We start from the raw sequence: 72,089 nt of genomic DNA, 5'->3' as shown, positions 1-72,089 counted from the left end.
GGATCTAATTTTAAGCTAGCTCCAAATATTAACTCAATCTAATTCTCATTGCAACCCTAAGAGGTAATTATAATTATCATCATCTCCATTTTCCAGATGAGAAGACTAAAACTCAGAGAAAGGACATGATTTGTCCATCTGTCAAACCGCTAAAAATATCAGATCCCAGACATGAACCCAGGCAGCTTGACTGCGGAGTCTGGGTGCCTCGCTATTCTGCATACTTCCACCAGTTGTAAGAAACGAAGGAATATCTGGGGCAGCCAAGCTAGGCAATTATATGGAGTCTATGCAAGGGGATTTTGAAGGCTCAGGGAATGGACATTTGCCTTCCCACTCACCTCTCTAACTATTTACTTGCTGATTCCTGATGTTTCATTTATTGTGATTCATTTATTTGACTTAAGATTTGGCCCACTGTTTATAATGCAACCAACCCCTAGGTGAGGTAACACCAAGAACTAGGAGTTATTTTTATTTTCCCAGTCTGTTTTCATTTTTATTTTATAAATGTCACTTTTCATTGTACAGGTTTGATCTTTATATGGTTGAATCTCTCCATATTTTCCATACGTCACTGTGGCTTTACAACTTATCATCCCTCTAAACCTTTTCTATAATTAAAGCTGTTTTTGCCCTGGACTGAGGGGAGACAAACTCCAACCTTCACATCATAAGTTGCAATGTCCACTCTGAGATATCTAAATAAAATCTCTATCATTGTCTTCTTGAGCATAAATCAAAACAACTTATAATTTTTCATGCTCTGATGCTGTTTCTGTTCATTGAATTCTTTCCAAATTTGGGGGCACAAAATGACTGAGAATTAGGGGGAGTGGAGAGTAAGGTGAAAGGTATTAACATGAATTCCTACTATATTTCAGCCATTGTGCTAAGTGCTTTTTCACGCGTTATCTCTTTTCATCTAATACTTAAACATCTCTATGAGGGGGAGTAGGGACCTATAGGTGGTTTCAGGGTGTTCCAGACTGGGAAAGGTATGAGGGGACCCTGGCAAGATTTAGCCCTCCTGGAAGCCCAGATGCATACCCAGTCCTGGCAATATAAAGAAAGCAGTTAAAATGAGGTTCTGAAGGTTATTGGAAGCAAGACATACAGTTTGGTCATCCTCAAAGAGGTAAGAGTTGAAGGATGATGGAAGGGGTACTGTCAGTTCCCTGAGGGAGAAAGCAGAAGGAAAAAAGATTTGATGTCAGTATCTTGGTGATTACTTCTATTTTGAAGTCAGGAGAAAGAAAAGGAACTGAAGAAGGAAAAGCGCACTCAGAGAAGAAGGCGATAAGGGCAGTGCTGTGGCTAGATAGTCAAGGGAAGAAACCCCATTTCAGCATGACATCACTCTGGGAACATGGCTGTGACCATCTCCTCTGGCAACAATACAGACAGAGCCCAGAAGCTAGCCTGCTGCTCTGCTACCATAGATGCCAATGAGAACTAGGACAGATTGCAACAAAAATGAAACACAGATGAAAGCATTTGGTGAACAGTAAACATACTCACACACAGGTGAACACATGTCTTGGCAAATCCTTCTGACCATTACCAGCTTATTTTTTGGTGGAAGGGAATTATCCAAGGAGTCAGAAAAATTACAAAGATAATTAACCAGCTCCTTTTGCTGCCCAGCAGTCCTAAAGGATACTATTTACAGCATCATAGAATCCCAAAATGACTGAGCTAGAGTACCAGACCACCTAGTCCAATCTCTTTGTGTTAGAAATGTGGGAACAAAAGCCCAGAGAAAGGAACAGACCTGCACAAGGCCACACAGGGAGTTAATGGCAAAGCTGGACAGAGAATCCAGGTCTCCTGCCTCCTCTTCCTCCCATTTGAGTGATTCTGAGTAAATGAGAAATGAATGAGGAAAGGATTGATGACAAATGTTTCCAGTAAGTTGATGAATTTTTAAAAGCATATCTGGTAAAAAATAGAATCTCAAGAATGTCAGCATTACAGAAGTCCCTAGAGTTCATCATCTAGTATTATGTTATTTTATAAATGAGGAAACAGAGAAGGCTTAGCTGTTTAGTGGTGCAGCCAGTCCCTCAACATAACTCTCCTGCTTTCTTAGTCTACCTCTTCATGGAAGCTGATCAGCATAGATTTAGAAAACCTGCATAAATTTATTTAATAAAAAAATACAGCAAAAGTAATTGTTCACATGATTTCTCACCTCTCCTGATCAGAATGCAAGTGCTATGGGGACAAAAATTTCAAGGAAATGAGAGAATGACTACATCATTTAGAAGAGGATAAATAAGAAAGGACAAGGGTAGATGGGCTAAATGACTCACATCTACTGGGGGTTGGGAGGTTGGATGACACAGTGAAATAAACCAGAGAGGGCCTTAGGCTTACATCTTGCTGGGCTTAGAAAATGAGGCTTTAAGCATGTATCCTCTGTTAGGTATTTTATTTTAAGTTCCAGGGGACATTAGAGAGTTCTATCCTATTGTAAAGATGGTAAGACTAAGGCAGTGTCAGAGCTGGGATGTGAATCCAAGGTCCTGGACTTTGTAGCCAGTGTTTCTTCTCCTCCCTTGCATTCTGGATGAAGCTGGTAATGTTTATTAAGAAAATTCAGTAGAGGTATACTAGGCTACTTTTCTAATAGGGTTTTTCACAATAAGGTTTACAGACTTGGAGTGGGGCTCCCCTACTCTACCAGCTCTTCTTTATACCTTGCACTTTACAAGTGGAGGATCTAGGTCAGTGACTTTGGGTAGTTGAGAAAGGATAGAGAAGTGAGAAAGTTCAGTGACACAAAGCCATCAAAAATAGCAAAAATCTCAGCTGAAACATTGCCTGAAAATACCTAGCACAATCCATGTAGGCAGATGCAAATTATATGCTAATTATCCACAATTCCCATTTACTAGGGGAATCTTGGTTAAGGCTTCAATCACTCCCCCACCCCATTATATGAATTAATAGGCCAGAGTAATTGAAGGAATGAAGGACGTGCAAGTTTCGGGAAGAGTGAAAATGGGATTACCCATCTCTGCCCCTAACTCACTGGTTGGACCGAGGCAGGTCAATTAAAATTTCTGCTCTTCGGTTTTTCCATGTGCCACATGTGGGGTCCCTCCAATTCTAACATCCTATGGTTACCTTCCAGTCTTTCCTGTCTCAGTGAATGGCACTACCCTATTACCCAAGCTAAACATCCAGAAGTCATTTTAGATGCCTCTATCTTTCTCTCCGTACATTCGTGAGCTAATCATATCAGTTATGCATCCAATAATCTGTTTCCAATCAATATATTTTTCTTTATATTCACTGTTATAATCCAATCCAAGTCACCATCATCTATTTCCTGGATAACTGCAATAATCTCCTGGCTGGTTTTCCTGCTGCCATTACTGTCCCAATACAATCTATTTTCAGAGCAGTCACAGTGATCTTTAAAAACTAGATGATGTTACTCCCTTACTTAAAACACTCAATGGCTGCCTACTGTAAAGAGAATAAAATCCAAACTCCTCACCATGATTTACAAGATACTGTTTGTCTCTGCCTTCCTCAGTCTACTACTGTTCCCCTCAATCAGTCAGAGACGTGCCTACTTTTTTTGTTTTTTGTATCATCTTTATTTTTTTATTATTATTACTTTAACACCTTTATTGGGGTATAATTGCTTTACAATGGTGTATTAGTTTCTGCTTTATAACAAAGTGAATCAGTTATATATATACATATGTTCCCATATATTTTCCCACTTGTGTCTCCCTTCCTCCCACCCTCCCTATCCCACCTCTCTAGGTGGTCAAAAAGCACCGTCCTGATCTCCCTGTGCTATGCGGCTGCTTCCCACTAGCTATCTACCTTATGTTTGGCAGTGTATATATGTCCATGCCTCTCTCTCGCTTTGTCACAGCTCACCCTTCTCCCTCCCCATGTCCTCAAGTCTGTTCACTAGTAGGTTTGTGTCTTTATACCTGTCTTACCCCTAGGTTCTTCATGACATTTTTTTTCTTAAATTCCATATATTTGTGTTAGCATACGGTATTTGTCTTTCTCTTTCTGACTTACCTCACTCTGTATGACAGACTCTAGGTCTATCCACCTCATTACAAATAGCTCAATTTCGTTTCTTTTTATGGCTGAGTAATATTCCATTGTATATATGTGTCACATCTTCTTTATCCATTCATCCGATGATGGACACTTAGGTTGTTTCCATCTCTGGGCTATTGTAAATAGAGCTGCAATGAACATTTTGCTACATGACTCTTTTTGAATTATGGTTTACTCAGGGTATAGGCCCAGTAGTGGGATTGCTGGGTCATATGGTAGTTCTATTTGTAGTTTTCTAGGGAACATCCATACTGTTCTCCATAGTGGCTGTACCAATTCACATTCCCCCCAGCAGTGCAACAGTGTTCTCTTTTCTCCACACCCTCTCCAGCATTTATTGTTTCTAGATGTTTTGATGATGGCCATTCTGACTGGTGTGAGATGATATCTCATTGTAGTTTTGATTTGCATTTCTCTAATTATTAATGATGTTGAGCATTCTTTCATGTGTTTGTTGGCAGTCTGTATATCTTCTTTGGAGAAATGTCTATTTAGGTCTTCTGCCCATTTTTGGATTGGGTTGTCTGTTTTTCTGTTATTGAGCTGCATGAGCTGCTTATAAATTTTGGAAATTAATCCTTGTCAGTTGCTTCATTTGCAAATATTTTCTCCCACTCTGAGGGTTGTCTTTTGGACTTGTTTATGGTTTCCTTTGCTGTGCAAAAGCTTTGAAGTTTCATTAGGTCCCATTTGTTTATTTTTGTTTTCATTTCCATTTCTCTAGGAGGTGGGTCAGAAAGGATCTTGCTGTGATTTATGTCATAGAGTGTTCTGCCTATGTTTTCCTCTACGAGTTTGATAGTTTCTGTCCTTACATTTAGGTCTTTAATCCATTTTGTGCTTATTTTTGTCTATGGTGTTAGGAAGTGATATAATCTCATACTCTTACATGTACCTGTCTAGTTTTCCCAGCACCACTTATTGAAGAGGCTGTCCTTTCTCCACTGTACATTCCTGCATCCTTTATCAAAGATAAGGTGACCATATGTGCGTAGGTCTATCTCTGGGCTTTCTATCCTGTTCCATTGATCTATCTTTCTGTTTTTGTGCCAGTACCATACTGTCTTGATTACTGTAGCTTTGTAGTATAGTCTGAAGTCAGGGAGCCTGATTCCTCCAGCTCCGTTTTTCGTTCTCAAGATTGCTTTGGCTATTCGGGGTCTTTTGTGTTTCCATATAAATTGTGAAATATTTTATTCTAGTTCTGTGAAAAATGCCAGTGGTAGATTGATAGGGATTGCATTGAATCTGTAGATTGCTTTAGGCAGTAGAGTCATTTTCACAATGTTGATTCTTCCAATCCAAGTACATGGTATATCTCTCCGTCTATTTGTATCATCTTTAATTTCTTTCATCAGTGTCTTATAATTTTCTGCATACAGGTCTTTTGTCTCCTTAGGTAGGTTTATTCCTAGGTATTTTATTCTTTTTGTTGCAATGGTAAATGGGAGTGTTTTCTTGCTTTCACTTTCAGATTTTTCATCATTAGTGTATAGGAATGCCAGAGATTTCTGTGCATTAATTTTGTATCCTGCTACTTTACCAAATTCACTGATTAGCTCTAGTAGTTTTCTGCTAGCACCTTTAGGATTCTCTGTGTATAATATCATGTCATCTGCAAACAGTGACAGCTTTACTTATTCTTTTCCGATTTGGATTCCTTTTATTTCCTTTTCTTCTCTGATTGCTGTGGCTGAAACTTCCAAAATTATGTTGATTAAGAGTGGAGAGAGTGAGCAACCTTTTCTTGTTCCTCATCTTAGTGGAAATGCTTTCAGTTTTTCACCATTGAGGATGATGTTGACTGTGGGTTTGTCATATATGGTCTTTATTATATTGAGGAACGTTCCCTCTATGCCTACTTTCTCCAGGGTTTTTATCAAAAATGGGTGTTGAATTTTGTCTAAAGCTTTCTCTGCATCTATTGAAATGATCATATGGTTTTTCTCCTTCAATTAGTTAATATGGTTTATCACATTGATTGATTTGCGTATATTGAAGAATCCTTGCATTCCTGGAATGAACCCCACTTGATCATGGTATATGATCCTTTTAATGTGCTGTTGGATTCTGTTTGCTAGTATTTTGTTGAGGATTGTTGCATCTATGTTCATCATTGATATTGGCCTGTAGTTTTCTTACTTTGTGACATCCTTGTCTGGTTTCGGTATCAAGGTGATGGTGGCCTTGTAGAATGAATTTGGGAGTGTTCCTCCCTCTGCTATATTTTGGAAGAGTTTGAGAAGGATAGCTGTTACGTCTTCTCTAAATGTTTGACAGAATTCGCCTGTGAAGCCATCTGGTCCTGGGCTCTTGTTTGTTGGAAGATGTTTAATCACAGTTTCAATTTCAGTGCTTGTGATTGGTCTGCTTATATTTTCTATTTCTTCCTGATTCAGTCTTGGCAGTTGTGCATTTCTAAGAATTTGTCCATTTCTTCCAGGTTGTCCATTTTATTGGCATAGAGTTGCTTGTAGTAATCTCTCATGATCTTTTGTATTTCTGCAGTGTCAGTTTTTATTTCTCCTTTTCATTTCTAATTCTATTGATTTGAGTGTTCTCCCTTTTTTTCTTGATGAGTCTGGCTAATGGTTTATCAATTTTGTTTATCTTCTCAAACAACCAGCTTTTACTTTTATTGATCTTTGCTGTCATTTCCTTCATTTCTTTTTCATTTATTTCTGATCTGATCTTTATGATTTCTTTCCTTCAGCTAACTTTGGGGTTTTTTTGTTCTTCTTTCTCTAATTGCTTTAGGTGCAAGGTTAGGTTGTTTATTCGAGATGTTTCCTGTTTCTTAAGGTGGGTTTGTATTGCTATAAACTTCCCTCTTAGAACTGCTTTTGCTGCATCCCATAGGTTTTGGGTTGTCGTGTCTCCATTGTCATTTGTTTCTAGGTATTTTTTGATTTCCTCTTTGATTTCTTCAGTGATCACTTCATTATTAAGTAGTGTATTGTTTAGCCTCCATGTGTTTGTATTTTTTACAGATCTTTTCCTGTTATCGATATCTAGTCTCATAGCATTGTGGTCAGAAAAGATACTTGATACAATTTCAATTTTCTTAAATTTACCAAGACTTGATTTATGACCCAAGATATGATCTATTCTGGAGAAAGTTCCATAAGCACTTGAGAAGAATGTGTATTCTGTTGTTTTTGGATGGAGTGTCCTATAAATACTAGTTAAGTCCATCTTGTTTAATGTATCATTTAAAGCTTGTGTTTCTTTCTTTATTTTCATTTTGGATGATCTGTCCATTGGTGAAAGTGGGGTGTTAATGTCCCCTACTATGAATGTGTTACTGTTGATTTCCCCGTTTATGGTTGTTAGTATTTGCCTTATGTATTGAGGTGCTCCTATGTTGGGTGAATAAATATTTACAATTTTTATATCTTCTTCTTGGATCGATCCCTTGATCATTATGTAGTGTCCTTCTTTGTCTCTTGTATTAGTCTTTTTTTAAAGTCTATTTTGTCTGATATGAGAATTGCTACTCCAGCTTTCTTTTGGTTTCCATTTGCATGGAATATCTTCTTCCATCCCCTCACTTTCAGTCTGTATGTGTCTCTAGGTCTGAAGTGGGTCTCTTGTAGACAGCATATATATGGGTCTTGTTTTTGTATCCATTCAGCCAATCTGTGTCTTTTGGTGGGAGCATTTAGTCCATTTACATTTAAGGTAATTATCGATATGTATGTTCCTATTCCCATTTTCTAAATTGTTTTGGGTTCGTTATTGTAGATCTTTCCCTTCTCTTTTGTTTCTTGCCCAGAGAATTTCCTTTAGCATTTGTTGCAAGGCTGATTTGGTGGTGCTGAACTGTCTCAACTTTTGCTTGTCTTTAAAGGTTTTAATTTCTCCATCAAACCTGAATGTGATCCTTGCTGGGTAGAGTAATCTTGGTTGCAGGTTTTTCTCCTTCATCACTTTAAATATGTCCTGCCAGTCCATTCTGGTTTGCAGAGATTCTGCTGAAAGATCAGCTGTTAACCTTATGGGGATTTCCTTGTGTGTTATTTGTTGTTTTTCCGTTGTTGCTTTTAATATGCTTTCTTTGTATTTAATTTTTGACAGTTTGATTAATATGTGTTTTGGTGTATTTCTCCTTGGATTTTTCCTGTATGGGACTCTCTGTGCTTCCTGGACTTGATTAACTATTTCCTTTCCTGTATTAGGGAAGTTTTCAACTATAATCTCTTCAAATATTTTCTCAGTCCCTTTCTTTTTCTCTTCCTCGTCTGGAAACCCTATCATTCGTATGTTGGGGTGATTAATGTTGTCCCATAGGCCTCTGAGACTGTCCCCGGTTCTTTTCACTCTTTTTTCTTTATTCTGCTCTGCAGTAATTTGCACTATTTTACCTTCCAGCTCACTTATCCGTTCTTCTGTCTCAGTTATTCTGCTATTGATTGCATCTAGAGTATTTTTCAATTCATTTATTGTGTTTTTCATTGTTGTTTGTTTCTTCTTTGGTTCTTCTAGGTCCTTGTTATATGTTTCTTGCATTTTGTCTATTCTATTTCCAAGATTTTGGATTATCTTTACTATCATTATTCTGAATTCTTTTTCAGGTAGATTGCTTATTTCCTCTTCATTTGTTAGGTCTGGTGGGATTTTATCTTGCTCCTTCATCTGCTCTGTGTTTTTCTGCCTTCTCATTTTGCTTATCTTACTGTGTTTGGGGTCACCTTTTTGCATGCTGCAGGTTCGTAGTTCCCTTTATTTTTGCTGTCTTCCCCAGTGGCTAAGGTTGGTTCAGTGTGTTGTGTAGGATTCCTGGTGGAGGGGACTAGTGCCTGTGTTCTGGTGGATGAGGCTGGATCTTGTCTATCTGGTGGGCAGGTCCATGTCTGGTGATGTGTTTTGGGGTGTCTGTGGGCTTATTATGATTTTAGACAGCCTCTCTGCTAATGGGTGGTGTTGTGTTCCTGTTTTGCTAGTTGTTTGGCAAACTAGGGTGTCCAGCACTGTACCTTGCTCGTCGTTGAGTGAAGTTGAGTGCTGGCGTTGAGATGGAGATCTCTGGGAGATTTTCGCTGTTTGATATTATGTTGAGCTGGGAGGTCTCTTGTTGACCAGTGTGCTGAAGTTGGCTCTCCCACCTCAGAGGCACAGCACTGACTCCTGCCTGCAGCACCAAGAGCCTTTCATCCACACAGAAAAAGAGGAAAAGGGAAAAAAATTATAAATCTTGCTGTCAAAGTCCACCTCCTCAATTTGGGATGATTCGTTGTCTATTCATGTATTCCACGGATGCAGGGTACATCAGGTTGATTGTGGAGCTTTAATCTGCTGCTTCTGAACCCTGCCTACTTTCTTTCACAGGCCAAGCATGTTTCTGCTTTAGGACCATTGCACTGGCTAATCCCTCTGTCTGGAATACTCTTTCTCCAGATCATTGCATGGCTGACTCCTTCTCAGGTCTCTAATCCAATGTCATCCCTGAAGAAAATCCTTCTCTGACATCCTAACTTAAACATTTCTTCTTCTGCCACCACTCTATTCGATTATCTTCCTTTTTAAAATTTTATTTATTTTTAAAAATTATTTTGGGGTGTAATTCATTTACAGTGTTGTGTTAGTTTCAGGTGTACAGCAAAATGAATCTGTTATACAAATACATATATCCACTCTTTTTTAAATTCTTTTCCAATATAGGCCATTACAGAGTATTGAATAGAGTTCCCTGTGCTATACAGTAGATCCTTACTAGTTATCTATTTTATATATAGCAGTGTGTATGTGTCAATTCCAATCTTCCAATTTATCCCTCCCCCTTCCCTTGCCCCCTGGTAACCATAAGTTTATTTTCTACATCTGCAACTCTATTTCGGCTTTGTAGATGAGTTCATTTGTAGCCTTCTTTTAGAGTCCATATATAAGTGATACCATATATTTGTCTTTCTGTGTCTGACTTACTTCACTTAGTATGAGAATCTCTAGGTCCATTCATGTTGCTGCTGGAGTAATATTCCACTGTATATATGTACCACATCTTCTTTATCCATTCCTCTGTTGATGGTCATGTGGTTTGTTTCCATGTCTTGGCTATTGTAAATAGTGCTGCAATGAACATTGGGGTGCACGTATCTTTTAAAATTACGGTTCCCTCTAGATATATGGCCACGAGTGCGATTGCAGGATCATATGGTAGCTCTATTTTCAGTTTTTTAAGGAACCTCCATACTGTTCTCCATAGTGGCTGTACCAGTTTGCATTCCCACCAACAGTGTAGGAGGGTGCCCTTGTCTCCATTATCTTCTTCTAGTTTTTTTATTGGCCTTATCTCTACCTAAAATTATCATATTTATTTGTTTGTTTTCTTTTCCATGATTATTGTCTCGCACCTCCCACTAGAAACTAAACTTCATGAGGGGAGCAATAGAACATAGTGGTTAAGAACATGGCTTCTGGAGTCGGACTGTCTAAATTCAAATCCCAGTTCTGCCACTTATTAGCTGAGTGACCCTGGGAAAGTTACTTAAATTCTCTATGTCTCAGCTTCCTCTTCTGTAACATGGGGACAGTAATAGTAATACTTCATAGGGTCGTTGCAAGGGTTAAACTGAATTAATACATGCAAAGCACTATATCCCTAGTGCCTAGAAGAGTGTCTGGCATGTAGCAGGTGCCTAAGAAGTATTTAATGGCTGATTGAATGAATGAATCCTGATGCCTCCTGCTCCTTCCCTCCTTTCCTGTCTAGTTTCCCCTCACGACTCTTCCTTCAGGAAGCTTTCCCTGACCGTTCTCTACTTTCTAGGACTAAGTTGGTTCTCCTATTTTGTGTGCTCACAGAACCCAGACTTCTTGCAATCCTTAATTGCTGCATATAGTTGTATATTTATGTGTGTGCGATCTTTTTAATAACTGGTCTCTTTAACTACAAGCTTGGTTAAGGAGGGGCCCATGTCTGTCATATCTACTATGGGATCTCTGCTGCCTAGCATAGTGCCTGACACAAAATGTACACAATAAATATTTCTTGGCTGAATGACTCAAAAACTTTGGCTCATTTTTCTCTTAGAAATGCTGATTAAGAAACATGACTTGAGAAATTCAGTATTTTGCAGCACTTTTAAAATTAATTTTTATTGGAGTATAGTTGTTTTACAACGTTGTCTTACTTTCTGCTGTTCTGCAAAGTGAATCGGTTATATATATATATATATATATATTCCCTCTTTTTTAGATTTCCTTCCTATTTAGGTCACGACAGAACATTGAGTAGAGTTCCTGTGCTGTACATTAGGTTCTCATTGCTTACCTATTTTATATATAATAATGTATATATGTCAATCCCGATCTCCAAATTCATCCCACCTCTCCCCTTACCGCTTGGTAACCATAAGTTTGTTCTCTACAACTGTGTTTCTATTTCTGCTTTGCAAATGAGTTCATCTGTACCATTTTTCTAGATTCTACATATAAGTGATATTATACGATATTTATTTTTCTCTTTCTGACTTACTTCACTTTGTGTGACAGTCTCTAGGTCCCTCCATGTCTCTGCAAATGGGACTATTTCATTCCTTTTTTATGGCTGAGTAAGATTCCATTGTATATATGTACCACATCTTCTTTATCCATTTCTCTGTTGATGGACATTTAGGTTGCTTCCATGTCCTGGCTATTGTAAATAGTACTGCAATGAATATTGGGGTGCATGTGTCTTTTTGAATTATGGTTTCCTCTGGGTATGTGCCAAGGAGTGGGATTGCTGGGTCATATGGTAGTTATATTTTTAGTTTTTTTTTTTTACATCTTTATTGGAGTATAATTGCTTTACAAATGATGTGTTAGTTTCTGCTTTATAACAAAGTGAGTCAGTTATACATAAACATTTGTTCCCATATCTCTTCCCTCTTGCATCTCCTCCCTCCCACCCTCCCTATCCCACCCCTCCAGATGGTCACAAAGCACTGAGCTGATCTCTCTGTGCTATGCGGCTGCTTCCCACTAGCTATCTACCTTACATTTGGTAGTGTATATATGTCCATGTCTCTCTTTTGCTTTGTCACAGCTTACCCTTCCCCCTCCCCATATCCTCAAGTCCATTCTCTAGTAGGTCTGTGTCTTTATTCCTGTCTTACCCCTAGGTTCTTCATGACATTTTTTTGAGCTATTTGTAATGAGGTGGATAGACATAGAGTCTGTCATACAGAGTGAAGTAAGTCAGAAAGAGAAAGACAAATACCGTATGTTAACACATATATATGGAATTTAAGAAAAAATATTTTTAGTTTTTTGAAGAACTTCCATACTCTTCTCCATAGTGGCTGTATCAATTTACATTCCCACCAACAGTGCAAGCATGTTCCTTTTTCTCCACACCCTCTCCAGCATTTATTGTTTATAGATTGTTTGTTGATGGCCATTCTGACCGGTGTGAGGTGACACCTCATTGTAGTTTTGATTTGCATTTCTCCAATAATTAGTGATGTTGAGCATCTTTTCATGTATTTGTTGGCTATCAGTATGTCTTCCTTGGAAAAATGTTTATTTAGGTCTTCTGCCCATTTTTGGATTGTGTTGTTTGTTTTTTTGATATTGAGCCGAATAAACTGTTTGTATATTTTGGAGATTAATCCCTTGTCAGTTGCTTTGTTTGCAAATATTTTCTCCCATTCTGACTGTTGTCTTTTCCTTTTGTTTATGGTTTCCTTTGCTGTGCAAAAGCTTTTAAGTTTAATCAGGTCCCATTTGTTTATTTTTATTTTCATTACTCTAGGAAGTGGGTCAAAAAGGATCTTGTCATGATTTATGTCATAGAGTGGTGTGCCTATGTTTTCCTGTAAGAGTTGGATAGTATCCAGCCTTACATTTAGTTCTTTAATCCATTTTGAGTTTATTTTTGTGTATGCTGTTAGGGTGTATTCTGATTTCATTCATTTACATGTAGCTGTCAAGTTTTCCCAGCACCACTTATTGAAGAGACGGTTCTTTCTCCATTGTATATTCTTGACTCCTTCGTCATAGGTTAGGTGACCATAGATGCGTGGGTTTATCTCTGGGCTTTCTATCCTGTTCCACTGAGCTATACTTCTGTTTTTTGCTAGTACCATACTGTCTTGATTACTGTAGCTTTGTAGTATAGTCTGAAGTCAGGGAGCCTGATTCTTCCTGCTCTGTTTTTCTTTCTCAAGGTTGCTTTGGCTATTCAGGGTCTTTTATGTTTCCATACAAATTGTAAATTTTCTTATTCTAATTCTGTGAAAAATGCCATTGGTAATTTGATAGGGATTGCATTGAATCTGTAGATTGCTTTGGGTAGTATAGTCATTTTCACAACATTGATTCTTCCAATCCAAGAACATGGTATATCTCTCTACCTGTTGGTATCATCTTTAATTTCTTTCATCAGTGTCTTATAATTTTCTGCATACAGGTCTTTTGTCTCCTTAGGTAGGTTTATTCCTAGGTATTTTATTCTTTTTGCTGTGATGGTAAATGGGATTGTTTCTTTAATTTTTTTTATATCTTTCATTGTTATTGTATAGGAATGCAAGAGATTTCTGTGTATTAATTTTGTGTCCTGCAAATTTACTAAGTTCATTGATTAGCTCTAGTAGTTTCCTGGAGGCATCTTTAGGATTTTCTATATATAGTATCATATCATCTGCAAACAGTGACAGTTTTACATCTTCTATTCCAATTTAGATTCCTTTTATTTCTTTTTCTTCTCTTATTGCCATGGCTAGGACTTCCAAAACTATGTTGAATAATAGTGGCAAGAGTTGCCATCCTTGTCTTGTTCCTGATCTTAGAGGAAATGGTTTCAGTTTTTCACCATTGAGAATGACATTTTCTATGGGTTTGTCATATATAGCCTTTATTATGTTGAGGTAGGTTTCCTCTATGCCCACTCCCTGGAGAGTTTTTTCATAAACGTGTGTGAATTTTTTTTGAAAGATTTTTCTGCATCTATCGAGATTTTCATATGGTTTTTATCCTTCAGTTTCTTAATATGGTGTATCACATTGATTGATTTGCGTACGTTGAAGAATCCTTGCATCTGTGAGATAAATCCCACTTGATCATGGTGTATTATTCTTTTAATGTGTTGTTGGATTCTGTTTGCTAGTATTTTGTTGGAGATTTTTGTGTCTATGTTTATCATTGATATTGGCCTGTAATTTTTTTTTTCTGTGACATCTTTGTCTGGTTTTGGTGTCAGGGTGATGGTGGCCTTATAAAATGAGCTTGGGAGTGTTCCTCCCTCTGTATTTTTTTTTTCATCACATTTTGAAAGGCAATTCAGATTGAAAGCTATTGTTGCATCTCTGCCTCCTGTCTTAATTCAGTTCATTATTGAAACAGAGGGAAAGATGTATGAATTCAAACATTCTGGCCTCCACTCTTTAAATTTTGATCTGTTCCCTGAAAGTATCAAGAAGAAACTGGCTCACTTCCCCTTTGCTAACTCCTTACATTTTAATGGTATTCATCCCAATATATCCTGCCTCCTTACCTGTTTCTTAGTAATACGGAGAATATTGATCCTGATAGGACTAAGCTATTTTATTCCCACCACCTCAAATCAATGAACTTTTTCTAATAAAATAACACATTATAACTCAGAGCTAGCACAACTCCAAAATATTCTCTCATCTGTTACAGCCTTCTGATCAATCGAGAGTCACTGAACACCTCTTACTATATGACTACCAGCTTGGCTTGAAGATACTGTTTGAAGTACTGTTTCAGGAGCAAGAGCAGAAGGTATGGTTTCTTTCTATTCCCCTCTCTTTACCTGTAACATTTACCTTCCTCTCACTGCTAGCCTGATTTCTTACAACTCAGCAAGGTGCAGGTGAGACACCTGTTATTAAAGATGTCAAGAAGCCAAGACAAATCCATGAAAGCTACAAGGAATGGACCATTTTCTTAATTGGATACTTTAACTGTTACAAATAGCACAAAACTTACTCCAAGCTCCAGATGTTTCCAGGGCCCCTTCACCTAGATTAACTGTCATCTACCTTTAATGTCCTTGGATTGGGAGCATGGAACACACTTGGCCCTCTACAGGCTCCCTTTATTGGGTGTAATTTCTGGCCCAAGTAACAGAGGAGTTTGTATTCCATTGGGGTAGCAGCAGCTTGATACGGGTAATGTGGGGCTATGGGAAGAGCACAAGTCCCTGAGTACAGGGCTCTGTTTCTGCATCAGACAGTCTGGGTTTACCTTGGATAAGTCCATTGCCTCTCTTGGCCTTGTTCCTCATCTGTGAAATAGGGTTTTGGTGAGGCTTGTTAGACATTTGCCAAATTACTTTGAAAAATCGTATTGTAAACCTATTAACACATTTAACTGAAACAGATACAAAGCTATCTCTAGACCCTTACCAGACATGTGAACACAGCATGAGGTAAAGATTCTAAGAGGAAGTGGATGGCAGAAGAAGAGAAATTAGTTTTAAAACCTCAGAGGCCATTCCTAAATTTTTCCCTCCACATCCCCATGCACACCTTCCATTTCTCTTCAAACAAGAGTTAACTTATAAAGTGATATTTTGACATAAATGTATACATTTAAGATGCCATTTTACTTTTGTTCTTCATATTTTTTCATAGATATTCGCAAGTCCCTTGGTCCAACCTGAGCCCAGGCTCTAGCTTTGTAACTTACTTTGTGGCCTTGGCCAAGCCAGTTTTCCAGAGTCAGTTTTCTTCCTTGTAAAAACAGATAAATCTACTTATCCCCTTCACAGAGATTGAGAGAATGAAATGAGGGACTGTACATACAGCTCTCAGCACAGTAGCTGATACATACCAGGTACTTACATGGATCTGTTCCCGTCCCCCTCCTCTTATAGAACAGGGCTGCAGCAAATTCTTGGCTCTGGACTCTAAGGTAGAGTAGCTCAGACCCACAGTCTTTCTGACCAACCAACTCAATAGTCTTCAAACGCCTGCTAGTGACACTACAAAACAAGGATCTTCAAGATCACAAGGAAACTGTTAGGCTGGACACCATGGAGACTTTCCTGGTTGTGAAAGTTATTATGTCTGGGATCCAAAGAAGAGAAGGGCTTCAGCTCCTTCCCTAGAAAACTCTTAAAATCAGTGTGGATATCCAGAATGTCATGAGACTCATGTTCTACTATTGTCCCACTCCCCAAAATATCAAGCCCTGTATTTAGCACTATCTTGGAAAGATCTCACTGACTACTTACAATGGGCCTTTGAGGTGGGGCTAAGTAGGTCTATTTTTCAGATTAGGAAACTGAGGCCTAGAAAAAGAAAGGACAAGATCAATCAGAGAGAGCTCCAGCTTACTTTTAGTTGAGTGAGTCAAAGTCCTCTATGTGTCCAAAACCCAGCTCTCTGGGCCTCTCCATTCTCTCTGAGCAATTACCTCTTCTTACATGCTCTCATCTCCTCCCAGTCATTCTCCGCTTTGCCTCTAGAGTTACCTCCCTAAGACATCCTTCCAACCTTATCACTCCCGTGCTTTGAAACATAAAATAACTTGGCATTATTTAGCACACTTAATAAATGTGTATTGGATGAATGTGTGCCTATAGGATTAAATCCAAACTCTATTTTGGATTAAGTTAAAGGTCTTTCACATTCTGGTTCCAACCTAGCTTTTCTAGGTACATCTCCCATTTCTCTTTCCCACCTCCCCACTCCATATATGAACCTTATGTTCCAGACACCTTGGCTCACTTGTTCTTTCCTTTCTATATGTGTTGTGCCCTGTCCTGGAAAGTCAGTCCTCCCCAGTGGACTGGAAAATTCTCAGTTATATTTTGAAACCTATTTACATCTTCTCTGCTCAGATGACACTTTATCCATTTCTGTATTATGACAGCACAATGCACTGTAATTAATGGGTTACTTTTCTTTCTCTCCTGCTCCTCAAAGGCAAGGACTTGCTTTTATTTATCTTTGCTTCACCCAGTGCCTCCCCCAGTACTTCCTTCGTTGACTGACAAAATTTGAACTCAGTAACTAGAATGGATGGAGAGCTGGAAGGAACGTGGTCAACCTCTCCTCATCCTTCAGCCTTTGCAGCTGCTCCCTCCTCCCTTCCACCTCTTCTCCACCTCCATCTGAATGCCAAAGCCACGAGTTCCCAGACAGCTGCCAGAACACTCAACCTCTCGCTCGCACGGGCCAAACGAATATCACTATTCCCTTGTACTCCTCACGACCTTTGACACAATTATCTGTGACAAATTGACTTAAAGTGCAGCTGCAGGAAGAGAAACAGGAATGTCTCGCTTGGCCTTCTGGGAGTTGTAGTCCTGCAGACCCCCGGGCTGCCTGGCTGGTCCTGGAGCTGCGGACTACAGCTCCCAGGCCTTCTCCATGTCCCTACCGCACAGGCTCAGAGCCCCATGCCGGGAGGAGGTGGTTACATTGTGTCTATTGTATCCCTGGGCTTGTGTGTTTGTACATTTCTCAGGACGTGAAAGTGAGAGTGAAAAGCATGGCAGATGAACAAGAAATCATGTGCAAATTGGAAAGCATTAAAGAGATCAGGTAAGTGGAACTTTGCAGCGCCCTCCCAGTCCCCTCCGAAGCTACCTAAATCCCTGACTGCGGGAGAGGGCTGCTAGCTACGGAAAGTGTCTATTGTTGGGCTACTTGCGGAGGGGGACTGAAAAGGATCCCATTCACCACGGAATTCAAGGATGGGAATGAGGCAGGGGAGAATCGGAACTGAGACTATCAGAGAGAGAGAGAGAGGCAGACAGAGAAACTGACCTACCGAGAGGAATCTCTTGCCAGATGTGTCTGAGAAAGCCAGATGCAGACACACGGTGTAAGTGTGTTTGTGTTGGGGGGGGGACGGGAGTGGGTGGGTGTTGGTCCAAAGACAGCTTTTTGCTTCTTGGGTGGGAGTTGGGGGAATGGCATTCTTGGACACATTATTTTTTAAAGTGTTTGTAAGATGCAAGGTGTATTTGGCTCCTTGCTCTTTAGGTGTCTAGATTTGTTTCTTTCAGTCTTCTGTTCAACTTCAGGACCTCGAGCTCCGGCGAGCCTTTTGAGAGCAGAGTCTAACACATTGGGGCTGGTGGCGGCTGCTGGGGGCTGCAGACTGGGGATGCGGAGGAATCCCTTGCAGGCCAGGACAGGGAGGACAGAGAGCACTCGCTCTTATGTATTTTTTGCTTTCACTTACCACTTTCTACCTCTCCTACCCGGTGCTTGGGAAGGGGGATGGGAGTGATGGAGACTGGGGAGGCAGTTGCCACCTGCAACAGTTGCTCTCAGGCCCCAGAGGTGATGGGCGAATGGGCGGGATGCAAAGTGCGTGTTGCCTGCGTCCCCTACCCCTTTTCTCCAGGAGTGGCATTGGCTAGGCAATGATGCTGTCCTTGCTCAGAGCACAATAACGCCAGTTGAGTGGACTGCCTGGGCCAATACCAGGCCTTCCTTCACCCACTCTTCTCTGCCAGAACCCCCTCCCCGCCACCGACCCGACTCTGCCTCGGCTTCCACCCTCCTTCTGAGGGTGCCCTGGGTTGGGCCGTTCCCTTTAGTGTTTTCCAGGAACCTGAAGAAAAATGAGGGAGGATATCAAGTGTGTCCCTTTAAGAAATAAGAGTTTGACCAAGAGATTTAACTCTTGGAGTGAATGCCTTGGGTGAGACTCACACAAGATGGTGGTGGTGGGGAAGCACCTTGGCTTTTTTGTCCTTTGCAGGGGTTATATTTCTACTTCTGCTGGAGAATAAAAGGAAGGGACTATTATTTATTGAGCCCCTAGTGTGCCAAGCCGCTTGACCTACTATTGCGCATTTGGCTATCTGAGAACTTCCTACACTTCCTTTACAACTGGGAAAATGGAGGCTCAGAAAATTTAAATAATTTCTCCAGAGCCAAACAGTTTGAAAATGCCAGATTTTGACAAGAACCCAGTCAATTTGTGTGCAGAGGCTCTGTTCTTCCCACTCTATCCCTTCAGGGCCTAGGAAAAGGTAGACAGGGTTTATATTGCAATTTTTTTTCTGCAAAAGAATCAGGATATAGGGAGTGAGACACCTTGGTGCAGGAAAAAGTCAGCTGTCATAATAACAGTGCAGCTAATAAGAAACTTATGCCTGCAAGTGAAGAGCCTAGACTTATTTTTACCAGATTTTAAAGGAATCCCTACCCAACCCCAAGGGAAGGAACAGTTGGGAACAAGGAAAAGTGACCCCTTCTAGTATAGACCAAATGGGGGGCCATGGCTTCGACCCTCACCAGTGTTAAACCTGGCATTCCTACCACTACTAGCTGGGATGGGATCCTAAGAGGCCTAAGAGAGGCCAGAACTCTCACCCTCAACCAGCAATAACAAAGATCCTCTCCCCAACTTGGATGTCAATCAGAGACCCAGTGGAGAACCTGGACTTGTACTGCCCCTCTTCCCTGCAAAAGTAGCACATCAGAGGAGGCCTGCAAAGACAAAAGTGTTAAGAGAGATCCAGAGTGTCCAAATTTAATTGAAAAAAAATTACTTGCCATACCAAGATTATCAGTTTCAGTGGCAAGAGGAAGTAAACAGATGCCAGGGTTGAGAGGACACAGAGGTTGGAATTATCTGACAAGGATTTTAAAGCAGCCATCATAAAAATGCTTCAGGGAGCAATCACAACACACTTGCAACAAATGATACAATATAAAATCTCAGCATTTAAATAGAAAGTCTCAAAAAGAAATATAAAACACAAGGAAGAACCAAGTGGAAGTTTGAAAACTGGAAAAAAATCTCTAAAAACTCAATGGATGGGATCAACAGCAAGATGGAGAAGACAGAGGAAAGGATCAGACAACTTAAACATAAAACAATAGAAATAACGCAGTGTAAAAACACAGAGGGAAATTAAATGAAAAAAGAAGAAAGAAAGAAAGAAAGAAAGAAAGAAAGAAAAGAAAAGAAAAGAAGGAATTGAGCAGAGCCAGATCCTCCAGACTTGTGAGACTATAACAAAAAATCTAACAGTCATGTCAACAGAATCTCAGAAAGAGAGGAGAAATAAGGCAGGACCAGAAGTACCTGAAGAAGTAGTGGCTTAAAACTTTCCAAACTGAGCAAAGGGCATAAATTTCTAGATCCAAGTAGCTAAGCAAACACCATCAAAAAGGCCCAAAGAAATTCATACCAAGACACATCATAGTCAACCTTCTGAAATCAGAAGCAGAGAAAAGATGTAGGAAACAGCCAAAGAGGAAAAACATCTTACCTGTACCTTCAGGGAAAAGAAATAGAAAGTCAGCAGATTCCTCATCAGAAACTGATGAGGCCCTAGCAGGAAGTAGCACAACATTTTTCAAGTGCTGAAGGAAAAGAACCGTCAACCCAGAATCCTATGTGCAGTGGTAATATCCTTCAGGAATAAAGGGATAATCAAGACATTCTCAGATGAAAGGAAACAGGGAATTTATCAGTAGGAGGTCTACCCTATAAGAATGAAAAAAGTAAGTCTTAAAACAGAAAAGAAACAATAAAAGTAGGAACCTTGGAAGAAAGAGTACAGTTGGCAAAAACATGGGTACATACAACAGAATTTCTTTTCCTCTTGAGTTGTATGAATCCTGTTTGATGATTGGATCAAAATTTATTACATTGTCTCATGTGGTTCTGAATGTATGTAGAGGAAATAGTTAAGACATTTATGTTAAAGCAGGGAGTATAAAAGAATGTAAAAGGGAGGTAAATTTCCATCTTACTTATCCATTTATCTGTTGAAGGACACTAAGAATTCTTCCATATCTTGGCTATTGTAAATTATGCTGCTATGAACACTGGGGTGCATGTAACTTTTCGAATTAGTGTTTTCATTTTCTTTGGATTATATACACAGGAGTAGTATTACTGGATCATATGGTAGTTCTATTTTTAGTTTTTTGAGGAGATAAATTCTGTATGTTGTCATTTATATGTGGAATCTAAAAAATAAAACAAATGAATGAACATAGCAAAATACAGAAACAGACTCACAGATATAGAGAACAAACTAGTGGTTACCAGCAGGGAGAGGAAAGTGGGTGAGGGGCAAGATAAGGGGTAGGGGATTAAGAGAAACAAAATACTATATATAAAATAAATAAGATACAAGTATTGTAAAACACAGGGAAATAGTGCCAATATTTTATAATTTCAAATGGAGTATAATCTATAAAAATATTGAATCACTATGCTATACATTTGAACCTAATATAATATTGCATGTCAACTATGCTTTAGTTAAAAAAATTATAGATATATCAAAATGAAATTTGAAGAAAATGTTCAAGTCACCCACAGGAAGGCAGGGCAAAGAAAAGAGAAAAAACTAAATCAGAGAGAAAAAACAGGTAACAGAAAATAAAATGACAGACTTAGCCTTAACATATCAATAATTATGTTGAATATAAATGGTCTAAATACACCAATGAAATGACAGTCGATTTAAAAACATGACTGAACTATATGAGAAAGGGTCAATCCATGAAGAAGACATAATTCTAGATGTGTATGCACCAAAAGTGATTTAAATTAGCCTTCTTTTGATAATTTTACAGTAATATGCAAACGTTATATCACTTGGTTTAAGAACTGAAAATAGGAAAAGTATTACAAACACAACTCGATTTTCACACGTGGACCAGTAAAACATGTATGAGAGGTGGAGAGAAGGAAGGGGTAGAAGGAACTGGAGAAAGGAACTAACATTAGTTGAACACCTACTGATTTAAAAGCTCTTAGCTCATTTAGTGTTCAACTCTTGCTAATGGAAATCTGTGGTAGGAATTATTATCCCCATTTTACAGATAAGGATACTAAGGCTCAGGGAGGTTAGGTAACCTATCTATGGTCACACAGCTAGGAAAGGAAGAGAGAATGTATCCTCTTATTCACATGGCATATGCATTTCAACAAATGCTGATAATCTAATTAAGCATTATTCACAGTTCTTCAACTGCTCTAATCCTAAATCCCTCAAAGTTATAAACAAAGCAGCCTATTTCTGTTAAAAAAATAATTTTACTTCTGTACTGAAGTAGCAGTGATGAGGATAATATCACCCAAAAACCTGATTAAGTCAAGCTAAGAGTCAGACACACCCCCAGGCACAAGCACAGAAATATACACATTCATAGTGACACACATTCATGTACATACACACTGATGGCAGAATTTGAAGTGGAAAATGTCTCAGGAATGGATTCTTCCACCACAAATCATTCCCCACTTCTGACTCTGACCACATGCTCACAGCCCTGTCTTTCCTCCTAACCCCAACCACACTCCAACACTATGCTGCAGACCTTGGGCCCCAAGTCCCACACTGGTCTATTTTGCCCATCAATTTCTTGGGCTTCCAAGTGGTGATGAAGGAGCATGTGGATATGTGGAAAGGAGAAGGAAAGAATGGAACAAAAGAGGAGAGATGGAAAAGAGAGAAGGAAAGGAGAAGAAGCCATGAGGTAAAGAGAGTGTAGCCACTGCTAGAGCAACCAGAGGCCTTCACCAGCTCCCCAAATACATACTAATATTTCCTTAACATGCACATGCCATTCATACACACACATTGCACACATCCATGCCCTAGTGCACACATATCCATACACAATAAACTTTCCTCACTTAAGAAAGGAAAAACTCATTTTGGAAGTAAATATTGTAGCATTAAGTAGGTCCTCTTAAGTCTTTTCCTTAAGTCTTCTCTTTTTCTCTCTCTACACATTCTCCTGAGTTACCTCTTATACTCCTACAGCTTCAAATATTATCTTCATATCTCCAGTCTCTACCCTCTAACTTCCTTCCAAGCTTCAATCTGATATATCCCACAGTCTACTGGGCTTGTCCACCTGGTTGTTCCACAGACACAGCTGAAGTCAATCAACTCTTAAGACTTTGTCTCTTCCTGCCCCAATCCAGCTCCTCCCACTAAACCACTTGTTTAATGCCATCATTCTCTGCACAGTTACCTCAGATTGAAACCTGGATATTGATGCTGATTACCCTTGCTTTGTTATAACTCACATTTGATCAGTTAGCAAGTCCTACCTTCAACATCTGGCTCATATTCATGCCCCACTCTCAACCTCCACACTCACTGTCCTGTTTTAGGCCTTCATCATGACCAACCTGGATAATTATAATATTGTATCGCTTTCTACCTATAGAATTGCTTTCTTGTCTTCAGTCTGCCCCCTATTTTTAATTCCATCTACACTGCTATGAGAACTACCTTCCTAAAGCACTGGGGTTACTATGTTATTCCTCAAACACATTCACCGATTTCCCATTGCCTGTAGCAGTATTTTTCAAAACACAGATCATGAGCCATTAGTAGGTCATGAAATGAAGTAGCTGCTAGTTGGATTTGTAAAAAAAAAAAATTAAACAAAATAAGATAGAAAATATCAGCATACATTGCATAAGAAATGGTAGGTGTTCTCTGTGGGAACTTTTGTTTCAGTTTTCTATCTGTGTTTGTGTGTATTGGGTCACAATATAAGATTCATTTATCATTGTAAGTCATTTCCTACTGTATGTCCATAAACATTTGCCTATAATTGTTGCCATGGCATTCATGTCCCTCTCCCCCACAAGTCTGTCCCAGACCTACCTTTCCAATCTTATCTACTACCTCTGATTTTCATTCACCTTATTCTTTATCCACACAGAAGTTCCTCACTGTTTTATATATTTCCATTTTTCCATGCCTTTGCTAATGTCGGTCCTTCATTCTTTTTTTTTTAATTGGGGTATTGTTGCTTTACACTGTTGTGTCAGTTTCTGCTGTACAGCAAAGTGAATCAGCTATAAATATACATATATCCCCTCTTTTTTTGGTTTCCTTCCCATTTAGGTCACCACAGAGCATTGAGTAGAGTTCCTTGTGCTATACAATAGGTTCTCATTAGTTATCTATTTTATACATATTAGTGTATATGTCAATCCCTATCTCCCAATTCATCCCACATCCTCTTTCCCCCCTTGGTGTTCATACATTTGTTCTCCACGTCTGTGTCTCTACTGCTGCCTTGCAGACAGGTTCATCGGTACCATTTTTGTAGATTCCACATATATGCATTAGTATACGATATTTGTTTTTCTCTTTCTGACTTATTGGGTTGGCCAAAAAGTTCATTCAGGTTTTTCTGTAAGATGTTATGGAAAAATCCGAACGAACTTTTTGGCCAAAACAATACTTCACTCTGTATGGCAGTCTCTAGGTCCATCCACATCTCTACAAATGATCCCATTTCATTCCTTTTTATGTCTGCATAATATTCCATTGTATATATGTACCACATCTTCTTTATCCATTCATCTATCAATGGCCATTTAGGTTGCTTTCATGACCTGGCTATTGTAAATAGTGCTGCAATGAACATTGGGGTGCATGTGTCTTTTTGAATTATGATTTTCTCAGGGTATAAGCCCAGTAGTGGGATTGCTGTGTCATATGGTAATTCTATTTTTAGTTTTTTAAGGAACGTCCATACTGTTCTCCATAGTGGCTGTATCAATTTACGTTCCCACCAACAGTGCAACAGGGTTCCCTTTTCTCCACACCCTTTCCAGCATTTATTGTTTGTAGACTTTTTGATGATGGCCATTCTGACCAGCATGAGGTGATACCTCATTGTAGTTTTGATTTGCATTTCTTTAATAATTAGTGATGTTGAGCATCTTTTCATGTGCCTCTTGGCCATCTGTATGTATTCTTTGGAGAAATGCCTATTTAGGTCTTCCACCCATTTTTTGATTGGGTTGTTTGTTTTTCTGGTATTGAGCTCCATGAGCTGTTTGTATATTTGGGAGATTAATCCCTTGTCCATTGCTTCATTTGCAAATATTTTCTCCCATTCTGAGGGTTGTCTTTTCGTTAAGTTTATGGTTTCCTTTGCTGTGCAAAGGCTTTTAAGTTTCATTAGGTCCCATTTTAAAATTTTTGTTTTTATTTTCATTACTCTAGGAGGTGGACAAAAAAGATCTTGCTGTGATTTATGTCAGAAAGTGTTCTTCCCATATTTTCCTCTAAGAATTTTATACTGTCAATTCTTATATTTAGGTCTTTAATCCATTTTGAGTTTATTTATCTGTATGGTGTTAGGGAGTGTTCTAATTTCATTCTTTTACATGTAGCTGGCAGATCCCTCTTTCTTAATGCCCTTCCCTTATTCCAAGCCTGTAAATCCTACTTATTCTCCAAGGAAGATCCAGAGCAAACACCATCTCTTTTTCAAAACCTCAAATTCTCTAGTCCAAATGAATCACTTACCCCTTTGGGCTCTCACAGGGAGATTTATTATAGCACTCAAGTTATTCTGCCTTATGGTAAAGTTTTTCTCTTTTTTTTTTTGCAGTACACGAGCCTCTCACTGTTGTGGCCTCTCCCGTTGTGGAGCACAGGCTCCGGACACGCAGGCTCAGCAGCCATGGCTCACGGGCCCAGCCGCTCTGCGGCATGTGGGATCTTCCCGGACCGGGGCACAAACCCATGTCCCCTGCATTGGCAGGCAGACTCTCAACCATTACGCCACCAGGGAAGCCCCCTATGGTAAAGTTCTGAATTGACATGAGTCTGTCTTCCTTCCTTCCTTCCTTCCTTCCTTCCTTCCCTCTGTCATTGTTGTGGCAGCTTCAGCAGGCTCCACTATCACCTCGCTTGAAAACTAAGTCAGCTTTGGCCCCAGTGCTCACTCAACAACAAGTCACAGAACAGCTGGCAACTCTGGGACTTAGGGATGGGCAAGTCAAGCCAATTCTGACTACAGGAGAGAGAATGCAAGGGAGTTGACATTTGGTGCTAAGCTATAAGAAAGTCTTCAAGGTGAACTTTTCAAAGAAAACTTCTTTTCCAACAGTAGCTGCTTTTCCAGATGCACAAATAGATATTAAATGGAAGAACACTTGGTACTTAGGCAATGTTCTCATCAGACTAGAGTAGGCAGGAAAAGCTGGCTCCTTTTTTTTCATTCAGTTACATTTACCAAGCACCTGTTCTAGGCCATACACAGGGCTGGGATATTCTCAGAGTCTAAGATGAATTAGACCTCTTCTCAAGGATCTTAGAATCAAGGTGAATAGCTCTGATCTCTCCCCTGAGTTCTGTACTGACATATCCAACTTCCCACTTAACCAACCCCACTGGATATATCACTGGCACCTTAAACAGACCCCAACAGAACTGTCAACTTTACCCGCATCCCCACCCCCACTCTCCTTTCCTAGTCTCCCCCATCACTAGTAAATGTCACCCCCATCCCCAAATCTGGAATCATTCTTCATTCTTCCCTCTATTACTCCATGTATCCAAAACACTAGCACAGTGGTTGTCAAACTTGGGCGTGCATTAGGCTCCACCTGGCGGGCGGTTGAAACCTAGATTGCTGGGTCCCATCTTCAGAGTCTCTTATTCGGAAGGCCTGAGAATTTGCATTTCTAACAAGTTCCCAGGCAATGCTGTTGCTGCTGGTCCAGGGAACACACTTGGAAAAACCACTGCATTAGTAAGACCTGGCGGATTATGCCTATATAATATATTCTGGATCTGTCCACTTTCCACCATTCCCTTAGCTCATCAACAAATCTGGGCAGTTTTCCATCCAACTCTGCTAGCCAGTGTCTTCACTTTGTCTGCCCATCCTCAAGTCCTACAGGTCCCAGCTTTCCTACTCTGCTTGTTGAGTGAGTGTTGGGGCTAAGTCACTCCTTAAGCTGGGTGACAGTTGAGCCCGCCAAGTTTGTCCCAGGAATAGATGATCCATTGCCCTAGAACCTCTCCTGCTCTCTATCCTTCCTTCTCCACATTAGTCAGCAAAGAGCCATTGGAAAGAAGTTAGCCAGCTGAATATTTTTGTCTTGGTCCAGGACTCTGTCTGGAGAGGCTGTGGCCTAGGGAGGTCAGGAATCTTCATTCAAGATTTAAGTAAGACTGTAGCCCCAGTGATTGTGGAAAACCCTAAGGAAGTATTCTGTGGATTTCCTGGGATTCCGTGGCCATACCAGCTGCGCCTTAGCCTCTTGGGAGGATTTCATTAGGACATTTTCCATATAAAATTGGGTCTTTAATGACTTGGATGCTTTCCTCACTTGTAGGGCCAAACATTCCACAGATTCCATCTCGTGGAGGCATCCAACAACTCTTTGCAGGGCTACACTGAGTCCTACTTCTCAGGTAGATAGAATTTCCAAGCTTCCAAGAGGTTCCATGATGTGCCCTATTTCACCCTTAAAATTGGTGACTGACTGATCCAGGACAAGATTCACCCCATTGGCTTGTTTTCCATGCCTTGAAATAAATCATATGAGGAAAGTTCCTTGGTATGGTGAAAAGGTCATCAGGTTCAGCACACTGGATTCTGCACTTCCTGGCTTTGTGATGTTGGGCAGGTCACTTTACTTCTCGCAGCCTCAAATTCTTCATCTGTAAAAATGAAGCTAAACACACCTAATTATGTGGTCATGATGAAGATTAAATTAGATAGCGTATCAAGTGCCCAGCACAGTTGCTGGAACATAGTAGACACCAAAAATAGATAGATAGATAGATAGATAGATAGATAGGTAGATATTTTTATTAAATAAATCCTTTCTTAACACCCAATTCCTTCCCAGTTTCTGGAACTTATACACTCTTAGTAAATGTTAACTGAATGAATTAAAGCCCCCCACCCATGGTAATATCTTTCTTTCTCTGAGACTACTGAGATTACAGTCAGTACCCTGGACTTACCACTTATTTGCATTCATTATTGTCACTCCAAATGTAATTGTTGAGCCAAAGCAGTGTGCTAGATGACATGGAGTTTACAGACAGAAATATGGCATGGTGTCAGTTTCTAGAAGGCTCTTATATATATAATTATCCAGATTTCAAATTGCTTCATTTGAAAGTCTGTACATGTAGAGGACTCAGAGGACCATAGCTGCATGCTCTTGGGCTAGTTCCTTTCCCATTCTGGACATTTGTTTCTTCATTTCTGAAATGAAGAGGATAGATTTTATTGGTGGCTTTGAAGTAATGTTCTGAGGAGCCCTGGGAGTTGCAGGGAGGTGTATCAAGGGCCACTCTGGTAGAGTCAGGCAGGGTTGGATTTGAGGAGAGAATAAAGACTCTGGGACCCACTTCCACTTGAACCATAATAGTTATGATTTGATCTATTTTCTATATTGGACCACAATCAATAATTTTACTTGAAGGAAGGGGTCTTCTCTTCAGTCACCCCCAGGATCCAGCACACTGTTGGGTAAGTGGCACTTGCTTAATACATTTTTTTTGTCTGCAAGATTGATAGAAAATGAAAAGAGAAGGAAGCTGTTATGTGTGTATGCATTTAAGCAGTGGCTGGCATAATGCCCACTCTGTAGATCTGTGAAAGAAACAACCTTTTACTTACATTTAATCTTAGCCCAAACTACCCAGTTGCTGGATAGAGCATGGAAGGCTGGGCATTAAATCCTAAGCCTGAACAGCATGGTGTAGACAATCAACCACAAGGGTAACAAGTCCCCATTTCTTTTTTTCATCACTAACCCACTTCCCATTCCTCCCGGGTACCTCATTTGTCCAAATCCATTTAAAATCTGTTTTATTTACACAAGACTTTTGACGAATCACTCATTTTCCTGGGAAAACAGGAGCAGAGGGGTACAAAGAGCTTAGAATTTGTGTGTTTAGATTTAATTCTGGGTACAGTAAGAAGACATTGGAGGATATATTTTTAACAGCTTTATTGAGTTGTGATTTACATACCATAGAAACCATCCATTTTTGGTATACAGTAAGTTCCCTACACGTTGTGAACTTTCAAAGATGCAAACCTGTGTTCACATGTCCAATCATGTAAATTAGTTCACGTGTCTGACGTGCATTGTTATGTGGGCGCATCTTCTACAAGTGGTTGTACTTTTGTGTACTTTACTGTACAGTACTGTATAGAGCACAGTAGTAAGTATCTTTATTTCAAGCCCAGGATGTCCAGAAGCGTAAAAGCAGCAGTGATGCAGCTGATACTGCTAAGAAGCACCAAACGTTGTACTGTACTACTGTACTTTTCAAGGTACTGTACTGTAAGATTAAAAATGTTTATTTTTTGTGTTTGTTTTCTATGTATTATTTGTGTGAACAGTATTATAAACCTATTACAGTACTTTTCTATATAGCCAATTGTGTTAGTTGGGTACCTAGGCTAACTTTGTTGGACTTACGAACAGATTGAACTTACAAACGTGCTCTTGAAATGGAACTTGTTCATATGTAGGGGACTTACTGTACAATTCAATGACTCTTAGTAAATGTACAGAGTTGTGCAACTATCACCACAATACAATTTTAGAACATCCCCAGCATCCCCAAAAGAGCCCTTATGCCCAGTATCAGTCCATCTCTCTTCCCACACACTGGCCTAGGCAACCAGTAATATATATTCTGTCTCTATAGATTTGCCTTTTCAGGACATTGCACATAATTTAGCATATTGTCTTTTAGGCTCATACACATTGTACCATATATCAGTATTTCTTTCCTTTTTATTGGCAAACAGTATTCCATTGTATGGATATACTGCATTTTGTTTATTCACTCACCACATGAACATTGGGGTTGTTTCCACCTTTTGGCTCTTATGAATGCTGCTCTGAACCTTTACATATAAGTCGTTGTGTGGAAATATGTTTTCATTTCTCCTGGTTAGATTCCTAGAGTGAAATTTCTGGGTCATATGACAAGCATGTGTATAACTTTTTAAAATAATGCAAAACTGTTCTCCAAGTTGGTTGTGCCAATTTCCATCCCCAGAAGCAGAGTATGAAGGTTCCAATTTCTAATCCTGTTGAACATCTTCTTCATGCATTTAGTTGCCATCCATCTGTCTTCTTTGGTGAAGTGTTTATTCAAACCTTTTGCTCATTTTTCAGTTGGGTTATATATTTACTTATTGTGAATTTTGAGTGTTCCTTATATATTCAGGATACAAGGCCTTCAACAGATACATGCTTTGCAAAGATGTTCTCCCAGTTTGCAACTTGTCTTTTCATTTTCTTAAGAGTGTCTTTTGAATTGCAGAAGTTTTTAATGTTGATAAAGAAGTCTTACTCATCAGTATTCTTTTTTTATGGATTGTGATTTTTATATCACATAAAGAAAAACCTTGCCTAAGCCAAAGTCACAAAGATTTTCTTCCAGAAATTTTAAGTTTTACATGTAGGCCTATAATCCATTTTCACTTAATTTCTGTATATGATGCAAAGTATAGGTTGAAGCCTTTTGCTTGTTTTTGCATGTAGATATCCAGTTGTTTCAGGACCATTTGGTGAAAAAGCCATTCTTTCTCCACAGCATTGCCTTTGTATCACTGTAAAAAAAATCAGCTTTCCATATTTGTGGGTTTATTACAGGACTCTCTGTTCTGCTCCATAGGTCTATTTGTGTATCTTTATGCCTATACTTCACTGTTTTGATTACTACAGCTTTAAAATAATTATTTAAACAGGGATTGTAAGTTCTCCAACTTTGCTATTCTTCTTGAGAGTTGTTTTGGCTACTCTAGGCCCTTTGCATTTCTATGTGAATTTTAGGTTTCACTTATCAATTTCTACAAAAATGCCTGCTGAGATTTTGATAGGATTTCCAAGGTACCACACTGCATTTAGACAGCTTTCTTTTGAATAGTGTTAGCATAGTGTATCTTTTCACCTTTACTTGTTCCCTTATATTTAAAGTGGGATTCTTATAGGCAGTCCGCAGTTTGGTTTGTTTGTTTGTTTGCTTGTTTTTTCCAATCTGGCAATCTGCTTTTTAATTGAGGGTGTTTAGACTATTTATATTTAATATGCTTGTTGATATGGTTAGGTTGAGATCTACCACCTTTTTGTTTTCCATTTATCTCATCTGTTTTTTTTTCCCATTCCCCTCCCTTTATGCCTTCTTTTGGATTAAGTATATTTTATGGTCCCATTTGATCTGTTTTTCTGACTTATTAGATATTATTCTGGTTTTTATTATTTTAGTAGTTGCTTTAGAGTCTATAATATACATCTTTACTTGTCACAGTTTATCTTCAAGTGATCTCATACTACTGCAGATATAGTATAAGAAACTTACAGCACTGTAGTTTTATTTCTCCCTTTCTGCCCTCTGTGCTATGACATTGATGCACTTCTTGGTTTAAACTGTTGGTTATCTTTTTAATGAATTTAAATAATAAGAAAAAGAGTCATTATATTTTTCCGTGTTTGATGCTCTGTATTCCTCTGCTACTATTTTCTTTCTGCTTGAAGAGCATACTGTAACATTTATCATAGAGCAGGTTTGCTGGTGATGTAGCATCCCAACTTTTCTATGTCTCAGAAAGTCTTTATTTCACCTTTGTTTTTAAAAGTTATTTTCAATGTGTAAAGAATTCTATATTGGCAGAGGTTTTTTCTTTTTTTTTTCCCAGTACTTTAAAAATAATATGCCACTGTCATCTTGCTTCGATCCTACTTCTTTCCTCTTGGGTAGCATGCCTTTTTTCCTTGGGCTGCTGGTAAGATTTTCTCTTTATCTTTGGTTTTGAGCAATTTCATTGTGATATGACTTGGTGTAGTTTTCTTCCTGCTTCCCATGCTTGAGACTTGTTGAACATTTTGGATCAGTGCATGTATAGTTTTCATCAAATTTGAAACATTTTCAGTTATTAATTTTTCAAATATTTTTCTTTTCTTCCTCCTTCTTCATCTCCAGTTACATGTACTTTTAGCCACTTGAAGTTGTCCCACAGTTTGCTGATGCTGTTTATTTTTTTGACCATTTTTATCTATATATTTCATTTGGGAAACTTTCTATTGGTATGTCTTCATGTTCATTAATCTTTTCTCCTTTATTGTCTAAATTGACTAATGTAGTTTTCACCTCAGACATTGTAGTTTTCATCTCTAGATATTTTATTTGGGTATTTTTCATCTCTCCCACAACTTTACTTAATGTGGCCAGTATTTCCTCAAGCTTTCTGAACATATGAAATGCATTTATAATAACTACTTGTATCCTTGGCTACTAGTTCTATCAACCATGTCATTTCTTGGTTAGTTTTGATTTTTATTCTCAACATTGTGGATTGCATTTTTCCTGCTTCAAATTGCACACCTGGCAAGGTTTGGTTGGATGCCAGACATTTTCAAATTTACCTTGTTGACTGCATATTTTTGCATTCCTATAAATATTCTTGAGCTTCCTTATGGCATGCCATTAAGACACTTGGAATCTGTTTTATCCTTCTGGGCCTTGCTTTTCAGCTTAGTTAAGTGGGACCATATCAGCATTTAGTGTAGAGCTCATTTTCCTCATTACTGAGGCAGAACTTGTCTTTGTACTCTAATGCTATACAAATTGTGAATATTTTCTACCTTTGTTGTTTGGAACAGTCACTATACTCAGCCCTTTGTGGACTCTGATCACTGTTTCCTCTAATCCTTTGAGGTCTTTCTTTCCTTGGCTTCAGGTAGTTAGTTTCCTTACACACATGTGCTGATCAATAATTCAGTGAGTACTTGAGGGGGAGCCTCTGAAAATTGTAAGCATTCTATCTCTACACAGGTCTCCCCTCTCCAAAACTGTTTCCTGTGAACTCCAGGTTTCTTGGCTTCTCCAGACTCATATCTCCATTTCCTCAATTGAGGGAGATGTCCAGGCTCTGTCTGAGTTCCCCGTCCCTGTCTTGCAGTCTAGAATATTTCTCTAGGCAGTAGGATGGGGCAATCTTCAGGCTCATCTAAGCTTTTCCACCTCTCAGAGATCACTGACCTTACTTGCCTGATGTCCAATGACTTGAGTACCACTTTTTTTTCATATATTTTGTCTTGGTGTTTTTGTTTGTTTTGCTTTTAGTTATTTTGCACAGGTGGGTAAATCTGGTCCCTGTTACTCTATCTTGACTAGAGTGGAAGTGAAAGTTATTCCCCAAATTTGGTTTTAAAGGACCAGATTTCACCATTTAATACACACATATTTTATATTTTAAAAATCTAAAGTCAGGATGTGTGTTAAATACAATTCTACCTTACAACTGCCATTGACCAAGAGGGAATTGTGTTACTGTTCACGCATGAGCACATGTGAACTTGGCCATGGCTGTTCATATTATCATCCCTTCAATTGAATTATGTGCATGATTATCACTGTATGTGTTGAGTTTAATTGACATTTAAAGTATCTTCAAAACGAGTTCATCATGGTTTTCCCTTGAAATAAAAAGTTATTGTGTATGAGAAATGACTCAGACTAGAAGAGTCTGATTAAAATAGTGTCTTAAGTCAGTCTACCAGAGCTCTTTCAAAAACTATTAAATGAACATTTAAATTAAAAGAAAACATTTTGTCATAATATAATAGGTAGCATTTTTCTCTTAGTAGTCCATAAGATAATGTGTACCCTATGTCCAATGGCATTTTAGATTCAATTAAATACAGTAGCCAATTAACTGGGATGTTTATTGGTAAAGCTAATCCAACTTGCTTCCAAATTAACAGTGGTTAAAACAAGACAGAAGTTCATTTCCCTCTCACATTATCAGTCTGGGAACAAGTGACCTGTGGTTTGTGTGGTTATTCCATGTTGGGGACTCAGGCCCTTTTTATATTGTTGCTTCACCATGTGCAGGGTGTAGCCTTCATCTACAGGGTTGAAGATGACTTGATGTTGTGTATACATGTTAGGCAGTGGGAAGAGGGCAAAGGAGAAGTGAATGGCACACTCCTTCCCTTTAGGGTCACAGCCTAGATGTTGCACATATCACATGTGTTTTCATCCCACTGGCCAGAACATTGTCACATGGCCACAAACAGCTGCAAAGGAGAGAGGGAAATACAGCCCTTAGTCAAGGTGTCACATGCCCAGATGAAAATCAGAGGTTCTATTATTATGGACGGGGGGAAAATGAATAAGGTGGGGGGGACAAGGAGCATCTGATCTGTGTTCTGTGTGACCCTAGGGTTTTCAAATTGTTGGAGCTGCCTATAGAAGGAATGGATTGTCTAGAGAAATAGTGAGAGCTCTGTGACTACGTTGTTCAAGGAAGGCCTAATTGAACACTTGGAAGTGATGTTATAGAAAGCACTTAAGCAGTGGTTGGCAAAGGGACGATAGATGCCTTTGAAGGTCCCTCCCAGCCTGGAGAGTCACATGTGCTCAGGTCCTACCCACATTGGTCTGTGAGTCCCACTGGCTGTATGTGAATCACTTGTCTGCCGTCTGTGCCAAGGGCTTGGCTTCACTGAAAATGCCCAAATACATACAGAGAGCTCCAGATAAAATTCTATTTAACCCCCAGAGATCAGGGATGGGGCATGGGGGTGGGCAGAGCAGCAATAACTAGTCAAAGCTCTTAATCAGATCTTGATGGTGGTAAGATAGAGCTGCTGGGTGAGTCAGGCAGAGGTTGTTTAAGAGAGAAATGAGACCAGCTCAGGGTGCATTCTGTTACAGGTCTCCAGTTGGGGCATCCCCTAAGCTTCCCCATTGTTCCTCCTTTCTGAGTACAAGCACAGATAACAGGTGCCCTCATGCACTACTGGTGGGAGTGTGAAATGGTGTAGCCATCTTGCACAGCAAATTGGCACTGCTTACATGAAATAAGAATACACGTTACCTGTGCGCCAGATTTCCCACTCCTGGGATATAGCCCCCTAAATTTACTCAGACAGGTACAAGAAAATTCATCAAAGTATTGTTTGTGGAGGGGGGATATAGAAACAAAGTGAGAGTTTATCCTTGGAAGGGTGGACAGGTAAAATGTGGTGGATGACCACACTTAGAAGCAAGGAATCCTGTATCTTAACATCAGAGTGCCATGTGAAAACTATATGTTATCATTAGTCTATACCGTGTGTGTGCGTGTGTGTGTGTGTGTGTGTGTGCACGCACGCGTGTGCCCAGGCGCACGTGTATTAGTCAGCTTATTCTGCCACAAAGCAATAACACATTCTGGGTGGCTTAAATAGCAGACATTTATTTTCTCACAATTCTGGAGGCTAGAGATTCACGATATAGATACCAGAAATTTTGATTTCTGGTAAGGGCTCTCTTCCTGTCTTGTAGATGGCTGCTTCCTCCCCATGTCCTCATTTGGCCATTCCTCTGGTCTTGTGTGGAGACAGAAAGAGCTCATGCGTCCCTTCCTCTACTTATAAGGACGTCAATACAACCAGATTAAGGCTCTACTGTGATGACCTCATTTAACCTTACACCTCCCTAAAATTCTCTCTCCAAATATTTTGGAGATTAACCTTATACCTCCCTGAAAGTTCCCTCAAAGTACTTTGCGGGTTAGGGCTTGAACATATGTATATTAGGGGACTCAATGCATTCCATAACATTCCTCCCTATGCCTCCCACCAAATGCATGTCTTTCTCACATGCAAAATTCATTCATCCCTTCCCAACAGCCCCAAATGTCTTAATGTGCTCCAGAACCTATGTCCAGTCAAAAGTCTCATCTAAATATCACCTAATTTAGGTTTGGATGAGACGTGAGTTATGATTCATCCAAAGGGCGAAATTCCCCTCCAGCTGTGAAACCAGACAAATGATCTGCTTCCCAAGTATAGTAATAGGACAAGCATAGGATAGGCATTCCCTTTTGAAAAGGGAGAAACCAGAAAGAAGAGAGGGATGATAGATCCCAAGAAAGTGCAAAACTTAGCAAGGCAAATTTCATTAGATTTTTCAGACTGGAGAATAATCTTTGGCTGGATGCTTTGGGCAGTATCACCCCCACCCTCACAGCCCTTTGCTGTTGCCTTTCTCCTGAGGCAGTAGTCAGGGGAAGCCTGTCCTACTGAAACTGAGGAGGCAACAGCCTTGCCCCCAGGGCCTGTTAGGTCTAGACCCAATGGTGGGAATGGCAGCCCTGATGATCTCTTAATCACCTTTGGTGTCATTCTTTCCTTTACTTGAAGGATGAAGCATGTTTGCAGCTAAGTAACTCTATTGTCCTGCCTTGTAGATTCCAAAAACTTTCCTTTATTTCATCCTCCCTCTGCTCCCCTTGGTCCATGCTGACAGTGCCTGTGCTTGTATAATCCCATCTCTGTTCCTGACTTCTGCTGAGATACCTAATTAAAATAATGAGTAATCTCCTCAAGGAGTGGTTTTCTAGCCACATCCTTGGTGTTCTCTCCAGAAGATGCTTTATATTTTTTGCAATATGGATAGAACGAGAATTTTTCAAATCTTCAAGTTCTGGTTCACCTTGCTTAATGATTCTGCTGATTTCTCTCTCTCCTCTTGCATTTTACTATAAGCAGCTGAGCTTCACATTCACCACTTTGCGTAAAAATCTCCTCAGCTAGATATCTAATTTCATTGCTCACAGGCTCTACCTTCCACAGAAGACTAGAACAAAATTCAGCCAAATTCTTTGCCACTTTATAATAAGGATCACCTTTTCTCCAGTTTCTAATGACACGTTCCTCTTTTCTCTTTGAGACCTCACCAGGAGCATCGTTAATGTCCATGTTTCTACCAACAGTCACTTCAATGCAATATAGGCTTTTTCTAGCATGCGCCTGAAACCTCTCCCAGCCTCTACTCCTCATCTAGTTCCAAATACACTTCCACATTTTTAGGTTTTTATTAAAGTAGTACCCCACTTCATGGTACCAAAATCTGTGTTAATCTGCTCAGTCTTCCACAACAAAATACCACAGACTGGGTGGCTTAAACAACAGACATTTCTTTTCTCACAGTTCTGGAGGCTAGAAGTCCATGGTCAAAGTGCAAGAAAATTTGCTTTCTTGTGAGAGCTCTCTTCCTGGCTTATAGTCAGCTGCCTTCTTGCTATGTCTTCACATGGCCTTTCCTCTGTGCATGTAGAGACAGAGAGGAGGCAACCTCTGGTGTGTCTTCTTCTTCTTCAAAGGGCACCAGTCCAATTGGATTAGGGTCCCACATTTATGACCTCATTTAACCTTAATTACCTCTCTAAAGGCCCCGCTCTAAACACACTCACATTGGGGATTAGGGCTTCAACATATGAATTTTGGAGGGACACGATTCAGTCCATAACGCTCACACTCTCTAGATCTCTCTCTCTCTCTCTCTCACACACACACACACACACACACACACACACTCTCTTTCCCTCTCCCTCTCCTCCTTCCTCTCCTTTTCTCTCCTTAATATACATCAATAATTTACCATTGAGAAGAGCACATGCAACACAATAAATAGGCATTAAGTAGTTTTGAATGGTTGCCTATGTGGGGCGTAAATGGTGTAGGAAATGGGGATAAAAGGGAAGGAAGGCATAAGGAAGGAAGGAAGAGGAATTACACAACAGAGAGGCCTTATCTACAGAGAAAAAAGAGGGTGAAATTTAAAAATATTTGAAATAATGGCTGAAGACTCTCCAGATTCGTCAAGAGATATACGCCAAGTGATTCAGAGAGGATAGACTCATAGAAATCCACACCAAGACACATCATGGTTAATGTCTGAAAACTAGGGACAAAGAATGCCTTAAACAAGTCAAAGAGAAATTACACCTTACCTATAGGTGAAAATAGTTTGAATGACAGTGAATTTCTCATCAGAAAATATAGAGGCCAGAAGGAAGTGGCACAAGATTTTTCAAGTCCTGAAAGAAGAGAACTATCAACCGCAAATACTACATGTAGCAAAAATATCCATCAAGAATGAGGAATAAATTAAGACATTCTCAGATGAAGAAAACTAAGGGAATCTGTCACCAGCAGATCTACCCTAAAATAATAATAGCTAAAGGAATCTTTCCTAAAAGAAGACAACATGGAATATCAGGAAGGAAGAAAAACCAAGAGAAAGAGTAAAAATATAATTAAAATACATTACATTTTCCTTCTCCTGTTTAGTTTTCTAAATCATTTCTGATGGTGGAAGCAGTAATATGGTTCTCTACAAACATAACTCTTATGTAGGAGAAATATTTCAGATAGTTATATTATAAATGGTGGAGGGTAAAGGGGGCAAAAAGGGAGGTAATGTTTCTACTCTTCACTCACCCTAATAAAAAGATGACACAGAAGACTATGATAAATTATGAAATATAATACCTAGAGCAACCACTGAAAAAACTATAGAAAGAGATACACTTAAAAACAGTATAGGTAAAATGTAATTCCAAAACACATTCAATTAAAGATAGGAAGGCAGCAAAAAGGAAACAGAGAATCGAATAAGAGAGAGATCAAATAGTAAACAAAAATTAAATGATACACTTAAGTTCTAACTTATCAATAAGTACACCGGATATAAATGGCCTAAATATTGCAATCCAAATACTGGTCAGCCAAGATGATTAAAAAATATGACCCGTCTATGTGCTGTCTACAAGAATCTCACTTCAAATATAAAGATATAGGTATGTTGAAATAATGAAAGAAGATATACCATGGAAACATTAATCCAAGGAAAGCAGGAATGGATATATTAATATCAGATAAAGTAGACTTCAGAGCAAAGAAAATTACTAGGTACAGAGAGGTACATTAGATAATGACAAAAGTGTCAGTCTGCCAAGAAGACCTAGCAGTCCTAAATGGGTATACACCAACAACAGAACTGTAAAATATGAGAGGCAAATCTGACAGAACCAAAGGAAGAAATAGACAAAGCCACAATTATAGCTGGGGTCTTTAACATACGTCTGTCATTTGATGGAACTAGACAGAAAATCAGCAAGGGTATAGAGCTCCACAACACCATCAATGACAGGATCTAATTAACATTTATAGAACATTCCACCCAACAACAGGATATACATACTTTTCAAGTGTCCATGGAACATATACCAATATAGATAGACCATATTCTGGGATACAAAAAAAAATTCTTAACAAATTTAAAAGACAGGGAATACAGTGTGTTCTCTGGCATTAATAAAGTCAAACTAGAAATCAAGAAGTCAGAAAAAATACCAGGAAAAAGGTAATAATAAAAAAAATCTAAAATAACGCATGTTTCAAAGATGAAGTCTCAAGTGAAATAAAAATACATTGAACTGAGTGAAAATGAAACATATCAAAATGAAAAATGAACATATCAAAATGGGATGATGCAGAAGCAGTGGTGAAAGGGAAATTTTTAGCACCAATGTTTACTTTAGAACAGAGGAAATGCCTCTAATTAATAATCTAAGCTCCTACCTCAAGAAACTAGAAAAGAAGAGCAAAATAACACCGAGGCAAGCAGAAAACAGGAAATAATACAGATAAGAGCAGATACTGATGATTAAAAACAGAAAGAAAAGTAGGGAAATCAATGAAACAGAAAGCTTAATGTTTGAAAAAATACATAAAATTGAAAAACCTCTAGCAACCCTAACCAAGAAAAAAGAGAGAAGACACAAATTACAGACATCAGGAATGAAACAGAAAATGTCACTACCAACCCCACAGACTTCAAAAGAATAGCAAAGGAATACTATGAACAATTCTACTCGTGTAAATTAAACAAGTTACATGAAATGGACCGATTCTCAAAAAACACTACCACAACTCACCTGATATAAAATAGATAATTTGAATAACCCTGAAACTATTTAGAAAATTAAATTTGTAAAGTAACAACCCCCAAAACCAGAACCTCCATGCCCATTTGGTTTCACTGGAGAATTCTAACAAATGGTTAAAGAGAATTAACCCTATTTCTTAACAGTCTCTCCAAAAAGCAGAAGTGGAAAGAACACATCTCCATTTATTTTATGAAGCCCTTAATACCCTGAAACAATTTCAGGCAAAGACAATACAAGAAAATTATAAATTAATATCCTTCATGATTGTAGATGTAAAAATCGTTATCAAAGTATTAGCAAATAGAATTTGGCAATATATTAAAAAAGAATTGACACCATGACCAAGAGGGGTTTATTCCAGAGATGCAAGGTTAGTTTGTTATTCAAAAATCAATCAATATTATTTATCATATCAAAAGGCTAAAGAAGAGAAATCGCATGACTATGTCAATTGATACAGATAAAGCACTTGACAAAAGTCGGCACATATTTATGATAAAATCTCTTTTAAAAACTAGGAATGGGGGTGGGGGGACTTTCTCAACTTGATAAAGTACATCTACAAATACCCTTCAGCTAGCTAACAATACACTTACTTGTCAAAGAATGAATGCTGTCCTACGTAGATCACGAGCAAGGCAAGGATGTCCACTCTCAGCACCGCTAGTCCATATAGCACTAGAGGTTTTAGGCAGGACAATTAGGCAGGAAAGTAAATAAAAGGCGTACAAGATGGAAAGGAAGAAATAAAACTGTTTTCGTTTGCAGATAACATGATTTGTCTATGTAGGGAATCCTGATAAGTCAAAAACAAAACAAAAAACCAAAAAACTCCTACATCTAATACGTGAGTCAGCAAGATTGCAGAATGTAAGATCAGCATTAAAAACAAATAGCAAATATGCATGTGGAAACTATAATTACAAAACATGAAACCACTTACAAGCACTCAGAAACATGAAATACCTAAGTGAAACAAAGATTTAACAAAAGATGCATAGGACTTTTATGCTGAAAACTACAAAATGCTAATAAAACAAATCAAAGGAGATCTAAATAGAGAGAGACACTGTATCCAGGGTTTGGAAGATGAGTCAATATAGTAAAGATGCCAATCCTCCCAAACTGACGTACAAATTTAATAAAATTCCCATCAAAATGCCAGAAAGATTTTTGGTAGATATGGACAAAATTATTCTAAAATTTATATGGCAAGGCAAAAGAACTAGAATGGCCAAAAGTATTTTGAGATATAAAAATAAATGGGAGAAATCACTCTTCCTGATTTCAAAGCTTATTATATAGCTACAGTGATTAAGATTGTGTGATACTGGGCTTCCCTGGTGGCGCAGTGGTTGAGAGTCCGCCTGCCGATGCAGGAGACACGGGTTCGTGCCTCGGTCCGGGAAGATCCCACATGCCGCGGAGCGACTAGGCCCGTGAGCCATGGCCGCTGAGCCTGCGCGTCCCGCAACGGGAGAGGCCACAACAGTGAGAGGCCCGCGTACCACAAAAAAAAAAAAAAAAAAAAAAAGATTGTGTGATACTGACAAAGGGACAGACACATAGGTAATTGGAACAAAATTGAGAATCCAGAAATTGACCCACACAGTATGGCCAACTGATTTTTGACAGAGGTGCAAAAGTAATCCGACAAAGGAAGGACAGTCTTTATAGCAAACGGTACTGAAGCAATTGCATATCCATAAGCAAAAAAAAAAAAAAAAAAAAAAAGAATCTCAACCTAAACCTCAAACTCTGTACCAAAGTTAACTCAGAGTGGATTGTAGACATAAATGTAACTATAAAACTTTCTGAAGATAACATAGGAGAAAATTTGCAGACCCTAGAGCTTAGTGAAGACTCTTAGACATGACACCAGAGCATTATCCATAATATATATATATATATATTATGAAGTCCTATATATATATATATATATATATATATATATATATATATATATATATATATATATAGGACTTCATCAAAAAAACAGTTTTAAGTGTTCTGCTAAGGACCTGGTTAAGAGGATGAAAAGGCAAGCTAATAAATGGGAGAAAATATTTGCAAACCTCATATCTGACAAAGCACTCATATCTAGGACACATAAAGAGTTCTCAATACTCAGCCCTGAGTAAACAAACAGTCCAATGGGCCAAAGACATGCACAGACATTTTTTGGAAAAGGACATACAGATGGCAAATAAGTACATGAGAAGATGTTCAGTATCACTAGCCACTAGGGAAATGCAAATTAAGATCACTTTGAGGTATCACCATATACCTTTTAAAACAGTTCAAGCAAAATGGCTGGCTGCATAGAGGAACTAGATCACTCATATACTGTTGGCGGGCATGTGAAACGGTACAGCCGCTCTGGGAAACAGTTTGGCAGTTTCTCAAAAAACTAAGCATGGGGCTTCCCTGGTGGCGCAGTAGTTGGGAGTCCGCCTGCCGATGCAGCGGACGCGGGTTCGTGCCCCGGTCCGGGAGGATCCCGCATGCCGCGGGGCGGCTGGGCCCGTGAGTCATGGCCACTGGGCCTGCGCGTCCGGAGCCTGTGCTCCGCGGCGGGAGAGGCCACAGCAGTGACAGGCCCGCGTACCTAAAAAAAAAAAAAAAAAAAAAAAACACTAAGCATGCAATTACCACACAAACCAGCAATTGCAGTCTTGGTCATTTATCCTAGAGAAATGAAAACTTACGGTCACACTAAAACTCGTAGTTGCATATTCATAGCAGCTTTATTCATAATCGCCAAAAAGTGGAATCAGTCCAGATGTCCTTCAGTGGACATTGTTTAGACTTGTCAGTGCATGGTGATAATAAAGAGCAGACCAACTTTAATTGGTTCTTTTTTTTTTTTATTTCTCTGCACACAATGCACCTCTTTATTTTCCGCACCTGAGGTGGACTGCTCTCACTGCCCGGCCCTTGGTAAACCACTGCTGAGAGGTAACAGTGGTACCGTCAAAGGCTGCAGTGACACCGCTGTCCCTCCACTAAAGCATGGGCCGGGCTCCCCGCCAGCCCCTGAGAAACTGACTTTAGAAATAGCAGTAAATAGAGGCTATTTCTGAACTCCATCTTCATAACCCTGCTTCTTTCTCATAACGAGGAGTCTTAGCCCTTCTGCCCCTTAGTCAGGGTCCCTAGTCCTTGCCATTTCTTGCCACAGTGGACAATAGGAAAAGGCTCCACCTGCTACTCCACCTGCTACCTACCTGCTACCCACCATCTACCTCCGACCCATTCTCCAGGTCTTAGCTTAGATGTCACATTCTCAGTTTCTCAGGGGAGCTTCCTGTGACAGCCCCCTTGACTACAGTGCCCCTCAGACTATGTTAGAACCCTTTGGTGTGTCCTTCCATTGCATTCTGCATTTCAACCATATTACTTATCACTTAGTTTTACATGTGTTCAGGGTCTATTTTCCTCATTAGATGAAGATTCCTGTCCACAGGCTGTCCTGTTCTCTGCTCTATCTCTAGCACCTAGTACAGTGGCTGGCACGTGATAAATGTTCCATAAGTATTTGTTGAATGAATGTATCTTCAAGCCTTCTATAATTGGTGCATAATCGGTGCTCAATGAATATAATTAAACTATAAATATAGTTGTTATTCTTATTGTCCAAGGGCAAATAGCTAGTCAGGGGCAGAACCAGGAATCATACCCACGTCTGAATCTAAAGCCCATGTTCCTTTCAAATTATGGCTCTGCCTGCAGAAATGGGTTCTAGGCCTAGCAGTGCCACAAACTGGCTGTATGAGTCAGGGTGAGACACTATATCACTCTGAATCTCAGTTTTCCCATCTGTAAATTGGGGTAGGGCTAGGTGAAGTTTAGACTGCACTGTATGCAATCTAGAGGAAGAGAATAGAAGTCTAGATGGGAGGGGGCTCTAAGTAGTGGATTAACTGACCAGTACAAATCACTATCATCCCTCTGCAAGGCAGTTGAACAGGTATACCGAGAACCCTCAATATGTTTACGCCCCTTAGTCTGGGTAACCCCAGTCAGGCAGTGTGGAGTAGTGGGTGGTGTTAGAGAGCCCTGGGTTCAAATCACAACATCCCATTTACTGCAACTTACCATCCTGAACTCCCAATTTCCTTCTTTACAGATGGGATAATAACACCCATCCTTTTAACCTTTTCTAAGGTAAAAGCAATATAATAACTTGAAAAGAAAATTTTGAATATTGAAAGAAAAATTTCGCCTGTCATCCTACCCACCTTACATAATTCTTTCTGTGGTTCTGTGCCATTGAGGGCCACCTCTTGAGGCAGGAGCCACAGGCAATGCTGAAGAAAGGAGAGAGAATGAACACAGAAGCAGGCTGAGGTCAGAGGCCGGAGGCCAGGGTGTGGAGCAAGAGTAACCATGGGATGGGCTGGGGCAGAGGAGAAAGCCAGCTACTGAGGCAGAATAAAGGAGATGCCTAATCTGAGTAATGGATGATGGCTAGACAGAACCTGAGAACCAGAGAGTAGAGAGTGAGTGGGAGGGCATCAGTGTGCCCTAGAGGGGCTTCCTTCCAAAGTTTTGTGGCTCTTTCACTTAGGCAGGCTTCAGTGGTCTCAAAGATCCTTGAAACTGTACTCTTGCCAATTCCTTTTGTTTAGTCACATGCACGTGTATTTTGAAATTGCAATCCTAGTGTATATACCTTTTCATGGAGTATCTTCAACATTTTCCATGTCACAAGTCTTCATAATGATGCCTTTTAGTGGCTGCCAAATATTCCAATTTTGCCCATAGACCAGAAAGCATATCCCTGTGTATTAACTTTTTGCTTCCTTGACTTATTTCCTTATAATAAATTGCTAGGTGTGGGATTACTGAGCCAGAGGGTATGCAATTGGGATTTAACAACCAGAAATAGGTTTTATGCTTTCTAGGAAAAGAAATGAGCTGCAGTTCTTCCCGTCTCCTGCCTCTTCTGGAACTGATGAGGGGACCCTATAGAGCTGTGTGGTCCAATATGAGAGCCATTATCCCCATGTGGCTGTTTAAACTTAATTTTAATCAACTGAGTAAAATTAAATAAAATTCAAAATTCAGTTCCTCGGTTGCACTAGCCATATTTTGAATGCTCAGTCGCTTCATGTGCCTAGTGGCTACTGTATTAGAAAGCATAGATACAGAAAATTTCCATCATTGTAGAAAATTTATTGGATAGTGCTGCTCTAGAGTTTCTCTAAGAGGTCATGGTTGGCATCTTGGGTGGGAGTTATTTGTGATGTGGGACTTTCCTGTGCATTGAGAGGCTGTTTAGCATTTCTGGCCCATATCCACTAAATGCCAGTAGTGCTCTCCCTTGAATAAATCTAACAGCTAAAACCTGCCCCATGTTTTCAAATGCTCCATCAAGGAACAAAATCATCCCCATTCAAGACCCACTGAGCTTTTAGCTTAGAAGAAAGAATCTCCTGCCTTTGTGGGGACGGCTTCAGGCTGCCTCTGCCTGAAGAGAGGGAAGCTTAGAAAGATGGCTTAACAAGATAGCCCTGGCTCAGAGCCTAACTCTGTACTCCATTTCTCTAACTCTGTACTCCATTTCCCTTTTCCTGCCTTCTCCTGCTGGTCTGTTTCCTCCTTTGGGGGAATGGCAGGAACAAGACCCTGCAGATGGAAAAGATCAAGACCCGTTTGAAGGCTGAGTTTGAGGCCCTTGAATCAGAGGAGAGGCACCTGAAGGAATACAAGCAGGAGATGGACCTCCTGCTACAGGAGAAAATGGCCCATGTGGAGGAACTCCGACTGATCCACGCTGATATCAATGTGGTATGTGGCTGGCTGCCTGAAGCCTATTTCTGGGCCCTTTGAGGAGGAATAGGCAGTGGTGAGTGCTGTGGACTCTCCTTGAGATATGGCTGTGGCCGATTTGGGGGAGTAGGCATCAGGCTATGGTGAAATGGAAGAATCCAGGAGTTCTGAGATCCAGCCCTGGCTCTGTCACTGATCGACTGTATATCACTGGACAAGTTCCTTCTTCTCTCGGGGCCTCATTTTCCTTTTCTGTACCATGAGAGGAATTCAGTCACCTCTGAGGTCTCACTCAGCACTGATGTGCTCTCATTCTGGGAGTCTAGAAGTTGAGAGCTAGCCTTGGGGAAAAGCAGAGCAGGCAGGTGCCTTGGGGATCTAACTTAAATTTAGGGCTCCAAAGCTTCCAACTAAGCCAAACAAACCATCTCTGCCAGCCTACCCAACTGGGGCTCCCTCATTACAGTCTCTCTTTTGGAGACCCTTGGAATGTGGGGAATGAACTGCCTGCTATGGTGATAAGCCCCCCACTTTATAGAGTTATTAAAGCAGAGTCTGAATGATCACCTGTCTGGGCTGCAGTATTGGTGATTCCTTCACCAGGAGGGAGGTTGGAGGTGCTGACCTGTAAGGCCCTTTCCAACCCTTAGAGCCTATGATAATGAGAATTTTTTTTTTAAATCACGTTTGAAGGAGCTAAGTTTCTATTCTTGGGAGACTCATTTCTGTGGCAATATCTACTTCCTGTTATTGCCAGGCCTAGGGTCTTAAAGGAAATATGAATGCAATTTGGACAGTAGTTACCTGGGATTGTCTGTGTCACAAGATCACAGGATATCAGGGTCTCATGAGGAGTTGGCAGTTCTGCTGCCAGCTAACCAAGGATAGAGAAATAAACAAGGTATTAGTCACAGAGGGGCTGAAAATCTGGGCCAGTGGATCTCCAACTTGAACATGCCTCCTGAGTCACCTAGAGGGCCTGTTAAAACACAGATTGTTGGACTTCACCGCAGAATTTCTGATTGCTTATATCTGGGGTGGTGCCTGAGAATTTACATTCCTAATGAGTTCCCAGTTGACGCTGATGCTGCTGATCTGGTAACTGCATTTTGGGAACCACTGATCTAGGAGAAAAGCCACTGGTCTGGGAGGCAGAAGCCCTGAGTCTTTATGTAGTCTTTGCTCCTAGGAAGCATTTCTCTGAGGAAGTTACTTCTCTCTGAGTCTCAATTCTCTGATCTGTAAAATGGTGGTGGGGTGCACTACATGAACTCTAAGGGCCATTCCAGCTCTAAGATGCTATATTTGAATAATAACTACCACTAATTGAGCCTTTACTCTGTGTTAGCCCCTGTACTGAGCGCTTATATGAATTCAATCGTTGAATCTTCACCAAGATTATATGAGGTAGGTATGAATGTTACCACCATTATACAGATGAAAAAACTGAGGCTTGACAAGAGTCACATAGAATACATAGTGGGTTGAGGACTTGATCACAGATTGGTTTGGCTCTGGAGCCTGTGCTATTATCCACTCAGCTGTACAGCCTCGCTGAGAATCTTGGAGTCTTTTCTCTGTGCTTGCCTCACTCTGTGTTCCAGATGGAAAACACCATCAAACAGTCTGAGAATGACCTAAACAAGCTGCTAGAGTCTACCCGGCGGCTACATGATGAGTATAAGCCGCTGAAGGAACATGTGGATGCCCTGCGCATGACTCTGGGCCTGCAGAGGCTCCCTGACCTATGTGAAGAGGAGGAGAAGCTCTCCTTGGAGTAAGCTGCCTGCCTCCTGTCCCTGCAACATACACCACAGACACACACACACACACACACACACACACACACATGTATATATACACACACGTATATATACACACATAAAGCCTGGTCTGAAAGTCAGGGTACCCAGTCCTAGCCCCAGGCCTGTCAGTGGCCGACTCATTGCATGACCTTGGGTAAGTCTCTGTGTTGGGCTGTTAGATGATTAGACTAGAATTACTAGATGGCTTTTAAAGTTCCTTGTGCAATTTTGACAATACAAGACTATGTCTATGACTCTTTGTGTGTGTATGTGTCTGTGACTCTTAAGAGGTCACTTTCCAAGTCAAGGTCTAGAAGGGGTGTCCAGAAACCTTGAACACACAGAAGGGTGAGCTTTCATGGCCTCCAGGGGCTAGCCTGGAACTTTATCTTAAGACCCAGAGTTAAGAACTAGGCTTACTTTACAGAGACACAGAGCTCATTTCAGTAGAAGGAATACAAGGGAACATACTTCCTTAAGGTAGAGCAGGCTGCCTGTGGAAGTGGTGAGCTTCTTATTCCTAGAGGTATGCCAGCAGAGGCCTGAGAACACTTAATAGGAATACTGCAAAGGAACATGGGATGGAGGGCAGACAAATGCCCTTTGAGGACTTGGCTAGCTTTGGGATTCTTTAAATTTTTCTGGGCCTGTCAGAGCCAAGGAGCAGGAGGAGTACCCTTCCCAACACACAGTGGGCCTGGTACCCAGGGAAAAGAGCCTTGGGCTGGAGAGGGTGCAGGAACTTCCTACAGTGAGCCACAGCCTAACCCCCTTCGTTCTGTAGCATGGAGTCCTTAAGAGGGGCAAGGTTCTCCTTGCTTTCAGAATGATCCAGCTAATGTCTCTCATCTCCAAAGTTACTTTGAGAAGCAGAAAGCAGAGTGGCAGACGGAGCCTCAGGAGCCCCCAATCCCTGAATCCTTGGCCGCCGCAGCCGCTGCCGCCCAACAACTCCAAGTGGCTAGGAAGCAGGACACTCGGCAGACAGCCACCTTCAGGCAGCAGCCCCCACCTATGAAGGTGAGTGAGCTGGGTATGGACTGTGGAGGAAGCAAGGTATCCTCAAGCCGCCCCATGGAAGGTTGGGTCTGGGGCTTTGGCCTTACTTATTTGGGGTCTTCCTAAAACAGCCTTCGCTTGGGACACAGAGGAAGGGGTGGTGTGTATGTGTGCTATAGTAGAGCCACTGGTCTTGTTGCCTCATATTCCCAGAGAGGTTAGAATGCAGGGAGATTGGCAGGCTCTGCTAAAGTATAATTTTCAGAAAGTTAGAAACGTGACTCGGACAAATATATAGTGAATGTGTGTCATTAACAAGGGAGCCAGCAGCATCACAAAGCTGGTTCCAGAAGCATTAGAGGAACGGATAATTATATAGTCAAGAAAAGAAAGGAATGCCAAAATAAGTTTGCAATGTTAAATCCAGAACTGGTTAATGTCCTACAGGAAAATAATGTCCTACAGGTTAATGTCCTACAGGAAAATAAAACTGTAATCTTTAGGATTACCTTTTCTTTGTAACAAAAATAATTTGCATCTCTACTGGGCAAAAGCCATTTGTGCCTTATCAACATTAAGTCACAGCATCTGGGCCCTGATCAATAGTAAATAGTCAAATAGTATACTATTTAATGGAAAAGTATTTATAGCCAGTGGAACAGAATAGAGAGCCCAGAAATAAACCCACTCACCTACGTTCAATTAATCTTCGACAAAGGAGGCAAGAATATACAGTGGAGACAAGAAAGTCTCTTCAGCAAGTGGTATTGGGAAAGCTGGACAGCTGCATGTAAATCAATGAAGTTAGAACACTCCCTCACACCATACTCAAAAGTAAGCTCAAAACAGCTTAAAGACTTAAATGTAAGACATGATACCATACAACTCCTAGAAGAGAACACAGGCAAAACATTCTCTGACATAAATTGTACCAGTGTTTTCTTAGGTCAGTCTCCCAAGGCAATAGAAATAAAAGCAAAAGTAAACAAATGGGACTTATTCAAATTTATAAGCTTTTGCACAGCAAAGGAAACCATAAACAAAAATGAAAAGCCAGCCTAAGGAATGGGAGGAAATATTTGCAAATGATGCGACCAACAGGGACTTAGTTCCCAAAATATAAACACAGCTCATACAACTCAATAACACAAAAACAAACAATCCCATCAAAGAATGGGCAGAGGACCTCAATAGACATTTCTCCAAAGAAGACATACAGATGGCCAATAGGCACATGAACAGATGCTCAGCATCACTAATTGTTGGAGAAATGCAAATCAAAACTACAATGAGGTATCACCTCACACCGGTCAGAATGGCCATCATTAAAAATTCTACAAATAACAAATGCTGGAGAGGGTGTGGAGAAAAGGGAACCCTCCTACACTGTTGGCAGGAATGTAAATTGGTGCAGCCACTACGGAGAACAGTATGGAAGTTACCATATGATCCTGCAATCCCACTCCTAGGCACATATCCAAGGGAAAACTCTAATTCAAAAAGGTACATGCACCCCAATGTTCATAGCAGTACTATTTACAATAGCCAAGACATGGAAGCAACCTAAATGTCCATCGACAGATGAACGGATAAAGATGATGTGGTACATATATACAATGGAATACTACTCAGCCATTAAAAAGAATGAAATAATGCCATTTGCAGCAACATGCATGGACCTAGAGATTATCATACTAAGTGAAGTAAGTCAGACCGAGAAAGACAAATACCATATGATATCATTTATATGTGAAATATAAAATATGATACAAATGAACTTATTTACAAAACAGAAACAGACTCACAGACATAGAAAACAAACTTATGGTTACCAAAGGGGAAAGGGGGTGGGACAGGGGTAAATTAGGCTTTTGGGATTAGCAGATACAGACTACTATGTATAAAATAGATAAACAACAGGGTCCTACTGTATAGCACAGGGAACTATTTTCAATATCCTGTAATAAACCATAACAGAAAAGAATATCTATCTATCTATCTATCTATCTATCTATCTATCTATCATCTATATCATTTTGCTGTATACCAGAAGCTAACACAACATTTTAAATCAACTATACTTCAATTTTTTAAATAAGTAGTAAATAGTCAAACAAAGAGACATTCTCCTAGGGCAAGGGTCAGCAAACCAGAACCCATAGGCCAAGTGTGACCTGCTCCCTGTTTTTGTAAATAAAGTTTTATTGGCCCCCACACATGCCTGCTTGTTTATGTATTGTCTATAGCTTCTTTTATGTAAGGCAGTTAGAGCTGAGTAGTTGCAACTAAAATCATATGACCTGAAAAGAAAGTCCAAAATATTTACTATCTTGGCCTTTACAGAAAAAGTTTATTGATACCTGTCCTAGAGAATTAAATAATCCTTGAGTGAGTGAGCCTGTTAGACCATGCTCCAGTATAATGCTTAATGAATATGCAATTCACATTTTGCCTTATTGCCAAATTTTGGATATTTTTCCTCAGTACCCCTCTTTGACTCTCACTCCCTTATATCCTTTGCATCCCTTACATCCAGCACAGATCTTGCTACTTGGGACTCACTGCTTGGGTCTTGCTCCTTCCTGTTGGGAAATCGCAATTGCTTGTGGGGGCCCCTGGGAAAGATGAGCCATGGCCTAGAAGAATCTGACCACTAACTTGCTTTGTCTTGTGCCCCCCACCAGGCCTGCTTGTCATGTCACCAACAAATTCACCGGAATGCACCTATATGCCCTCTGTGCAAAGCCAAGAGTCGGTCCAGGAACCCCAAAAAGCCAAAACGGAAGCAGGATGAATGAAAAGAGGGAGAACACTTAGAGCTCTGCTGCTCATAACCCCTCCCCTTGGCCAGAGTGATTGATGTCTCCATGTGAAACAACCCTTCCCCACCTCTACAAAGTCTCCTATTTAATGTGATGGAAGCACAACCCCTCTCTCACTTTGCTCTTATTTCTTTTTGCTCTTGGAGTTTCTGGTTTAGGAAGAGATGTGGTTCAGGTGCTAATGACAGTTGTGTCTAAAGATCCCTTCTCTCTCACCCACATTTCAACCCCTGCCCTTGTTTGGAGCTAAGGGAAGGGCGGAAGTCCCAGATGTGATTCTCTGTCTCTTGTGCCTGAGGCCTGGGGCCTAAGGCCTGAGGGCCTGGGGAGACCCATATCTTGTTTCAGGTGAAGGCTCCAGTGTGCCCCCTCCCTGTACCTTTGCCTTAGGCTCTGAAGGGACAACAAGTCTTCTTGCTGGACTTTTCAATAGGCTTGGTGCATTTATCTGCCCCACCCGCAACCTCATCTCATCCTCAAGGCCCGGAGGTAGCTTGGACAAGCTCTCCTTTTTCATATTCATTTGGGAGGCCTGGCTGTTATTATTGAGCTCACCACCCCACCACCTGGCAGTTTCCCAGATATATTAAAGTTCTCAGGTACCAGGCTATGTGTCTGGGGATCCTAAAATCTGTGGGCTTTTCTCCCATAATAAACCCTAGCTTTTGAAAATCAGTAGCAGATGTTCCCCACAGTGAAATCAGGGAGCCAGACCCACTCCACAAGTCCTGCCTAACTCGTTGCCTAAGTCATTGGTCTGAGGGTTCTGCTATCGGGGCTGCCTTAGGCTGGAGAGGCCCCAGGCTGACATTTGTGTCGACTTTTGTTCAAAACCATTACTCTGGCACTTACTCAAATGGTATATCTTAGAGGTCAGAGTAGTGGGTTGAGATTCAAGTGAATGCCAATCACTTTACACATGCAGGTAGGTGGGATTTCTACTCCAGTCTCTCTTCTCTAAGGCAGCCTCAGCTCAGGCCAGCTTTTGGCCACCCCTTTTTCTGTGGATTGTGTAGGTGGATTTCCCTCTCAAAAGAAAAGGCACCAGGCTCCCCAAGCCCTACAGCTCTTCCCTCCTCCAAAGCCACATCTCTAGTCAAGTCACTCTCAAACTTAAGGGACAGGGATTGGGGCTGGCTGACTGAAAAAGTGTTAGCTCCTGGCTGGGGAGGGGGGATATTTTTCCTTCCTTTCTTAGCTGTAGTTTTAAGTTGCCACAGCGTCTGTGTGTTCATAATATATAAAAGGTTCCTCTTCTCTTTGAAAGTAAGAGCGTTATGTCTGTACAAATCCTTTTAAATAAACATTTGTTCATTGGAGTAAATGCTGACTCAGTGCCTACAAGTACCAGGTAACAGAAAAGATGTAATGCCCTTTCCCCTTCTGGGTAGCTCTTCTTTACTCTTATTCACTCCACCCTACAAGTGAGAAAACCAGGCACACCACCGCATAATAATTTACCCTATTTTTATAATAATTTCCATGTACTCAGTGCCTACTCTGTGTCAAGTCTCTATGTAAGATGCTTTATATAGATGATTGTATTTGGTTTTCAAAACAACCTTTCAAGCTAAGTATTCTTATTGCCATTTTCCAAAAATGTAAACTGAAACTCAGAGAAGTTAAATAACTTGTGCAGAGTTAAACAGACAGATAGTAAGAGAAGTATCAGGATTTGAACACAGATTTGTCTGGTACCAGAGTCCATTTTTTTTCCTACTTTTTCTCCATGATCACTTTTTTAAGCTTTTCTCCCATTTGGGATGGCTTGATCACAGGAGTAGGTGAAATAACTCTGAACTAGAAATCAGGGACTAGGAATTCAGTGACTGATGCAGGAATGTAAAGGCCTGTTCCCCTATGAGGATACAATAGGGAACAACTCCAAAGGGTCATCCCAGCTTCAGAGCTCCCCATGGGTGGACTGTGGTTTCCGTTAAGACTGAGTTGCAGTTCAATAGCTCCCTCTGTCCAATCCTGCCTCCTTCTCTTCCCTTTTCTTCTACAAGTGTTGATCCCAAGGGCACCCTAATTAATATCCTGAACATTAAACTGTCCCAATGCTTTCCAGAAACACAACAGTTGACAGAAACTTCTCTGTGCTTCAGTGTCCTCATCTGGGAAAATAACAGTACCTACTTCTGGCACTGTTGTGAGCAATGCCAGGCATATAGTAAGCACTCAATGCCAGGCATGTAGTAAGTACTTCTACCCCTTGTGCCTCTGGCACCAGGTAGATTGGATGAGCGGTCAAAAGAAACACTATTTGTCTTAGCTGACATTACTCTACCACCCCAGATTTTGTTCAGCTACAAGTCTGCTTTTAAGGTGGCCTAGACTCACTCTGGGCAAAGGGAGGACACTCAGCTGTGTAACTTGGAGTACACCTTAACCTGTATAGCTCTCAGCAGGTCCCCGTAAAGTATAGGAGAAGTGGTCATCGCTTTGCATCTTTGGCACACTGGAGGTCAGATCTGTCAATTCAGTTGCAGCACAACTAGCCAGGTCAGCTGTTTCCCAGGGAACACCTCTGAATGGGAAGGGAACAATCAAATGTTGAGTACCTATACCTGCCAGCCACTGGGTGGGGTGCTACCATCTCATTTAATTTTTCTGGTTCAGCTATCTGTTGTGAAACAAACCACCCAAAAACTTAGTGGCTTAAAACAGCCACCATTTGTTTGCTCGTGATTCTGCAATTTGAGCAGGACTTGCTGGGAATGGCTTATTTCTATTCCATGTGGTGTTGCCTCAGACAGCTTGGCTGGGGCTGAAGGACCCAAGATGTGTGCTCCCTCATATCTGATACCTCAGCTGTGGTGGCTGAAACAGCTGTGGGCTGGCTGGGCCTCCCACCTCCCTTTGTAGTATTTTACTCTCCAGGGCCTTTCTTTCTCCATTGGGCCTCTCTCTCCAAGTAGAATAGTGAGACATTTTTTTTTATGTGGCAGCAGTCTTCCCAGAGGGTGAAAACAAAAGCTGCAAGGCCTTTTGTGGCATAAGACCAGATGTCATACAGCAAAACTGCTGCTGTACTCTATTGGTCAAAGCAAGTCACAGAGCCAGCCCAGATTTAAGGAGTGGGGAAAAGAGACTCCGCCTCTTGATGGGAGGAGCTGCATGTATGCCAGAGATGGGGGCAATTCTTGGTCGTATTTGCAGACAACCTACCACATCATCCAACAGAAACCTTACAAGGAAGGCATTATGCGTGTCCATTTTTACAGATGATAAAACTGAGGCTCAAAAAGGGTAAAATAGTTGCCCAACAAAGCACTAGGAAGGGGCAGAGCCAGGAGGCAAAGCTAGGTCTGTCTGCCTTTAAAGCCTGTGTTTCTTCTGCCTAAGAGCAGTTCTTCAGATAAGTCTGAGACCTGGTTAGAGGAGACTAAAGAAAGGAAGAGAAGGAACAAAATAGAGTAAAAGACGAAGACGAGGCAGGTGAAGGAGAGAGAGATGAAGGAGGAGGAGGAGAGTAAGGGAAGTTATTTGTTATATTGGTAAGATGCTGTAAAGCACCTTCTTCAACATTCTCATTTAATGCTCACATTAATAGCCCTGTACTGTTAGTAGTATTACATTTTATAAATGAGACCCAGAGAGGGGAACTGACTTACCCAAGGTCATTTAGCAGGTTAAGAGCAAAGCCACAACTAGAACCCAGGCCTTCCAATCTGGGAATAACCCGGTTTGGGGCTCTCTTTACACGTTTGACACAGTGGGGATGATTGTATACCTGCTTTGTGACAGATGGGTCGCTTTTACACTGAGGATAGGTGCTCACTCCACAGGGGAAGGCCAGGCAATTTTAGCAATTCTGCTCTTAAGTCCAGTTCCCTGTTACTATTATGCCCCCAGCTTTCCCATAGCGATTATCAGCATCTTTGCAATGATCAACATCTCCCAAGGTGAACTCTGGGAAGGCTGTTAACTCAGGGCCAGGTGCCCTTAGGTTAGGTACTTAACCTCTCTGGGGCTCCAATATCTCATATGTGAGGTAGGAATAGTAGTAGTCCTCTCCTCATGGCATTGTTGTGAAGATTAAATGAGCTAATAATATATGTAAAGTGCCTAGAACAACACTTGAGAAGCATTCTGTAAATGATAGCTATGAGGAAGAAAATGATAATGATTATGACTGGCTTCCTGAGAGGCCAAAGATGATGATGAGGAGGAGGAGGAGGAGGGGGAGGAGGAGGAGGAGGAGGAAGAAGAGAAAGGGAAGGGAAGGGGAGGAGAAGAGTGGGGGAGAAAAGGGAAGAGGAGGCAGGGTACAATAGGGAAGGGATTGCCCCCATGTAAGGCCTCCCTCAGAGGGAGAGTTGATAGCTAAGAGTCATGGTTCCTTTCCTGGAGCTTGATGAGATTCCGAGGCTCTGCTGCCACTTGCCACTGAGTCTGTTTCATAGCTATAAAAAGACACGGGCCCCTCATGGTAACTAGGCAGAAGCCCCTCTTTTCACCACATTCTTTTCTGCTATGGCTGAGGAAAGACCATCCCTAAACAAGAATCCCCCATAAGTGGTCTAGGCTCATGTGCACTTCAGTGGTTTCTGTACTGTGCAGTACAGGGAAATGACACTGACCCAGGAATGAGTCGTTCCTGGGTTCAAATCCCCAATCCTTTATTTATTAGCAGTGCATTCTTGAGGAAGTTATCAAACTTTTCCAACCTCCAGTTTCCTCATCTGTAAACTGGAGATAATACCTACTGTGTGGGGTTGCAGTGAAAGATTTAAAAACAAAGAAGGTGAGGGTGACCATTCACTGGATGTCCAGAATTTAGTGGGCGCTGTGGGAGGCAGCATAGTGTAGTGGCTAAGAGCGTGGATACCAAAGCCAGAGAGTCTGGATTCAACTCTCAGCAATGCCATTTGCTGACCGTGTGACCTTCAGGGAGCTCATTAACTTCTTGAAACCTCATCTGTACAATGGGGGTAATAACAGAATTTACCTCATTGGATTGTTACTAGGATTAAATGAGATAAGATTTATGAGTTGCACATAGAAAGCATTATCTGAGTGTTTCATAAAGTAAACAAATCAAATCTTCCTACCAACACTCAGTGTCATCAACTTAGAGATGAGAAAATTTAAGCTGGTAGAAGTCAACTGCCTTCAAATTTGGGTCTATCTGACTCCACTAAACCTCAAAAATGCTTGGAAGAGTGTAGTGATGTCTACAATTTATTTTGAAATGCATCAAAACTTAGGTGGATTGGTGGATGGATAGAAGAATAGACATGTGATAAAAGAAGTCCAGTAAAATGCTAATTGTAGGATCTAGGTGCGGGCATATGGGTGCTACCTGTAAAATTTGCTGTATATGTAATTTTTTCTCATAATAAAATATCGGGGCCATAATACATCTACCTGATAATGTTATTTCTCTGCCTAGAAGCCTTGGTTTGTTCCCCAGCACTCCCACTTTCTAATTTGACCTCTTGTATAATCAGCATAGCTCTCACTGACCCCCCACCCCCGCCCCCACCATGTGGAATTGGCAGAGCACCGAGCACCGGGTAGAACAGATGATAATGGAGAGAGAGGGAGAGACAGCTCTGCGTTCCTACTTAGGGTGACCAACTTGTCCCAGTTTGCCCAGGACTGCTCTGGTTTTAAAACTGAAAGTCCTACATCCTGGGAAATCCCTCAGTCCTAGGCCCAGCTGTACTGTGAGCCTTCTTTCTTTCTGGTAGTGTTAAGGGCAGCTGTCACCTGTTGTTTCTAATCCACGTCATAGCATGCTCAGGGGCTCTGGGCAGACAGTTTCAGATCTGGCCCTGACCCACTTACCCTGCCATCTGGGCAGATGCTGCCCCCTGCTGGTGATGGGGTGAACCTGTTACGGAACCTCCCACCACATTGCTGTGCACACCCAGTGCAGAGGCAGTCAGTGCCTCCGCCGTTCTCCTCCACACATCACCTTAGTCCTAGCCGTCTGAGCTTGAAATTCCATAACCCTGACAACTCCAAGGGCCTGAGACACTGTCCGTGATCTCTGGGTCCTACTGCCAACCCTGACTCCAGACATTCTTCCACATCCTGACCAAGTAACCACATTGCCCACCAGGAGACCTCTGGGTTCCATCCAGAAAGCAGAGGGGATGCCTCCACAGCAGGAAGGTGGTTATATTCATCCAAAAGGAGCAAGGAACAGATGTCCATACATGGCAGCACCAGGAAAAAGTGAAGAGTCAGCATAGGGGGTCCCCAAGAATACAAATGGCTGTTTATGGGTTCCCAAGAGAAAAGTGCAGAGAAGTGCACTCCTTCTGCCTAATGCTACTCTGGCAGGGCACCATATCCCTTAAAAAACATGGATTGCCAGGACCCTTGATGGCTCTGCTTTTGGTCCGATGCCTTCTAATATATGTCCCTCTGTGACACATGCATTGGAGTGAAGACAGACCTGAAAGAGACACAGTATAATAGCTTCTCTTTATTGAGTGAGCATTTACTATGGTCTAGGCATTGAACTGTGTGCTTCACATAATGCTCACATTTAACCTTCACAGAAGTCCTAAAAGATACGTGCGATTATTTATCCCCATTTTACAAAAATCGGAGGCACCAAGTGTGTTAGGTTTCTTGCCCAAGGTCGTGCAGTGAGTCGCAGAGCTGGGACTCAAACCTGAGAAATCAGGCACCAAAACTCAAGTGCGTAACCAGTCTCCCAAAGAGATCCGCAATCTGATTTTCAATGGAAGTGCTCCTGGACACAATCACCATGAACTTCATAACTGACGTGAGTGTCCTCCTAAAGCCACAGCAGGACTGGGCGATGATACATTGGAAAGTATTGTTCAGTGCCCTCTCCACCTCTGTCTTTCTAGCCTATCATCCGCAACCCAGGAATAAACAGAGCCTAGCAAGAGAGTACCTCAGCTGTTACACTTCTTACTGACACTAAGCTTAGATTCACTGCTGCTGAATCTATGGGTATAACTGGCTGCTGTTCTCCATTCTACCCCAATGGTGGCATTTACTTCTGCTACTACTCCACCCCTCAGCGCACCACCAGCAGCCCTCAGCCACTTGCATGAGCAGCATAGCTTCAAAAATTTCTATAGGACCCACTGGAGTTTACAGAGGAATAATGTGAAGCCAACACTCATCCCTGAGCACCAGAGAAGACAATCTCCATACAGAGGCCATCTTTATCACCCTTACCCCTGAGAAGATCTGGAAACAGTTACTAAGGAAACAAACCCCATGGCATTCTGTTTCCAGCTGTCAACGTCTATGAAGATTCACTTATCAGCTACTGCCACTGCTCCACCTGCCCTGCCTGGAGCACATTCCCCATCTTCTAGCCCTGTGTCCAGCCCCAGCTAGTTGAGATGGGGAACTGGAGAGCAGAATGGAGGAAGTCTGAACTTCCACTAGCACCACAGTCAGCCCCAGTTTCTGGTGCAGTAAAGGGTTTGGGGCCAGGCGAAAGCTTGTGAAAAGCCACCTTCCATCTCAGGAACGCCCATGAACCCATTAGATTCCTTCACCAATAAAGTGAAGTCCAGGGCCAACCCTTACCAGGGAATAGCATGTATGTGTTGGAGATAGGGGTGCTCCATCTTTGCTCTGGCCATTTAAGCCAACTGGAGAAATGCACAAACTAGGTACCCCATGCCTCATAAATGCCACAAGGCTGTTTATGACAAGCCTCTGAGGCACCCCCTTGCATGTTCCTGGCCTGCATTTGCTCCAATTTCATCCTTTTGCAATGCACACTCTTGGCTCTTGACCTTGATTATACCATTGGTCCTCCTTGGGTCTTGGCGTTTGGGGTTGATTGAGCAGTGCTGGAACCTCAGCTCATCCACTGGCATGCTGTCTTGGGGCTTATGCTCTGGTTGTGGCCTCTCTGCATACAACTTTGACCTCAGTCGGTAAACTTTTTAGACTAGCTGGCCCAGTCCTGGCCCTGTCTTATGAGGAAAATGGTAATCAGACACTTGCTCCATTCCCCTTCCCCTGTCCTGCCTCCCATCATGCTAAGCACTGCCCAAGCCAAACAGTGGTACAGCTCTGGCTGGAATTGCCCAGTGTCTCTCAATGCTTCCCTTCCCCTCTCTGACTCTCTCTTTTGTGGCAATTAGTGACAGGGGGATAGATGCTGGTAGACATCCATATTGTTTCCTGTAGGCAACTCTAGAAGCCTTCTAAACTCCCTTTTTAGTTTCCCCCAAAGCATTCTGCAGGATGGGTCATGATCAACCACAGCATGGAGAAGGTGTTGAGTGAGATGGGATGACCTAAGGCTATGCTGCAATGCCAGCTGATGGGTGACTACTGGAAGATTAATGAGGTTTCCTGATGTGTCTATTTAGTCCATCTTCTAAATGTTAATTTAGACACACTCCTTCTCTTCCTTAAGTTCAGGATTGGAGGAGGGAAGGAAGGAGAAAACCCAGTTTCAGTTTTGCCTCAGAGCCCAATAATATGATAGGTATTCAACCAGCCTACGGCTCTTAGCAGCCTCTGCTCTGTTATGCAACCAGCTTGATCAACTTCGGTATGAAGAAACTCAGCAATTGTCCCTAGACAAGCAGAGGAGTAAACGGCAGCACACCTTAAAGCTTCAAAAATAAATTCAATAATCCCTGTGTGATCCCATTAAAATCCCTTCAATAACTTGCCATACATTAGTTCCCATTCCTTACACAGCTGATCCCTTGTTAGATTTGAGCCTAGGAATTTAGAGCTGGAAAGGTACGTAGAGTCATTTAGTCCAACTCGTCCTCATGCTAACGGGTACATTAAGCCCAGAGAAAGGAAGGGACTGGCACAAGGTCACAAATCAGTCTACTGCGGAGGAAGAGCTAGAACCAAGGTCTCCTTCTGAGTTCCAGCCTATTCTAGGTTCCTGATGCCACCTTTGCCCTGATTCATCAAAGTAGCTAGATGTCCTTCTACTGGATACCCTCTTCTCTGAGGCATCCTTAAGTGACGTTGTCTTCAACGTGACCAAAGGTAGCCTCTGGCCATTGTTGCTGCATGGCAGTGAGCTGTGATGGAGGGGAAGGGGCATAAAGGAGCTCAGTCCAATGGGACAAGCCAACTGTGTTTGGGGAAAAATCCAGCTCCATATACCATCTAGGAAGACTGAGGCTGAACCCCTTCCAGGGACAGGATGGTCTTTACTGCCTGAGGCTCATCTCAAGAGAAGGCATTTGTTCCCTCCAGTTACAGATCAAAGCTTGTTGGACCTTCATCTCTGCTCCTTCTCAACTCCCAATTCCAAGATCTGTCCACATCCAAAAGGGATAACCTCATAACCTCTAAAATGTTATGACACCATGTCCCCTTTCTGCCCCTCACACCCCTACCATGTTTCCCAGTCTCCTTCCCCTTTCTGTCAGTTCCTTATGCCTACCTAATCTTGGACCCCACAGAGACCTCAGGCCTGGGATCCAACCTGCCTTTCTCCTCCAGCCTGGACCACCTGGTCCATTGCTTCAGCGTTTCATTTGCCAATACCTTCAGCTCTCCTTGTCCCCATCCTTCCTCCATCTTACCCGGAGAACCTCAAATCAAAGATCATTGCTGATGTTCTCCCGGGCAGCCAAGTGCTGCTGGGAACACCTCCCAGTCCTGGGTAGCTTGGCCCTGCTTAGCATTCATGGTCCCTAACCTCATCTGAGCCTTTAGCACCGTGCAGTTAGACCCTGATCACGATCCTTTCCTGTTCCTTCAGTGAAGAGGAGTGAGGGCTGCCACCCAGAGGCCACATGGGTGCTCAGAATTGCATGTGTTACGGCAGCATGGGTAGGGGAGAAGGGCAGTCTACAGTTAGACTGGTTCGAATTTGAATCTTGTATCTTCCACTTATTGGCTGTGTGATCTTGGGCAAGTCAATAATCTCTCTTAAGCCTCATTTTCCTCTCCCATAAAGTGTGGAAAATAGTGTGGTGGGGAATCCATCTAAGGGCTTAGAAGAATACTTAGCAGGTGGTAGGTACTCAATAAATGGTGGCTGTTATTCCCTAGTGACCTGGGTAGCAATACATCTTAATTCCAAGTCTTATTGCTTAGTACAAAGAAGGTGCTGACCAAGTTGTTACTCTGATGGGGACTGGATCAGGGTCTGTGATGGGCCTGAGCCTGCAGGTGGACACATGAGGGGCTTAGTTTGGGAAGAAGACATGGGTGGGGGACCCAAGGATGTAGAGGCTGGGGTCAGACAGATCTGAAATCTTTGTGACCTGGAGTAAGTCACTTTACCTTTCTGAGCCTCAGTTTGCTCATGTGTAAAATGGGGGTAATAGTTATTGCTCAGAACACCTCCCAGGACTTTGGGGAGGATCAAATAGCATAATGGATGATAAAGTGATTTTACGAATTATAACAAACAAACTCTCCTCATGTTAGTTGCACACACGCATGCGTGTGTGTGTGTGTGCGCACGCGCGCGCGTGTTTGTGAGCGTATTCTCTCACAAGGGCTATCTATGTTCTTGAACCCTGACTCAGAAGGTGGCAAGAAGCAACATTGGGGTGGCCACCCTAGGATGTCACTCTGAGGAAGAGCTTCCCCAGAAGAACAAACCGCAAGGTTAGCCAGGGTCCAGTTAACTTGACTCTTCTTTTTTCCATTCTGGCAGCAGTTTAGGGTGAAAGACTTGAAATCTTTTTCTAAGATTGAGGCTACCCTATGAGCTAAATGTTGAATCATCTAAAAAACTGATTATGTGAGCTCTGCCTCAATGACCTTTTGAGGATCCATCTAGCCCCAGGATCTGGTGGTATTATGAATTTCAAATCAGAATTATAGTCTCATCTCTGCCACTAACTTCCTGTGTGATCTTGTGTGTGTCCCATCTTCTCTCTGGGCTTCAATATTCCTAGGAGTCAGACAAGATCGGTGGTTTCCGAATGCTGATCCATGGACTGGATGCCTCAGAATCACCTGGGAAAGGAAGACCACTCAATGCCTATGAAGTAGCTATGTTGATGAGTTGACATGAATCTGATCAAGTCTCTAGATGTAATTACCATATTACAGGATATACAAGGGACAGAGGAACATGTTGAATGACACCACGGGAATGCAATCAACTAAATTCAGAATGTAGGAGATTCTGTAGGACAAATGTGGTTTCACCAAGAAATAAATGGAGAGAGAGAAAAGAGGGTAAGAGAATGAATTAGTTTTCAATGTGATGTTTTAACAAATTACCACAAACTTGGTGGGTTAAAACAACACAAACTTATTATCTTACAGTTCTGTAAGTCAAAGGTCCAACACGGGTATCACTGGGACAAAACCAAAGTGTTGACAGAGCTCTTTTCCTTTCTGGAGGCTCTAGGGTATAATCCATTTCCTTGTGCTTTCCAGCTTCTAGAGACTGCTCACATTTCTTGGCTCATGGCCGCCTTCCTCCATCATCAAAGCCAGCAATGTTGAATCTCTCTGACATTCTTCTGTACTCGCATCTCCCTCTGATTCTTCTCTCCTGTCTACCTCTTCCACTTTTCAGGGCCCTTGTGATTACACTGGATCCACCCAGATAATACGGGATAATCGCCTTATTGTAAGATCAGCTAATTAGCAAACTTAATTCTACCTGCAACCTTAATTTCCCTTTGCCATGTAACCTAATGCATTCATTACTTTCAGCATTTAGGATGTGGACATGTTGGGGGGGGGCATTAATCTGCCTATCACTGATAATTTGTAAGTTAAAAGAGAATTAAGATATGAATCAACAGAATGCAATTTCTAGATCTTGGATTGGATCCCAATTCAAACAAACTAACTGTAAAGTATAAGAAAAGTCAGGGAAATTTGAGCACTGATGGACTATTTGATGACATTAGGAATTGTGAAGTCTTTAAGCTGTGATAATGATACAGCAGTAATATTGGGAGGAAAAAAATGGGTCCTTATCTTTTAGAAATACATACTGAAGTATTTTAGGATGAAATGAAATGATGTTTGGGATTTGCTACAGACTACTCCAATAAGGAGGTGAGAGAGTAAAGAGGGATATAGAGTGGCCATGTGCAGACAAATGTTAAAACTGGGAGGTGGGCGCTTGAGGTTTGATCACACTATGCTCTGTTTGTGTATACGCTTGAAATTTTTCATTATAAAATAATCTGGGGAAAAAATGGGCCACAAATTAATAGTAACATTTTTTTTTCTAGCTCTACCCAGACTCCCTCAGTGGGAAGTCAAGGACATTGAAACGCCTCCTAAGGAAACCTGGGAATCCTCAGGAGGTTCTCATGTATTCTGCTAATATATTCCTTCTGATTACTACCTGGTGTCAGTCATTTCACTTCATTTTCCTTTTGCTCCCTGGTGTGATGCCCCCTTTCTCTGCTTGATTCCTGAGCCACTTGGTCTGTTTTATGAGGAAAAGCAGACTCTACTTTAACTAGTTCCATGTAACACAGGCAAAGTTGCCAGTGAAATCTCTAAGTCCTACTTTCATGAGACTTAGGAATGGGTTCTCAGAGACCGGGCAAATGTTAGTGGCAGACCCTATACTGTACTCAGAATCTTTCCACTGAACACTGAGCCATTATTCTTGACTCTCCCACCCTTTAGGGTAACTGTTTCCCCAGAAGGCTCCTTGGTTTCATATGCAAACATACTCCTGTGGAGTTGAAGGGGCCATCCTATTGGCATTTCAGTTCTATCTGACTTCTGAAGTGAACATAGTTGGAATCTCTGTTATACTCCAAACCATCATTCTAACTAGGCATTAATAGATCCACATTACTGATGAAGGAACTAAAGCTCAGAGGTTAAGTAATTTGCCTAAAGTCACAATATTAGTGCCATCCGGAGGAAGCGAGACTATGCTTGCTCGGGCAGTAGGAGGAAACAGAATGGGACCGATGGGCAGGCAGACTCCTGCCCGGCCGCAGGTGCCCCTGGATGAGGCCACCCCATGCACCCTGAGCAGGGGAGAGCAGCCAAGATGGCAGAGTAGAAAGACCCTAAGCTCACCTCCTATCATGAGCACACCAAAATCACAACAATCTGCAGAACAGCCATCGTTGGAAAGGACTGAAACCTACCAGGAAAGATCGTCCACAACTAAAGACATAAAGACGGAACCACAACGAGACTAGTAGGAGGGGAAGACTCATGATATAAGCAAATCCCATACCCTCAAGGGTGGGTGACCCACAAACTAGAGAATAATTACATTACAGAGGTTCTCCCACAGGAGTGAGAGTTCTGAGCCCCATGTCAGGCCCCCCCATCCCAGGTGTCCGGCACCAGGAAGAGGAGCCCCCGGAGCATTTGGCTTTGAAGGCCACCAGGGCTTGATTGCAGGAGCTCCACAGGACTGGGGGAAATAGAGACTTCACTCTTAAAGGGCACACACAAATTCTCATGTGCACTGGGACCAAGAGCAAAAGCAGTACTTTGATAGGACCCCAAACCAGACCTAACTGCTGGTTTTGGAGGGCCTCCTGGGGAGGCAGGGGGTGGCTGTGGCCCACCCTGGGGACACAGACACTGGTGGCAGGTATATCGGAGAGCATTCATGTGTGTGAACTCTCCTACAGGCTGACATTTTGGCACCAAGACCTGGCTCCATCCAACAGCCTGAAGGCTCCAGTGCTGGGATGCCTCAGGCCAAGCAGCCAACCGGGTGGGGACACAGCCCCACCCATCAGCAGACAGGCTGCCTAAAGACTTCCTGATCCCACAGCCGCCTCTAGACATACCCCTAGACACAGCCCCTGCCCACCAGAGGACCAAGACCCAGCTCCACCCACCAGGGGCAGGGACCAGCCCCTCCCACCAGGAAGCCTACACAAACCTCTAGACCAGCCTCACCCAGCAGGAGGCAGACACAAGCAGCAAGAAAACTACTGTCTCACAGCCTGCAGATCAAGTCTGCAAACACAGGCCAGACACTACCCTGGGACCAGCTGGCCCCTGGCCCTTGGGGGGATGAGAGGGGAGCACACTGCAGGGACAGATAGGATGTCTCCTACAGAGGGCCACTTCTCCAAGATCGAGAAATGTAACCAAACTACCACATACATAAAAATACAAGTATCAATTTAGGCAAAATGAGGTGACAGAGGAAAATGTTTCAGACGAAGGAACAAGATAAAACCCCAGAAGAAGAACTAGGTGAGGTGGAGACAGGCAATCTACTCGGGAAAGGGTTCAGAGTACTGATTGTAAAGACGATCAAAGAACTTGGGAGGAGAATGAATGCACAGAGTGAGAAACTGGACGTTTTTAACAAATAATTAGGAAATACAAAGAAAAATCAAACAGAATTAAAGAATGCGATAACTGAAATGAAAAATACACTAGAAGAAATCAATCGTAGACTAAGTGAGGCAGAAGGACGGATCAGTGAGCTGGAAGACAGAGTAGTGGAAATCACTGCTGCCAAACAGAAACAAGAAAAAAGAATGAAAAGAATGAGAACAGTTTAAGAGACCACAGGGACGACACCAAGGGCACTAATATTCGCATTATAGGGGTCCCAGCAGGAGAAGAGAGAGAGAAAGGCCCGGAGAAAGTATTTGAAGGGATAATAGCTGAAAACTGTTTTAACCTGGGGAAAGAAACGGTCACCCAAGTCCAGGAAGCACAGACAGTCCCATACAGGATTAACCCACAGAGGAATAAACCACAACACATTGTAATCAAAATGACAAAAAATAAAGACAAAGAGAGAGTATTAAAAGCAATGAGGGAAAAGCAACAAATAACATAAAAGGGAACTCCCATAAGGCTATCAGCTGATTTTTCCCCAGAAACTCTGCAGGCCAGAAAGGAGTGGCACAATATATTTTAAATGATGAAAGAGAAAATCCTACAACCAAGAATACTCTACCCAGCAAGGCTCTCATTCAGATTTGATGGAGAGAGGGGAGAGAGGCAGGCCTGGAGAGAGCATGGAAGATCCACGCCATTCCCACATACCTTGTCTTATGCATCTCATCTATATGGCTGTTCCTGAGTTATATCCTTTTATAACACACTGATGATCTGTATCAGAAAGATTCTGTTCCATTATCTCCAGTTGTCTATGGATTCTGTTGAAAAGGCAGCCATCTTTTAAACTGTCGTTCCTGGGGAGCTTTGGAAAGATTCTCCATTTTCTCTGGTCCTCCATGGAGTCTGCTGAAAAGGCAGCAGCCATCTTTTAAATCGTTGTTCTGGGATAGGTTCTCTGGGGGCAAGGACACTGGTGGCAGAGGCTCCAGAGAATATTGATCAGCGTGAGCTCTCCCAGAGGTCCCCATCTTGGCACCAAGACCCGATCCCACCCAACAGCCTACAGGCTCCAGAGCTGGAATGCCTCAGACCAAACAACCAGCAAGACAGGAATGCAGCCCCACCCATCAGCAGACAGGCTGCCTAAAGTTGTACTGAGCTCACAGCTACCTCAAAACACACCCCTTGACACGGCCCTGCCCATCAGAGGGACAAGACCCAGCTCCACCCACCAGAGGGCAGGCACCAGTCCCTGCCACCAGGAAGCCTGCACAAGCCCTTGCAACAACTTCATGCACCAGGGGTGGACACAAGAAGCAAGAGGAACTATGATCCTGCAGCTTGTGGAAAGGAGACCACAAACACAGAAAGTTAGACAAAATGAGATGACAGAGAAATATGTCACAAACGAAGGAACAAGATAAAAACCCTCAAGAACAACTAAATGAAGAGGAGATAGGCAATCTACCTGAAAATGAATTCAGTGTAATGATAGTAAAGATGATCCAAAATCTCGGGAAAAGAACGGAGACACAGATTGAGAAGATACAGGAAATGTTTAACAAGGAGCTAGAAGATTTAAAGAACAAACAAACAGAAATGAGCAATACAATAACTGGCATGAAAAATACACTAGAAGGAATCAAGAGCAGAATAACTGAGATAGAAAAACGAAAAAGTGAGGTGGAAGACAGAGAGGTGGAAATCATTGCCACAGAATAGAATAAAGAAAAAAGAATGAAAATAAATGAGGACAGTCTCAGAGACCTCTGGGACAACATTAAACACACCAGCATTCACATTATAGGGTCCCAGAAGGAGAAGAGAAAGAGAAAGGGCCTGAGAAAATATTTGAAGATATTATAGCCAAAAACATCCCTAACATGAGAAAGGAAACACTCACTCGAGTGCAGGAAGCACAGAGTCCCATACGGGACGAACCCAAGGAGGAACACGCCGAGACACATATTAATCAAACCGACAAAAATTAAAGACAAAGAAAAAAATATTAAAAGCAACCAAGGAAAAGCAACAAATAACATACAAGGAAATCCCCATAAGGTTTTCAGCTGATTTTTTTTAGCAAAACTCTGCCAGTCAGAAGGGAAGAGTGGCATGATGTATTTAAAGTGATGAAAGGGAGGAACCTACAACCAAGAATACTCTATCCAGCTAGGCTCTCATTCAGATTCAACAGAGAAATCAAAAGCTTCACAGACAAGCAAAATCTAAGAGAATTCAGCACCACCTAACCATCTTTACAACAAATGCTAAAGGAACTTCTCTAGGCGGGAAAGAGACCGGCAACTTAAAACAACATCGTACCTATACACACTGCTATATCGAAACCTCATGGGAACAGCAAACCCCAAAACTACAATAGACACACACACACAAAAGAAAAAGCAACCCAAACACAACACCAGAGATAGTCATCAAATCACAAGAGAAGAGAACAAAAGAGGAAGGGAAGAAAAAAGACCTACAAAAAAAATCCAAAACAATTAAGAAAATGTCAATAGGAGCATGCATAATGATAAGTACTTTAAGGTAAATGGATTAAATGCTCCAACCAAAGGACATAGACTGGCTGAATGGATACGAAAACGAGACCCGTGTGTATGCTGTCTACGAGAGACTCACCTCAGATCTAGGGGCATGTACAGACTGAAAATGAGGGGATGGAAAGAAGTATTCCATGCAAATGGAAATCAAAAGAAAGCTGGAGTAACAATACTCATATCAGAGGAAATAGACATTAAAATAAAGACTGTTGCAAGAGACAAGGAAGGACACTATATAATGATCAAGGGATCAATCCAAGAAGAAGATATAACAATTGTAAATATACATGCACCCAACATAGGAGCAGCTCAATATATAAGCCAAATGCTAACAGCCATAAAAGGGGAAACTGACAGTAACACAATGATAGTGTGGGACTTTAACACCCCATTTACACCAGTGGACAGATCAGCCAGACAGAAAATCAATAAGGAGTTCATTGCAGCATATGGAAGCAACCTAAATGTCCATCGACAGAGGAATGGATAATGATGATATGGTACATGTACACAAAGGAAAACTACTCTGCCTTAAGAAAAGAATGAAATAATGCCTTTGCATCAACACAGATGGACCTACAGATTGTCATATTGGGTGAAGTAAGTCAGACAGAGAAAGACAAATATCATATGATATCATTTATATTAGAATCTAAAAAAGAACGATACAAATGAACTTTTTTAGAAAAACGAAATAGACTCACAGACTTGGAAACAATCTTATGGGTACCAAAGTGGATAGTTTGGTCACGGGAGATAGATAAATTTGAAATATGGGGCTAAGATATACACATAACTCTATAACTATATATAAAATAGGTAAACATAAAGGACTTACTGTATAGCATACGGAACTCTACTCAATATCTTGTAATAACCTATAATGAAAAAGAATCTGAAATAGTATATATATATATATGTGTGTGTGTGTGTGTGTGTGTAACTGAATCGCTTTGCTCTACACTTGAAACTAACACAACAGTGTAAATTAACTAATCTTCAATTAAAAAATAAAAGAAAAATATTAACATCTGTGTTCTTCCTCTTTCCCCACACTACCATATAGCAACATTGGGCTTTATTTCCTCTGCTAATTACTTACTTTTTCATGATACAAATGTTGATGTGCTGAGGAGAGTGAGGAGAATAACGTGAGGCTAGTGGAAGTTTTATATTAAGAAAGAGTAAGAAGTAAAACTGGATAGGTGGGTTGGCCCTGATTACAGTTGGTCTGGAAACATCAGGCTGAAGAGGATAAATTTGCTTTGAGAAGGAATAGGGAGATCTTGTGATATCTGAAATAAGGTGGGTGTGATGGAATCAAACTCCAGGAATGTGAAAAGTTTGAGCAAAATAGAATAGAGTCTTTGTTGCTTTAGTTGTTGTTGTCTTAAATGTCATAGAAAGAGGCTTCAGTCTTTGGTTGCTGAAGCCAAAAGGAGTCCAAAGAAATCAGATCAGAAATTGAAAACAGTCTCTGAGTAATGAGTAACTTTCATTTATGTCTCTATTTCACATTCACTTTCATTTCCATCCAAAACAGGCTCCTGAAAGCAAATTAAAAACTTAAATATAAGAGAAAAATATGCTCTTGTGTGTTGTAGGGAAGAAAAATAAGTTTTCCTCTACCCTTTGAAGTTCTTGGCTGCGCTCCTGTAACAAAAGACAGATTAACAAGAGAAAAACAAAAACATTTATTAAAATGTATGTCTCATATATACTTTGGAGATTCCCAGGGAAAAATAGATGACTCTGAAAGAGATGGCTTAGAATTTAGTCTTAAGTTCGCATCATAACAAGAACAATAACAACAAAATGGTAATTATGTGAGGTGAAGGATGTGTTAACTAACTTTATCATGGTAAACATTTAACAATATGAGCATTAATCAAATAATCACTTTTTACACCTTAACCTTACACAGTGTTACATGTCAGTTGTATAGCAACAAAGCTGAAAAAAAGAATAATGCAGGCTTAAATACCATCTTCAGCTGAAACAAAGAAAGGGTGCGGAGGAGGCCAGTTATGGGGAGGCGACTAGGAAAAGCACTGTTAGGAAGGGAGAAGTTTGTTATGGAGATTTAAATAGGTACCTTCTCCACTGACAAGATTATTTTATGATTTAGAGTCTTCCTTCTCTTCCTGGTGCAGAGAGGGAGATACCCTTATAAATGGAGATTTTTTATATATGTACATTTCCTGTACAAAATGGTAATTTTTAGTCTGTTTTCAGAGCTTCTCCTATGTCTTCTGTTTCTCAAAATAATCAGCTGGAAATAATCTTTACACCAAAGAGGCACATTTTTGAATGATGTCGATGAAAAATGTTAATCAACAGTTGAACTAAGAAAGAAGTGGAAAATTTTATTCTAGCCAATCTGAGGATCATAACCCAGGAGACAACCATTCAGAAAACTCTGAGCACTATTCTGCCCATTAGAGGTCAAAGAACAGTTATATAAGTTTTTGAGACAATGGGTTATATGTCAAATGATGTATTGACAGTTTACACAATCCACATCTGCACTTACAAAGCGAGTATTGGGTCATGGGTCTTCATGACCCCTTACAAGATTAAGAAAGAATGTTATCTCTTAGGGAGGTCTGGTTAATGCAGATGTACAATACACATTAAAGAGAAGGGAGGAGGCCCAAATGGGCAAAGAAAGATTTTATGTTTAAAATTTTCTCGTCTTGCCATAAAATATGAATTTTATTTCATCAGTGGCATATTCTGCCACCCTTCAATGTTACTAAGTGCTCCACGCACATAGGAAAAAGGAACCCTAAATTCAGAAAAGAACTATCCTATCTTGCTCCTAAAACATACAACACCTATGCAATAGCCCTGGAAAGGGGTTTTCACTTTCTGTCACACCCCATTGCAATACAGAGAAGTTCAGGGAGGTAGAAAGCTATATTCTTAAGATGAACTAAAATATTCTCCTGGTAGATTTTTCTGAGTCCTTCTTGTTCTAACTCCTGAAAATCTATATAGAATCCATCAATAACCAGTTCTATGTAGCAGCCTTCTATATTTGAAGACAGTTCCAGCTGCCCTTGGCTATCAATTACATCACCTACTTGTGCCAAAGAAAATTTAAATGTTACCTTTTACTTTGCAACAAAGAAATTATAGTCTGAATTTTCCATGGAAACACAATTACATATTTACCCAAAGGTGATTTCATCCAAAAATTTCACTCACAGATGCACACACACACACACACACACACACACACACACAGTATGCATAACTCATGGTTATCATAGATTGGTGAGTGGATTTGGTGAAAGGGAAAGAGACTGGGGTGCATTTTCTATGGGAAATTACATTTCTGTGGGCCTTTCTTGAACAAAACTCCTTGTGTATAGAGACACTGTGTGCATCTCTGATCCTTTCTTTGGTGCAGTTTGGTGCATATCTGGTCCTGATGGAATATTCTAAGCATTTTATCATATTTGAGAGGGTGGATAAGTCAATTATGGCCTTGCTGTTCACATATCCCTTAGTGATGTTTTGCCCATCCTTCTGTAAGAAAAAAAGTCATTTGAAATCCTTATTTGATTAGGCCTATCCCTGTGCCAGGGCACACAAGTCACATCATGGTCTCCATGGTAGCCTTGAAAACTAGCAGCTTCACAACCATGGTAGCTGTGAAAACAAGCAGTCTAGTAGACTGGGTTTGGAATTTTTCAAAAAGCCCCTTCCCCAGACTGTTGTCATTTGCCAAGTCAGGAATTTCTCTAAAAAAGCAACATTCACAGGGCTTGTCATTATTTGACCTGACTCAGAGGCTTGGCTCAGTAGGCAAAGTTCTATCACCATGGCATTTGTTGAAATCAATTGCTGGCAGTTGTTTAACATTGCAGTTGCCTAGGGCAGTGAAACTAGTTCTGTCAAATAAGATGTTGGCCAAAATGCTTAAGAAAATCTATGTGATGAGATGTCCATAGGGGGATTTGAAAAACTCCAATATACTCCTAGGAATCTAGAAGGACTTGCATGTGTGCAGGGATATAGAAGGACATGCACATGTTTGTGCCCAGGAAAGACCTAAGAAGATCCTAATCTATCATTTCTGACTGACCTTGAGGCGCTGCATAAGCAGGAAGTGAAGGCTAAGACTGAGTTGCCAGAACATTGAAAGTGTGTCCCAAAGCACACACAGAACCCCTCAGCAAAGGCTGACAGGTTTATTGGTTCAGGGAATTTAAGGAAATCTTTGTTCAATCACTAGATGACTACTAAGGTAACTGAGCAGAGACTGCAGTGCCTGCACATTACAGGGAATGCAGACTTTACATAACTAGTCAAGGAAAATCACTAGGCAAGCAA

General features: G+C 41.1%; 1 protein-coding gene across 4 annotated transcripts; it reads left to right on the top strand.

Moving 5' to 3' along the window:
• Positions 1-17,429: 17,429 nt before the first annotated feature.
• Positions 17,430-52,294, top strand: LOC101336467 (zinc finger C4H2 domain-containing protein). Of its 4 annotated transcripts, XM_073798790.1 has the most exons (6): positions 27,920-28,295; positions 29,017-29,108; positions 45,197-45,368; positions 46,955-47,127; positions 48,013-48,175; positions 50,839-52,294. In XM_073798790.1, exons 2-6 carry the CDS (start codon positions 29,023-29,025, stop codon positions 50,950-50,952), a joined length of 708 nt encoding a protein of 235 aa, XP_073654891.1. In that variant the 5' UTR covers positions 27,920-28,295; positions 29,017-29,022; the 3' UTR covers positions 50,953-52,294. The 4 variants fall into 4 exon arrangements, with proteins under 4 accessions (XP_019804696.1, XP_019804695.1, XP_073654891.1 ...); XM_019949136.2 differs by lacking the exons at positions 27,920-28,295; positions 29,017-29,108 and adding an exon at positions 17,432-17,594; XM_073798791.1 differs by lacking the exon at positions 27,920-28,295 and having other exon boundaries at positions 28,883-29,108.
• Positions 52,295-72,089: the final 19,795 nt, after the last annotated feature.

The sequence above is a fragment of the Tursiops truncatus genome, chromosome X (genome assembly GCF_011762595.2).
Source record: "Tursiops truncatus isolate mTurTru1 chromosome X, mTurTru1.mat.Y, whole genome shotgun sequence".
NCBI lineage: Eukaryota > Metazoa > Chordata > Mammalia > Artiodactyla > Delphinidae > Tursiops > Tursiops truncatus.
This window is presented reverse-complemented; position numbering and strand designations above follow the sequence as displayed.

Coding starts and splice junctions, on each gene's coding strand:
- LOC101336467 (XM_073798790.1), top strand. CDS start 29,023: ATGTCCAGAAGCGTAAAAGCAGCAGTGATGCAGCTGATACTGCTAAGA. Junction 45,369..46,954: donor TCCACGCTGATATCAATGTG/GTATGTGGCTGG, acceptor TCTGTGTTCCAG/ATGGAAAACACCATCAAACA. Junction 47,128..48,012: donor GAGGAGAAGCTCTCCTTGGA/GTAAGCTGCCTG, acceptor TCATCTCCAAAG/TTACTTTGAGAAGCAGAAAG.